Source organism: Lampetra fluviatilis, chromosome 4 (assembly GCF_964198595.1).
Source record: "Lampetra fluviatilis chromosome 4, kcLamFluv1.1, whole genome shotgun sequence".
In the NCBI taxonomy this organism is placed as follows: domain Eukaryota; kingdom Metazoa; phylum Chordata; class Hyperoartia; order Petromyzontiformes; family Petromyzontidae; genus Lampetra; species Lampetra fluviatilis.
The window spans coordinates 30,120,591-30,192,129 of NC_136278.1; the positions used below are offsets into that span (position 1 = coordinate 30,120,591).

Sequence of the window (71,539 nt, forward strand, 5' to 3'; positions counted from 1 at the left end):
GGTGGTTGTTGGTGTTACTGCGTCTGTGCCACGCATCTGACTCGCACGTTGCCCTCACTTGATCCGCGCAGTTTCTTTTTTTGTTTGGAACTAAAGCTCAAAGTTGCGGCGGCTAATGGGATGATAATTTGTGCCGAGTGGCCTTTGTCCGGTGCTGAAGAAGGGATTGTTCTGTCACACGTGCGTCAGATTGTCTCCATGACCACTGGGAGGTTAAGAAGCTCAACTCGAGAGGTAAACGTCTGAACAATATATGTATAGCTCGTTCGTAAATCAATAACATTTAACGGGGGAGGGTTCTTCATTTCTAATTGTATATGTTGCATTATTTAGTTGAAAAAAATATGAACAACTTCTGTACGAAAGATCTAAACATTAAAAACGTTAACAAGAGCCGAGACAATGGCTCAGCAGGTAGTGAGCGGCTAGCAAACGGAAAGTTGCGAGGTCAAAACTGTGCCCATCATCCTTCGCGGTCGATAAAATATCTACCACTCTGCGGAGATGTCAAGGTTAAGTGTCATGTGGATAGACTTACCATAGGAACGTGGGAATGTAAACCGTTGAGCACCGATGCTCATATGAGCAACACATCACTTTAACTTGTTTAACAAATTACATTCAACTTGGTTTGAAGTTAAAGTAATTGTAGGTATGCTTAACCATTGCCATAATACGTTGAATGTGGGAATGCGTGGCGGCACAGCAGTTTGCGCACTCTTCTATGACTTTGATTCCTGGTCATGGATAAGTGGCAAGTCGTATCTGAATCCGTCTTGACCTCCCCCCACCGCGCCCCCTCCATTCACCAACCCACACCGAACCAGCGTGGTGAAATATGGTCAAACAGCTCCCAATGACCGACACGGTGTGGGGGGAGGCCTTCATGCAACAGTGGATTGACAAAGAGCTGTCTGTACATGCGCATTAATTGTACAGTCATCCTAAATTGATAACGGCTGCTCCCTGCTGGTATTGTTTTGTGTTTCGGTCCATACAACTTGTACTTGGGGCAACATATGGGACTGAAGTGCTTGCCGATGTAGTGATATGACTGTGGGGTGGGGGGGGGCTCTGTGTCCCCTGTAGAGAGTATTATTAAGGCCGAGTTCTATGTTGTCCACAGCCCTTAGCTGGGATGATTTGTCCAGCCTAAATATTGTATGAGGCTACACGAGACTCATGTAAAAGACCGGTTCACAGGCCCTGCACACCGCTGTTAGGAACTGCATTGGCCGGTCAACGTCAGCCAGGACAGGCGTGATAAGGCACAATTTTCACCGTCTGCATTAAACGTTGTACGCAGAGAAAGGTCGCGATGATGTTATGTAGTACAAAAATACTATTGAGTACTTGAATAAAAGCATGTCAGCAAATATGCCTTGAAAGTCAAATTGAAAAAACATAAGCACCATTCGGTTTGTTGGCAGATTAGCTGTGAAATTCTTAAAATCACTGTCGAGATTCTCAATGTAAATTGGGCATGTCTGCACTTGTAATCGAGATCGCTTAATAAATGCTGTTAGCCTTTGCTATGGTAAATGTTTCCTTTACAGCGTGTTGATTTCACAATTGTATGTACAAAGCGCACTGCTCTACAATGGCCACTCTATTCATCCCTCTACAGTGTGTATTGTGTACCCCAGACTCGGCTTGCACTTAAGTTGCCAGGACATCTAAAAACACATACTCAGTCTTTTCAGATTTTTTTTCATACATACGTTGGACAAATGCCAGGATAATGTGCCTTCCATGGCCACGAATCACCTTGAGGTAGCAAAGTACATTGATGTTTTAAATATTGTATTTTACAAAGCCTGTTTTACCATACCACTTGCAAGCGAAAAAATGTGTTAATGTATGAGCCTGGAACTGCCACGGTAAGTACACAATGTAAAGAATTCTGATCACATTCAAGTTCATGTATTAACTCTTTCACGCCAATCTGTCGAATGTATATTGCATGAAGATGGGCTTTGACGTAAGAATTTTCTGAGTTACCTATACCGTGATAGGTTTAATATAATATTAAGAATAAAATCATGGACATCATCCAGTCAATCTACTTCTGGATGAACGCCTCCCCAAGCCACTGCCATCTCCTGTGATCCTACGAAATAACTTTCTACTCGGCACCTAATCCACGAAATCCTGTCGGACGCGTTCCATTCGTTGGCTGTCAACTTTGTCACTAAGCGCACTTTACTTAATAACAGTTAGAATTGTCTTTCACCTGCGTATGTTCTCTTAATCCATGTTCCTCACTCTTGTCTTTAAACGTAATTGTACAGTGCCGGATATGAATTCAATCCTTGCCGAAAGACCTGATTTTCGCATGTTGAATGTGACAAATTCAGCTTCTTATGATCTGTATTTGCCTGTATTGTTTATGTTGATCCAAAATATTTTTTTTTCAGAACACTAATTACTCCGTCAGGTGTATCCACAACATTTACAGTTTTTGAGTACGCCGCTTCGCTGGTATCATCGGGCAATTCGCCAGAATGGTGAAGCTCTCACTTAAATAGAGCAGCTGTAAATGTTGTGGATTCACTCTTCAACACACCGGTGGGCTAAAGCAGTGAACTATTTGTCTTTTGTCAACGTGACACTTTTTTACTGATTGGTTACGACACATTTATAAATAACGCGATCTAACCCAAAAACGTTTATGAAATGTAATACATGTCAATCCACTACTGGAAACGAGCCTCCCCATGACATGGTTTATACGGATTATTATTTGATCATATTTCACCACACTGCTCAGTGCGGATTTGTGAAAGAGATCAGAGGTGAGAGAATTGAATCGCAGTGTAATAACTTATGCTTGCACTGCCCTCTGCTCAACAACAACTAGCTCCGCAGCCATACAAATGGTTAATGCATAGATTGGCCAATGCACATGTCGCAAAGAAAAACGAGCGCAATAACTGCAGACCCATTAGTCGGTTAGTCAAGCCTCAGAAATGTTCCTTCACACATCAGAGAGTCAACTCAAGCGACGCTGCACCACGGCTTAACGCATTGTGAAAACCTAATGGAGCCAAAACGTGCATTTCATTGCAAATTTTCCATCGCACTGTGCGCAGATTCATTGTCCGTGTGCCAGCGCGTCTCGAGGAAGGCAATGGACGGGACTGCGGAAAGAACGGCCGCTCACAGACCGGTGAAGTCGGCACTCAAACAGGGCACTCTGAGACACGCGCTGCTGCCTCCTCGCCGAGTCGGCTTCAACCTCGCGCGCACGCAGATCTTCTACGTGCCCCGGGACCAGCCGGTCACTCCGCTCGCTCGTCCACTGCAAGAATATATCCGTCAGGTGTATCCGTCCTATGCCCTGCCTAGCTCCACGCTCCGAGCGCGGGGAGAGCGCATCGGCCCTCTCTCCGCGAGCGCATCATTGAGCGCGATCAGACCGTCGACCACGCAGTGGGCCCCGCTCTCCAGCAGCGGAACGTTTCGACCGGCGAGCAGCACCTTTGCGTCCCTTCAGCGCGGCAGAGAAAGAATGAGAGGCGACAATAAGAGGATGAACTACGACGACATGGCCATCATTGCGCGAGGCTACAAGCCGATGCTGAGCAGGTCGTGTGAAAATGTGTCCTCGAGCCGCAGTGATGGAGACAATGAGGTGAAGTCGGTTTTAAGTGAGGACTTGGTCAAGAAGGAACTGTTGCTAGGTTCATCTCTGTGGGATTTGAGGTCAGCACCTTTCCGCAGGTCCATCTCCACAGGAGTGAGCTCCTTTCCAGGCTTCTCTCGCGGGCTTAACCAACACTCAAGGATCACATCCTCTGGACAGGTACATCTATTTTACAATGTTATTTCTTACATAAAGGGGTTCTCAATTTTCAATTCGGTCGTAAAAGCTTACAGATAAAATGAGACATGGCTCAGTTGTTTGATGGTTTCGATTTAAAGCTTTCGTGACTGCAGGGATTCATCTTCTTGGTTCTTTCGGTAAAGTCACGTAGAAGGGAAACAATAAAACATAATAAATTACAATTCTCACGTTTCGGCCACAACGCAAGCAGCCGTCCTCAGGTGAAGAACAGAGCTGTCGGAAAGACGCTGAGGAAGGCTGCTTGCGTTGTGGCCGAAACGTCGTGAGAATTGTATTTTGTTTAATTTTTTTTATTTTATTATTTCCCTTCTACGTGACTTTACCGAAAGAACCAAGATGTTTGATGGTTGTTCCGCTTGTTGCTTAGCATGTCCCAACATGCCGCTCCATCTGCCGGGAACTTCTTCTGTAACTAAATTGATTCCGCACAAGTACATAAACATGCGCAGGAATGTGTTTTTGTTAAACCATACATGTGGCTAAAAACTCCCATCAATTGTGAGAATGTCAAAATGTGCTTAATTTTAACAGGATTATATTTTTTTAGCTGGCCCTCCATTCCGACGCGAGTTCTACATTCCTGGATTCTCAATTTTCGGTGGCTGATCTTCTCACCCGGCGAGATTTGACCTTTGCTGCCTTCGTTGATCGGACCTCGGCGACAGGAAGACCAGGCCTGCGATCAGAACTTGTGAACACACAGTGCCAAGTGGGACATCTAACACCGAGAAGGCACCAGCTGTCATTTAACACGTGGACATAATACGTACCTTCCTATAGATCACATAGGTTTGTTGGCAATTAATTAAGAACACTTAATTGTTTTATGTACTTTGTTTCATCATTTTGTGTGCATCTGAAGAGTGAATAATCCTGTGAGAAACATGAATGTAAATCATTTTATTGAATTTTTAGTCATTATTGCATGCTGAATTCTATCAGTTGCTTACCTAACAAAACATGATATATGGAGAACACAACAATGTTAACATTAAGGAGTTTTTTTATTATACAGTAGAATGGAAATCCCTATACATTACATTATAATTTAACGTACGTTTTTCAAATGTTACAAAATAATGAAAGCTTCAAAACAATATGTATTTGAAAGCAATGTTTAAACCTGTTTGCTTTAATAAAGTGTGCTAATATTTGCCATGTAGTTAAAACGCAAGGCAAGGTATAAAGATTTACAATTGTTGCAAATAGTGTAACGTTTGCTGGGAAGACCCTAATAAAAGTGGCACACGCCATGTGTAATATTCTTCATCGCCGTTACCTTCCCTTAATTAAAACCGTATACAACGCTTCGCACTTGGACATTACGAAGAACTCTGCCCACTCATCAGCACGACTCATTACAGTATTAAGGCAATCTTCCAGTTTGGTTTTCAAATGTTGCATGATAAAGTTTGGGGGAAAACAACACCACATTTTTCATTGCCAATCCCTTAAAACAGAACAATATATTGCAGGCTCGCGTTTTTTTTGGCAACGGTCCTTCTACAGAACACATAAGAGGGTAGAGGAGAGGTGTGTATTGACTTTGTAGTTGGAGTCCACTTTACATCGTGCGGCCCTGAGAACACTGAGAAATGTTAAGTCGACAAACAGTTTTGAATTCATAAGTCAACACTTTGCTAATAATAGACAATGTGCTTCAAATGATTATGAAGTAAAAATACATGCACACCCTTGTTTAAATGATAATTATTAAAATGTTCATATAGAACTCCACAAATGGAAAAGGTGGAGTTTTTTTCGTTTGTGCTCAAGCCCCACTGCCAACAGACGCTCAGTTGAGTTTTTATTAAGTTAGGGAAACCAAACACAAGGCAAATGTTATGACATTCAGTAAAGTATTCAGAGAGCCAATAAACCATAATCTATACTCTCAAAAAGCCAATAAGATGCAAATTGACTTTTACCTCATCTGTATTTCTCAATGTCATTAAGGTCCACATGCAAATATATGGAATTACGTTTTTTTTTATCTTTCTAACTACAATTTTGAGGTGATGCATCTTTACACCTCTTGGAAACCTGTTTAACAAGATATATACAAATAAAACAAGGAGAGAAGAACATATGTGAAAGAGCAGTGCTGTTTAGACAAGACTTGCTTTCAAAAAGTGAGAAAGTTGGCATAAAACAGCCCCATGTATGTACAGGTACATTGCAATTCTCTTCATCGTCCCAATTGGACGCGCTCACTCAGCAGCGGCCCCCGCAGGCCAAGTTGGCCATTCGACCACATGGCTAGGAGGCGTGCAGATGACGGTTGAAGGCATTGTAGGCGGACTCCAGGTCAAAGAGCATCTGTCGCACCTGTGAGTCGTCCAGCTCGTCTGACGCAGACATGGTGCCCAGTGTCTGCAGCCTGGAGAGATGGATACGGTAGAGCACACATATAACTACATCCCATTTTTACCATCCACCTGTGTTTGTGTTAAAACAAGACGTATATTTCACGGCGCAGTGTTCTTCATTGCAAGGCCCGCAGGAAAACTGGCGGCCCATGGTGGCCTCTAGTGCGGCCCCTGACGTGAGGCCCCCGACAATAAACAACATATGAAAACACCGCCCAACATCATCGTGCTGGAAAACCCAATGGTTTCAAACGTGCGGTGGCCCTCACACTGATGTCTTATTGAAAATTGGTGAAGATCACTGTCACAGCGTGAACTCCTACAAGCTACCCATCACCATTGGTGGTCCTGAACCACCAGTGGAAATTATACATTACTTTGTATTATTAACTCTTTAACTTTAATACAGCCAGGCCTCGCGTAGCGCTCAAGACGCTTCCCTGGAGATGTGAGCCCGAATCAAATCGGTGCTAAAAGGGGTCATTGTAACCATTGCATTAATAAACTAAACTTTGTATTTCACCAGGTAAGGCCCAAGGCGTCAGGGTAGGGATTGAATCCAAATCTGTTGTATACCAGATGAGGTAGTTACGCCACTGTGGCGAGAGGGTGCTCCTGGCCACGTTATTACTTTCATATGAGCAATATATGAGGGCTTCATTGGGGTATCGGTAATAGCGCTAATAAGAATACAAAGGGTAATTGATCAACATTTAAATTATGGTGACAAACGATCACCTATCCTTACGCGTTCTTACCAGGTTCTCACTTTTTCTTTTCCCTCAAAGTCCGACGGAATCGAACTCATGCGGTTCATGGTCTCCATTAGCTCTCTCAAGTCAGGATGTATCTGTGAATATTTCAAAACACGTGGAATATCAAGCCACCCGGCCAACACATTTCATCATTCAACTGCCTGTGACCCAAACAATGAAAAGCTAATTTAAATAACCAGCATTGAATTGAAAATAAAAATTAAGGTGATTGCCAAAGTTGGCCAAACATAAAGCTTAGAGTTATAAATATATTCATGTGGACACGTGGTTCCTTCAGTACATACCTCATCCATGGCTCTTATTTCCAGGCGAAGTTTGTCCATCACTGTGATGAAGAGCTGCGGTATCAAAGATCACAATTGAAATGGTTCAATGCTGAGAATAGTGCTTAACAGCAGATTTTAGCATGTTTAAGAGCATCAATATTATTTTCGTATTCGTCCACCAAAGTCAAATGTCCTTCAAGTGGCGAGAACTTTTCAGCGCTCGGAGGTTGTGACGCTGCAAGATCTTGCACAGTGCAGGGGCATTCCTTGAGCAGGGCTGTTGCATGGTCTGCGCACTCGCCGCATTCGCAGCTCTCTCGTTTGGTGGAATTCTGCCATTTGGCCAGGTTTGTGCATCTTGAGCATCAATAAAAGGGGACATTTGTAGCTCTGACTGTACAATGTATCTATTTTTTCTGTCGCTTGGAATATGATTGTTTTTTGTTGCAATTGTATACCAATTTGTGCTATAAGTGTCATGTCATGGTGTAAAAAAGTGTCCATTCAGAAATCTTGCAGAGCAATGTATCACCCCATACAGGAGGGGAGTCCGTAACTTTTTATGATCCATTCAGGTAACATATATTATTCACAAGGGGCGTTGCTCTCTCATACCCGGTGAGATAAATATTAATAAATATAAAAGTTTTTGGTTATTTTTTGTTATTTTCTTTGAACCTATCTACGTGACTTTACCGAAAGACCCAAAGAATATGAATTCCTGCAGTCACGAAAGCTTTAAGTCAAGAGATAAATATTTGTCATATACACTTAAGATCTGCACCGTCACAAAATAGTGATTATCAGAAGATGTGTAACATGCTTGTAACTAAGAATACTCATTGTTAAACTTACCGAAACAATGTCTGCAATACATCTGTTCAAATTTCCTTTATCATCTTTGATGGTTATCGGTCGATCTTCCTTGATTCTTTCCATTGCAAGTGGGCAATCAAGCTGTAAATACAAAATAGTATAATTTAGCTTTCTCCGTAATGTATTTTTTTGATGTAATCACAACTTGAATTTGTTCTGAAACTGACATGTTCAAAGAAGTATGGAAATGAGGTGCTCTATGAAAAGGTTTTGCTAAATTACCACAATAGCTTGTGACATCTGTACATACCCTGTACTTCCTACAGAATTCCTCAATGTTCTGAAATTCAGAGCCCTGCACTTGCTTGAAGGCAGCTTTGTACTGCACAAGTAGCCGAGAACAGGCTGCGGTGTACCTGCCAGCACACATCACAAGGTCAACTAAACCTTACAACATGCAAAAATACACAGAATATTAAAAATAAAGATACGTTTAAAACAACGCAAGTATTAAGCAGGACTCAACTGTTTCACGAATACGGCATTTGTATTTGACATATATTATTACATCATACATTTGCTTGATATATATTTATGTTATTTAGCTTATTAGTGCCATCCTTGCACCTCAAGACTCACTCATTTGGAGTCACGCAGTCCTTTATGTAGGCTTTCTCAAGAGCTTGGAGTGTTTTCACAACAGCAAAGAGCTCTGCCATGTTGTCAAACCTTATACACGAACAAAGCACAAATGGGCACAAATGAATCAGGTAATTTTGTGGTTGCCGTAACATTAAGCCGAATAAATGTAAAATAAAGGAGTGTCATTTAAACTCCAACAACAAATGCACAGTACTTACTTTTCTCGTTCGCGCGCATTTTTGTACAGCTTTACTTCCTGAAAATAAAATTTGCATAAAAAGTTCAAGGGCATAGAACGATGCATCTCTGTGAAATTAAATAATGAAGGAATGTATAAAAATATAGATAAACATTGAACACTTACCTCATACAGCTCAGGATTGTTGGCAGGGGCTGTTGAAATAATGCCGCAAAACAAAATTAAAATTAGAGTTGAAAATCCAGAAAATCACCAAGTTATCAAAATAGTATCACAAATAACACACGTCCTGAAACACACATGATACTGTGAAATCCTTACCAAAATTGTATTCAATCTCATGTGAACGTACAGATACCCTCGCAAGGGCAGGAGTGCTTTCGAGTTCTTGATCGAACAATAACTTGTCCGTTTCATAAAGATTTTACACTCAAAACAAATATAATAATGCTTTTGTCTTATTCTTCTCAAAAACAGCTTTGTAGCTCGAATAGATTAATTTAAAGTGCCCAGTGTAGACAATTGGTAAATTATGTTTCAAACAATCCAATGATAATTCGTTTATTTTTAATAAAATTAGTGCAAAGGTCAAAAGGTGACGTTTTTAGCCATCTGCAAACACACTTATATTATTATTATTTTTGTAAGTGAGACCTAAGATAAAGCATTGTGAACATAAACGTTCACAATTATTATATACAGTTAAGGTCTCAGAGTACGCGGCAGTGGTTAGGTTCCGTGTACCCCCCGTGTAAGCGCGAATTCGCGTAATTCGTGGTTCACCTATATGAGTGTAGTACATAAAATGTAAGCGTGTATATTAAATGTATAAATGTACATGTTTAACAAAGTACAGTACTGTAGAGTAAAGATTCACTAATCATCGTTAGCATCCGGGTAAGATAGAGCACGATATTTATTTCCGACTCGTTTCTTGCACGGGCGATACAATTACACGCCGTCAAATAGATCGTTCGCGTGATGGCGGGCAATGAGATGTGACTAGTTTCTCAACCCGTGCGTGTAGCGAAAGTACGAGTCACAAGTGCAAGTATGAATCGGGGTCGGTCGCGTATGAGCGGGGTCCACATACTCTTAGCCCGTGTACTCTGAGACCTTACCGTGCTCAGTAAGGTAGAAAACATGTGTAGTGATGTAAAATGGATCACTACGGCCCGTAGCACCGAGTGCAGTATAACAAGGAAATATGGAGACAGAGGTTAGCACACCGTGCAGTACCATAGTGGGTCACTGGGGGCGTGGTACCGGTTGCTCGCAAAGAGGCAAAGGAGCCCTACCGACAGAATAGGGAATAGCAGCCACTCCGCCAGCGCAGCGAGTAATTTCCGCATAATGGGTCACGAGGGCTGCTGGCAGAAGGGGGATGTGAGGACGAGTCACCCCGGCTCCGGGTGAAGCGCGTGATGGGCCGGGGTGAGGGGTAGGGGGAACATGTGACCGAGGGGACACAGGTAGTGCAGCCGAGAAGCTTCTGGAGAGCTCCTGAGGGGGGCGTGGTTAAGGGCGGAGCCGGGCAGGAAGCATGTGTGAAGTTGTCGGGAACCTTCGGGAACATTCGAGAAGGGGGGCGCGGCTGAGGGTGGAGCCAGGTCGCGTCGAGAGGGATAAAAGGGGACTCCGATTGCATATCGGGGCTGTCCATGGGTGAAGTGGAACCGAGGTGCTACGTCTTCGACATCGTGGGTCAGACAGCACGTGGCTGCTCGGACCCGATTGTAGTTATCCCGTATAGGAAAGAGATAGGAGTATTATAGTCCCATGGGTTACAAGAGTGAAAGACAGGCGTATTAGTCCCGTGTGTAACGGTGTCGTGTAAGGTGTAGAATAAACGTTGTTGCCTCCTAATAGTGTCTCTGAAATGATTTACTACACATGTTTCATTGTGCCCTTACCAGCGTTTCCAGCAGCAACCCCACGAAACATGTCGCCTGAAATTCTGCCTTAGGCAATTTTGGTGAGGGAACAGAGCTCGACCCTGAAAAGAAGCACACATGTAACAGTATGTTAGGACAACCGTGAAATATGGAGTACAATTCAAAACATGAATTAGAAGCGAGACACTGGTTAAGATCGTGTCTCTTTGGGAAGATAGCCATACAAGTAATAAAAATAAAACATAATAAAATAATTATCACGACGTTTCGGCTACAACGCAAGCAGCCGTCTTCAGGTGAAGAATGAATTATTTTATTACTTCCCTTCTACGTGACTTTACCGAAAAAAACCAAGAAGATGAATCCCTGCAGTCACGAAAGCTTTAAATCGAAATATAGCCATACAAGTCATGGCTAGTAGCGTACATTTTTATACAATGGCTACTTCTAACTCATCTTTATCTTACTTCATTGGTAACAAAAAAATACGATTCCATTGCTAACACATGACAATACGTCAATGCAGTGCAGAGTCTACATGTTGCAATACATGTTACACAACTAGATTTAGAATGTTACAAACAAGCTCTACTATTTATAACACTGTATGATACAGTAATGCTGGGTAATGATGATGATTACAAGGTTAATGACCTTTAAAAGTAAGTTTTCCAGGTCCTTAGCAATTGCTGGACCTAACCACATTCCGATGGCAGGGTTAGATGATTCTTAATACAAGTGTTGTTGACCTCCCACCAATGTGGCAATTCAATGTTTTATGGCCAATAAGTCTGTATTTAATGGTAATGAACTCGTAGTCTTACACACCTGTCAATCAAATGAGCTAAGTCCCAGCCAATGTTTGTACTTCTCCCACTACTAATGATGACAGTGCTAAAAGTGGTTGTGCGTTAGGCATATTGAGCAATGCTCGTGTAGCAACAGGAATAATTATAGTGCTTGATTAACTGGTGAAGGCCGAGGTGGGGGGGGCAGATACTGGTCATTGAGTTAAATGCAATGTATGGAAGAGGCTCTGTCATTGAGGTGACAGTACTATTAACAGTAGTGGTAATGATTGTAATACTGTATCGTAGCGTGACAAAGGGATGCTCTGCTTGTAAGGTGACAATAACTGTGATAAGTGATAATGAGACTGCATAGTTGAAGTGCTTTTAGTTCTATATTGCCTATTACTGTTAATAAAGTGATATTAAGAGTAATACGCAATACATTAATCCAAGGTAATACTCTGCTAACGTTGAGATACCACCAGTTGCAGTTGGAGGCTTGCCCCCATCACTGCCTGATGACTACCGCTTGTGTTGCGATCGAAACGTCGTGAGTTTTGGAATTTTATTGTTTATTTTAATTATTTTTATTTTATTATTTTCTATCTACGTGACTTTACCGAAAGCAGGAGAGAGCCCACTCGAACAAAGTCTCTTTGGGGAGCGAGACCTACAATTGTATGATAGGAGTTAGAATATTAAGAGTAACATGATACAGTTACATAAATGGCGAACAAATAATAGACGCACCATTCGACATTAAGCCTTGGGTTGGTCTCTGCTGACGTGACATGATTAATTATAATCATAACAAGAAGCAATAAAATTTGCTGTACGTTAACCACTGCTGAAGAGACACACTAGCTAGAATAATGTGATCATAAGAGCAATCAACGATACAAGAACCAACAATAGCATCAAGGGCAATGCCAAGATGCCATCGAGGGTATATGCTGTTTGCTTTGATAACGTCTTCGCCACATTCCATGGTTTCTTTACAAACACCTGACGTTCAATGTTGTAGCACATTAAACCCAAGGGAGGTCCTTTTGATAACTACCAAGTACTTTTAATGTACTCATCACAATGACAGTAATACGTGGAAACAACAGCAAACAGCATCGATTAACATGGTTGGCTACGTACGGTGCTAAAGAAGTTCAACACACATACATACTTTTAAAACTTTAAGCCATATGAATGTAAGTTTAACAAAACAGTAAAAAATACCCAATTGTTAGCACTGTAGAAAAATAATAAGTTTAATACCAATTATAATAAACTATCATCAAAAGCAATAACGCTGTACAGTCCCGAACGCCATGTTACAACTCTTCTGGCAAAGTGATGTTAATGTAGTTCTATACAAATATCAAATAATCGTGAACATATACAACTGTAAAAGGAACACCCTGGATCAATGTTAATAATGTACTGTAGTTTTAAGTGGTAACATTAATGAGATAAGAGTACCAATGTACTTGGACCGCATTAAGCCACGGTATAACTAAACACCGTAGTCAAGTTAAATCAATTTAGTTATACGATCTCAGCGGTAATGATGCTAAATAATACATACTTCTGTCGTGCTGGTTGTGAAAAGAATATACTCCAGTTACAAAACAAACAAGTTATAATACACAACAATAACACGATCAATGCGAACATTTTAAACCAACGCCAAGGGGCGTGAATACACTTTAATTTAACAAACACAGGCCCTGTAGTAGCTTGACTACACTAAGCCACGGCGAGTCTGCGCTCGTTAATGTAGTTAGACAAAACTTAACAAATAATTGCATTCAAAAACGGCGAAGGAATTCCATCGCTACCGCGCCGAGGCCCAATCTCAAAGGGCGAAGCCTGCGGCTTGCCTAGCGGCCGCCGCCGCCTCCTCTCGCCTAGCGGCGGCAGCCGCTTCTCGTCGCGATGCGGCCCCCATCACCTGCTGAAGTCGGTCGCTCTCGATCCAGCGCTGTCCCTGCCTCTCGCTTCTAAATCACCCGATCAACAACAACAACAAATAGTGACGACGACGATGAAACAATCCGTTCGGATCGGCGACGAGCGGCTGTGAGCGGTAAACGCGGAGGTGGCAACGGCGGCGACTTCCGCGGTTGACGCGCGGGGTGGGCGGGGTGGGGGGTGGTGACGCGCGTGCGGCACTGCCCACGTGCCCGTCGATCGATGAGTCGTCGGTGAGTCGTCGATTGGCGAGTCGTCGATCGATGAGTCGTCGGTGAGTCGTCGATCGATGAGTCGTCGGTGAGTCGTCGATCGGTGAGTCGTCGATTGATGAGTCGTCGGAGAGTCGTCGATCGGTGAGTCGTTGATTGATGAGTCGTCGGTGAGTCGTCGATCGAGGAGTCGTCGAACGATGAGCCGTCGGTGAGTCGTCGATTGGTGAGTCGTCGAACGATGAGCCGTCGGTGAGTCGTCGATTGGTGAGTCGTCGATTGGTGAGTCGTCGATCGATGAGTCGTCGATCGATGAGTCGTCAGTCGGTGAGTCGTCGGTCGATGAGAATGTACCCACACTTTACCCCACCTGACGTGGGACGCGAGTGCGCGGCACTACCCACGTGTCCGTCGATCGATAAGTTGTCCATCGAGGAGTCGTCAATCGAGGAGTCGTCGATCGATAAAGTACCCACACTTTACCCCACCGTAAGTGGGACGCGAGAGCACGTGCTTTTCGGCACCAGCCGCATGCCCATCGATCGGTGAGTCGTCAATCGATGAGGAACCACCCATACTTTACCCCACCGAACGTGACCTGCCCATCGGGAGATGGAATCTTAATCAAGTCCAGCGCGTGCTAACAATTTACACCACCATAGTAGCTAACCTTCGTTTCTAAGGTACAATGATTGGGGGGGTTTTAACCGTATGTTTATTGCTAGACATTGTGATATGTGCGACAAACCGGTAATAGTTTTTACCGTTTATGTGTTTCATGCGGTTATCCATAGGACTAGGATGTCCATAGGACAACCACTAGCTGTAGACTCTCCACAAAGTAGTTAGTATTTTATAGACCCCAGAAGTATGATGGACTGAGTTGTACCCCAATCCAGGATTTTAACTTTCAACCTTCTGATTGCAAGCTGCTCGCTCTACTACTGACTCATCTTGCCGATTATTGTCCAGGCTTAACAGTGCATTGTTAATACTTAATTTACAATTCATAGAAACCGTACAATAATTCGTTAGTCTTTTATTCGTCCATTAATTTCCAGTTCATCATTTGATGACAATTCCACATTCTGTAATTCATTTCAAGTGCCGTATTAATAATTCGTCCACACGAGTCAACCATTATTCAACAATACATAATTTACCGATATTCTTTGACTATTCATTTGTCCATTATCTTATTATCCTTCCAAAAGTGGAGAATTCATCGTGCGTATTGATATCAGGATCAAGGACCGCATCAAGGCCAAAACCATTGATGCAACCACCACCGACACCACGCCTCGCCAACGCTTTCTCCCCTCTGTCAGAACAGGTATGTTGAACAAAGAGTATGTTGAACTTCTTTCGCACCGTACATAGCCAACCGTGCAAATCAGATATGTGAGTGCAGCTGCTGCACCGTAGAGACACGCGATCTCCAAGATCTGCTCTGACAGTCTCCCACCATCTATCTGCTCTCAGATCTTGCCTTTGGTCGCCAGAATCGTGGAGACCACTCCCAATTTACCAATTGGGGCGCAATCAATTGGTTATCATCGGTACACAATAATCAACACATTTGGTACACGTATTCGGTTCAATCGTGCACAATTCACCATAAGGCCACCTTTCTTCAAACCACCTCGTCCACAATTAACCGTCATCGGTGAATGATTTTTCGGCAAGTGCCAACGCACCTGGTCATGCATTTGCACCACTGACATATTTTTTGATACGAATGAGAGGTTTACTGCCTACTTTTTTAACTACAGGCATGAGAAAGACGCACTGAAGTCAAGATATCAAGGCAAGACGAAATAGTACAGCAAAATAATTTCACTGAGTGGAATTCATAACACAAGTTGTGCATTCTTATATTTTACCAATGGTCTCATTCCAAGAAGTGCCGTTATTCTAAATATTACTGTAGTATACAAACTCCACTCATTAATTGTATCATTATATTCTGGTTACTACTTTTGCACGGTTATATTGTTTGGGCAAAAGTGGCACCATAATGTTTGTTTCACAAATGCCTACCCAATATTTCTACAGAACCATTTAAAATCAATGCGATCTTTACTATGCTTTAATGCCTGCTAATGTTTAGCTAATATATGCCTTTTATTATAGGTTCATCATTTTATGTAATATAGTAGTGCACTTAAATTATAACTCAGAGTTTAAGGCAGAATGCATTTAACTGTGATTTTTTTTTTCTAGGCACAAAACAACGACAACATAATGCTCTATTTTTACGAAAAGCAAGTTTTGCATATATCCAGCTGATTGTGTTATAAAGTGTTAAAAGTTAGGTTATGGTTTTCATGAATGCCGTTACCATGTTTTAAAATGAATATCTATAAATACTACCATATAGCTTCTACAGAGCTCGTTACATTTATGTATTGCTTTCAGTTTTTGTAGACAGTATTGCAAATCCTTCACGTTACAGTTCACCGAACAATATTGGGATGGATTCCTTAAAATTATAATAACGTTTAAAAAATATATATGCTGTTTACAGAAAAGCATTTCAAATCACAAAATGCATCACACTACATTAATATATATTTTTGGCAGAGCAGTAGTGTATATTCATTCAAATAATAATCACAATAAGAATAATCAGGACCACTTATTTCAAAAGTTTTAAAATATGTTCAATGTTAACGAGGCAACAAACTATAATATGAGTAAATATTCTTTGGTTCTTTCGGTTAAGTCACGTCTAAAGATAAAATAATAAATTAAAATAATAGGACGTTTCGATTGCAACACAAGCAATCATCATCAGGCATAAAAGAAATAGCAACAAAAATCTAACTAGAAAACTATAGACAGACATACAAGCAGACAGACATCACAAGGACACACAGAGAGAGGACACATCGGCACAGAGAGAGATATGTGTCCTCTCTCTGTGTGTCCTTGTGATGTCTGTCTGCTTGTATGTCTGTCTATAGTTTTCTAGTTAGATTTTTGTTGCTATTTCTTTTATGCCTGATGATGATTGCTTGTGTTGCAATCGAAACGTCCTATTATTTTAATGTATTATTTTATCTTTAGACGTGACTTAACCGAAAGAACCAAAGAATAATTCCTGCAGTCACGAAAGCTCCAAAATTATGAGTAAATACTTATACACAAATGTATCATCAGTTATATCCAGAGTTATGTTCAATGGTTGCACAACATGGCAACAGCTGAGTTTATGCTACACAAGAGTACAGTCTAAATAGCTTAGTGCGGGCTAATTCCATTTGACATGATGACCTTATGTCGCAGTCTCATGAGGAGTAGATACCAAGAGGAGGTATAAGAAGCAGAGGAAGACAGCGGAAGGCATGGCAAGATGAAAATTGCAGTTTGGAGGACACTACTGAAGTTGAACTAAGCAATGGAAGGAATAGAAAACATTAAGGAAGTCTTTTGCCCAGCGGTCGGAAGTTATAGGCTGACGACAACAACAACAAACAACAACAAATAAAGCCCAGGGGTCACATTTTATAGTCAACTGACCAGAGGATTAGTTCGTCAGATCGTTATACTGTACCTTGGAGATTACGCACATGCACCTGAATCAGAGAGAGCTTATACCCTTACATTCAGCTGCTACGAGACCCGTAACTTCTTCTTGGTTCTTTCGGTAAAGTCACGTAGAAGGGAAGTAATAAAATAATAAAAATAAAACATAATAAAATAATTCTCACGACGTTTCGGCCACAACGCAAGCAGCCGTCCTCAGGTGAAGACCAGGTCTGTCGGGGAGACAGCGTCTGAATGAAACACCACCACGCTTGGAGCGTATATTTAAGCTGGGTTGGAAGGGGGGGAAGGGCGCCTTGACAAAAGAATTTGCATATCTAGAGGAATTTAGCATATTTATGGGAAATGCAGGTATGTGATTAGTACTACTTGTGAAATGCGTAGGAGGTTTGGCGGGGGGTTTCAAAGTCATATTATGCCCGTGCATTATGCAGGATTAGCAGCATCAAAGGGAGGGGATAGGGGTAGCATTAATAAAGGGAAGGAATGTTAATAGTATGTAGCTACAGTAACTAAACAACCACGTAAAAAACTAAAGTATAAACTACATAGTATCATCAGCTTAAATATACGCTCCAAGCGTGGTGGTGTTTCATTCAGGGACCCGTAACCTGCACGTGTGCCCAATCTCACCAGAGCACAGAAGCTAAGCAGGTGCTAGCCTGGTTAGTACTGCACTTGAGTGGAAGACTGCCGAGGAATGCCAGTGGCATGTACGCTCTGGCGAGCAAGTGGCCTGGTGGTGGCAGCACAGCAAGCAGTTCTTGAATATAGCTGTGCGGTGCTTTGAGTGTCGCCTCCTCGTGCGCGTGAACTTCATCTGGAGGTGTCCTGTCGTCCCACACCTTTGTGGAAGTGGGCACAAAAACAAGTGTCGGCTTCAGATTCAGTGAGACTTTCCTTGACAAATAAAGTTAACGCTCGAACATCTGTTGACGGATTATCTGGACTGTAGATAAAAAAAAAGAGAAAATGTGGTGTTATTGCACTCACTCTCCCCCTTTGATTTCCCAATGCTCCATTTGTTCTATCATTACACTATGTAACACGATTTTTGTCCCTGGGTAGTAAGTGTTATTTTTTAATTGCTTATGCCTAAAAAGTATAGAAAATGGCTATTATTCCCCACAAACTTTGCTTTTGTGACCAGGACTTTAAGTGAAGGAATTACACAAATGCACACGTTTTCTCATCGAAAATAGGTAAATTTCGAAATAACACTGTCCTGGTCGCAAAAGCAAAGTTTGTGGGGAATAATAGCCATTTTATGTACTTTTGAGGCATAAGAAATTAGGAAATAACACTACCCAGGAAAACAAAATTGTTACACAGTGTTATTAATGGAGTGGATTATTAACTTTGCTCTTGTGTCCTGGTCACAAAGCAAAGTTTGTGGGGAATAATAGCTATTTTCTGTACTTTTTTGTTACACAGTGTTATTAGCAGTTGCTCACCCTCGACTAAGTGACCACTTTAATAAAGAAAAAAGAAAACAACACGACCACTTCCACCTCTTCACCCCCATTATGCTTAAGTAAAAAAATCTAATGAGATGTTTCAGTCTATTTTACATCTGATTTGCATTATCCATTTTGTTTAATCCACGCTATACCCCTCCCCTACCAGAAGTCCATTTTTGTCTCAACCATTGCTGTGTTCGACACCACACTGGAGGTCACAGCACTGAGCCCATTCTTTCCATGCACTGCTCGACTTGGGAATTCCCTTCCCACCATCGTCTATTTCTCCAATTCCATATAACCTTTTGTCGATCTCAAGAAAAGTGTAAAACGCGTATCTATTTCACCTTCGCTCATGCTGTTTGTTGGTGGCTGTTTTGGTATTTCGAGCCGTTAGGCCAGTTTTTGGGTTAGATCGCAGACGATTAGTAGGGGTTGTCACATAAACAGAACATGCCAATTCGTTACTAGTACAGCACACCGGTGTGTTGGAGAGAAATCTGAGTACAACATTTACAAGTGTTAACGACACATTCATTTTTAGGCAATCTAACCCAAAAAAAACTATGTCATGGATGATATAGTTCGCGAAAGCCTAGGCGTTAAACTGACTATGATACAAACAAAAATCCCGGATAATCGAGATTTGACTGTTCCAGGATTTATCGTTGTTATTTTCCACGAAACATTAGTGCAAGCAAATTCATATCGGGTGGGGAGACAGATTGGCCATGACACCTCTGCAGTAGTAGCCACGAGGATTGCCACCTCTGTGGTTCAAAAAACAGCACTTATCATGGGAAGGGGAATATCTCACGTTATCGTAAGACGGGAGAACTACGCGTAAATGCATTGTCTTGAGTGGTATATTCAGGGATCTGTATCAGCCAAAGTTATCTGGGGCCGAACTTTGCAAACTATCTCCTCTCCCTCCACTCTCCCCACTATTGGAGGGCACGGTGGGGGGGGGGGGTTCTGCGGGATTGGTGGGCCCTAGAAAATATTCCATGGGAAATTCAGACCCGGGCGTGTTATCATAACCGACAAAAACCTGGACTTCATGTCTCGAGAAGACTTATGGAAATGTCATGACAGCGATGTCAAAAAAGAGGATTATCTTGGGGTAAAAAAAGAGGATTATCTTGGGGGAAAAAAACAGGATCGGGGGTGGCAACCCTCGTCGTGGCCATCCAACGTCCTTCATCACACAGCAGGACCATAGCAAGCCGGCGGTCATCTACATCAACCCATGCGCCTCCTCCTCCCCATTGTTTGGGTCTGCTTGTTGGATCTGGGGCCTTGTGCAGAGGCATATGGGCGCGATGACGGCGTTGGGCATGGAGCGCAGGGAGCGCAGCGCCAGCAGGCAACAGCCGCGCAGCAGTGTTGGCAAGCCATAGAAGGGCTGCCCCACGGCCGCCCCGACGGCCGCGCCAGCCTCGGCGCCGGCGGCCCCGGCCGCCGTGCTTCCGGGCCGCCGAAGGAACCAGGCGACCGTGGGCAGGATGGGCCCAGCGAGCACCAACGTGTCCAGCAGGGCGCTGCTGCTCCAGTAGCTGGGCTCGGGCGCCTCCGCATGGGGGCAATCCTCGGCTGCAAGCGGAATATGTGTGGGGGGGGGGGGGGCACAACACGCTGATCCACGCGGCCAGTAACAAACAACACCATCACCGTTTAATGCGTAGGCTTTCGTGACTAATAATATTCAAAATAAAGTGTTCTTTGGATTAGATCGCGTAAATATAAATGTGTCGTTAACCGTGGCACCACCCGACAGAGTCAATTCTGGAAAATCACCTGATGAAGCTGGTGGTAATCACCAGCGACACATTGTACTCAAATTGTAAATGTTGTGGATTTTCTCGCCAACACACCGGTCTGCTGAAGTAGTAACGAATTGGCATGTTCTGTTTACGTGACAACCCCTACCAATTGGCTGCATCGGGTGGTGATGGGTTAACGACACATTTATATTTACGCGATCTAACCAAAAAAACCTTTACTATGAGCACTATCACAGTTGTAAAAAAAATTTACAGTTAATGGTTTGCCTCAATTTACCAATGTCAAAAGAACTTGGGCAAATAGACAACAAGATGGTGTTTCCAAAGTCGAGCAGTGTAAGGAAAGAAGCAGTGGATTTTACACTCAGGCTTTCGGACTTCCTGGTTCTTGTCCAAAAGTCGCTTCGCGTGATTTCAAGCGAAACGTCGCATCTAATTGCGATTTTCGGTTGCGACAATTGGTCTTTAACTCCCCGGTGAGCTGAAACAATAATCTTTTTTAAACGTAATAATTTAATTAGTTTGGCTCAGTCGGGTGGTGGAGGTTCGTATGACAGAGATTTGTCCTGATCATTACATGACCTAACTCATAGTTATATATATGCATTATTTATTTAAAAAAAATATGTAAAGAATCACTCAGTACAGCTGTAAAAAAACACATGAAAATGGCATGGAAACTAATAGCAAGAAACTACAACGCAAATCCTTTGCAGAAAAACTAAAAAAATGGAGACATCCTTACCAGCTTCCTCAGCCAATTCCACAAGGCTCTGAAGGCTGCTGTTAGAATGGCTGGTTACCAAGCAGTCAATCGCAGCGTTGTTGTTGTTGATGCCCACTGGCTCGGCCTGTAAGCCGCTCTGAAGATTATCCGAGGTCAAACAATTGCAGCACTCCACAGAGGCAGCGGCTGAGCTGGCAGCGGTTTGGCCCATCCGTGCATCTGCACCTGTAGCAGTTGTCTCCACAGCTGACCTATCAAACACCTGCACCACCGTTTCAGGGTAGCAAGAGTCAGACTTTGCGTCGAGTGAGCCTCGCTCTTCCGAGGTCAGGGACGACAGCGACTTCCGCATTTCTCGGTTGCATTGAAACTGCAACAACTCTATGGCGCTTTCCCTGAGTTCATCTTCTGCACGTTCGCCATCGGCTATGGAGGATGCATTCGCCTGCGACCATTTGTGCAGCTGCGAGAGGATCGGGCTGCAGGCCTGAGATTTGAGCGCCCTCGGGTCGGGCGCGTTTTCACCCGTGACCTCGTCCGTCTGCACGCCCTCCTCCTTGCTGATCCTCCTAACCCTGTCCATGTCCACCTGGGAGAAAGTCAGAACGTTCTCTTCCACCGGACTCGCGATGATCAGCTTCAGCAGCGAGTGCTGAGACTGCGTCTTTGGCAGGCCCTCGGCCGACTGCACGTGAATGGACAAGGTCGGCGGTTTGGAGTCGCTGAGCATAAGGCTCAGGCAATCCTTGGACGTGTCCCGCGAAATGCCGGGGCGGACGTTGTCGTTGCACGCGTCCACGGTTGCGCCATTTTCTTTGGTTGCGTGTTTTTCCAACGTCCCCTTTTCCGCCTCGGCGTCCGTGTCCGTGTCCACGCCGTCGGAGCTCTCGCCTTCATCCTCGGAGCCCTTCGTGAACGCGGAGCTGCGGGTGGCCGACTCTGGCGGCGACGAACCCTCCTCCTGCCCCTCCCCGGCTACGCCATTCTCCGCCGCCTCCTGGCGCTTGAGCAGAGCCTCCAGCTTCTTGTTTTGGATGTTGATGTCGATAAAGTACTTCTGCACGCCCTTGCCCCCGTCGGGCTCCTTGTCCACCAGCATGTTCTTCATCGTGTCGATGACCGACTTGAGCTGCTTAATCTCCTTCTTGGCCTCCTTGAGGGACAGCTGGGCTTCCAGACGCTGGTACTCCTCCTCCACCCAGTCCTCTTGCATCTGGCCCAGCTTGAGACGCAGCTCCTCCATTTCGCCCTCCCTGCGAGCGAGCACAACGGCGGCCAACATTTACGGCCACGGCCACATTCGCCGGCCTCTTCTCCCGAGCGATTCCCACGGCAGAGCCGCCTCCAATTAGAATGACAGCGCCTCCGATTAGCATGGTTGGCTACGTGTGGTACGAAACAAGTTCAACATGCATACGTACATATACAGGGTGCTTTAAAAACATGTTAAAACTTCCGAGAATTTGCAACAATACCACAAGAAATGTGCCTTCGGACTCTGGAGACCACCTGGAGAAGATTACAGACAATGATGACGAACAAGTGGAGACTGACTTTTTGAAGCTATTAACATTCATTTGTTATCATGTTACAGTGTATTATCCGTTCTTTTCCATTAAAAACGATAGTCCCATATAAGTGTTAAAAAAAATTAAGCACCCTGCAATTGTTTTGTCATGCCGCCGCCAGCATTGGAGTGTGATAAAACTCACCGGGTGTGCTGAAGTAGCAAGTAATTGGCACGTTTTGTTTACGTGACGAGCCTTACCGATTGGCCTTGTCGGGTGGCGGCGGGTTTAAAGACATGTTAATATTCACGCGGTCGAACCCACAAAATAAAAACCTTTGTCGTGAATAACATTTGGTCGTGATAGCCCGACGCGTCAAACCTACCAGCGTAGGGGCCCTCTGCTCTAGGCTGTTCTGGAGAGCCCCCCGAGTGGAAGCCCTTTTGGCCAGTGGTGACGCGAGAAAGAAACCGCGGGGCTGCACGTTCGCCGTTCATGAGCGGGCATTGCGATGGGACTCTCGTTTTGGGGTCAGGGCACCTTTTGGAGAACGGGGGTGGGGTGTGGGGGTGGGGGGTTTCATCACACTGCCCTCTCACCTCTCCTGCATGAGCCTCTGCGAGTCCTTCAGCTTGGCCCGCAGGTGCCTGATGGCCACCTCCTTCTGCTGGAGCGGCGTGAGGTACGGCTCGGAGGGCGCTCTCATCCCAGACGTCTCCACGGAGGCGGCTGGCTTGGACCTCCTGCAAAGCGAAATGTTCGCGTTGTTGCACGTACGTCAGTGGCGTAACCGGTGTCGGGGGCAGGGTGTGCCTTGCCCCCCCCCCACCCCCTCCGCCCTGGTGGCCAAAGCTACGAGTTGGTGGGGCGCCCTTGGCAACCACCATGAGATATGTTGTGAACAACTTCGTGTTGGAAGTTTTTGTTTACCGTAAAGAAAAATAACAATGGACGTAGAACTCCGTTTCTGGGATATGTGTTTAATTAGATACGCGTCAATTATATGGCAAACAGGTAACTATGGAGCTGTGGTGGCTGCATTTTGTGAAGACGGAGCTCCCCTACAGCGTTAAATGTTCGAGACCGTGGGCGTAATGATGATGTGATTAGGCAAGAGGAGCCGTGATTTAGAATAGCCTGGGTGCGACCGTGCGAGACAAATCAAATATTGGGGCCTCACCTAACCAATTGCCGCACCCCCTGATCTGATAATCTCGTCATCACCACTGATGTATATATGTTGAACTTCTTTCGCACCGTACGTGGTCAAATGTGCTAATCGGAGGTGCAGGGAAAGGACAACAAACTAAACACAAAAAGCAGTTCTAAATAAATTTGTTTTCAATATAAATCGGAAAGTGCGTGGCTCCAGTGGCTTCCTAATATCGGACAGAAGAGCATTCCAGACGGCCTCAGAAGCGCATCTGAAAGGGCGCGATGCGGTGACTGTTCTTTTTGCCACGGTGCGTTCCCAGTAGTGATCAGTATGATTCAATTGTACAAGGGAGACTCTAAAGGTAATGCTTTACATTTTTTCTAAGGAGCTTTTCATCAAACCAACACAAAATGATTTGAGTTGACCTCTCCGATTATTTAAGTAACCGATCCTTCTGCCTCTGTTACCACGTGTGTGCCGCTGGATGGGAGGTTAAGGGGGGGTGGGGATGCTTGGTCATGTCATTCCGCATCATTAGACATCAGCCGCGTCACGCTGCCTGTGGATTGTACGGGGTTTCCTGCCTTCGGTAGGCAGGTTGTCAAGGCAACCACCATTTTTAAAAGTGATCAACCACAACTAACGCAGTCGATTACAGCGTTTAGCCACATAATCAAGTGAGCCGGTCATGTTATTCATTCATGTGAATGTCATGTCAAGGACGTGTGTGTGGCAAAATCCCTCATCCTCCCCAAAAAATGGGAGGCCACACACAAGCCTGAGAACATCAGAGGCCATTGTACAACATGAGTAGTCTTCACTGCCCCACCCACCAGAGCCCAGATCTGGCACCTTCACACTTGAATCTGTTTCAGGTCCCTTGAAGGATGGTGGCTTGGCTGTGTGGGTGGGCATCGTTTTGACAACTACGCTGCTGTACAGGATCCAAATTTGTAAATGGCTCCGCGATTCAGATGAATCGTTTATCGTGATGGAATGCTCGCCCCTGGTTCCAGGTTGGCGCAAGTGCATAGACTGTTTAAACCAAGCCAGACATTCATTACATTGCCATGGATTCATATCTGGCCAGGTACACTAGCACAGTGCAGCACTATGATAATGCAGTGGAGGCTGGATAAAAGCACATCTTATAAAGGCATGGCTCTGATATGCTCGACGCGCGCTTACATTACACTGGGGAGAGGAGAGGCAAATGGCAACTTCTACACGCTACTTCGAACATAAGCACAGCTGGCCTTCCTGCAAAGGGTGTATTTTTATCTATCCTCTCCTGTACTGTACCGTATTGCATGTCTCTTATCGAAGCACCCTGGGAAACGGATGTCTTGAGACGCTCAGTAACTCAAAGTAGTATCACTGCGAGATGACGACTACTGGGACTCCTCTACTTACGAACACTCGACTTACGAACTTTCAGAGATACGAACAAACCTGTCCGTATGTCTGGTTGCCTGTTTGGACCGAGAGTCATAAGTTCAACCGCCGCACAATGGATGGCGGTGGTGCCATCTACATCTGCAGATCGTGAAGAACCAGTGGCATCTACATCTACAGGAGATTATGCAACTTTTAAAGCCATTCCCCGTGTTTAGTGTGCATGCCGTACAGGAGTAAAGTTGGACTTACGAACAAATCGACTTACGAACAGATCTCTGGAACCTAACTTGTTCGTAAGTAGAGGAGGCCCTGTATAATAAGCCTGTGTCTGTACATACTTGGCATCGTCTGTACTTGCATCAGCCACTTATTTATCCCACCTCTTGTTGTGCCGCTCTCCAATCTACGGAACGCTTCGCCCGGTGCTGTTCACAATTCGGAGACAAACGGCGGTGTGGTCTATACCCCCGCCTGAATGCCAACGTTTATTCTCTCTTGCTTTCGGTTCTCTAAATCAGCTCCAAGCCTCTTCGTTATTCCATCGCTTGACAAGCCGTGTATTTAGTTATTTCTGCAATGTGCAGCGCTCTGAGTGCCTTGCACGTAGGCGCTTCGTAAATGCAATTTTTGTATCATTATTATTGTTAACGGTTTAAAAAAAATTAACGAGGATGATGGCGGCCTTGTCTTGTATAAGTTATCGTTAACTGTACCACTGAGCCCTTCATGTTGGCTTGTGCTAAGGCTCTTTGTCGGGTAGCCATTGCTATGAAACCCAAGACTCCAGACTTAGGCGAATGTAGTCCCATAAGGGACGGCTTCTAACAATCCCCGGCAATCTCAGCCATTTTTGTTTGTACATCTGATAAGGTCAATTAACCCCAGGGATTTGGAACCCAATCAATACATTAGGTCACCTTTCATCACTCAGGACAATTCATTCACCGTGTAATTTTTACCCTCTACTGGTATAGTGAAATAGTCTTATTCCCATGTATATGTCCTGCTTGTTTTGTATTTGAGAGTTAGCAACCCTAGTGGTGAGTAATATTAGAAGCAGTGGGCCTCCCCGAGATTCGACTCAATCTTAATCAAAGGCGCTCTATAAATATAAAATAAGAAGATAAGAAACGAGTACCTGGTGCAATAAAAGACGAAGGCGAGCCGTGCGTGGTGGTGCTGGCAACACGCAACTTAACAATCGCACACAAGGGCCCTGTTTGCACCACCAAAAAAAATCTAAACGTCAATTTAAATCCATCAGCCTATCCGCCAACTGGACCGGCGATTGCCAGCAGCATCCGTCTGTCAAAGGCTATAAGGTGGGGGGGAGGGGGGGGCAATCATTCTCTTCCATTTACCTGTGTGTGGGGCTGCCCTCTCCAGCCCGGCCGTAGGAGAAGTTGCTCGTGCAGCCATGGGATGGTGTCCCCGAGTAGGGCCTAGGTTGGGCGGCGGTGGCACCACCGCCTCCGCTGCTGCTGCTGCTGTGGAAGGGCGCCCTCTTCCCCGGAGACAGGAGGGGCTCCGGTGTGGCCTGCCCAGAGCCGGTCGGAGTCACCACCGAGAAGAGGGCGCTGCGACTCTGCGCACACGACCTGCGCACCGCACGTGCAGACCGCGCCGACCACCATTCAGACTATTCGCCGCCAAATCGCATGCCCTGGCACCCATCCCCTGCAGTAATGTATTTTTTTTAAAGAGCATTTGTTACTCGCACCATTATACGCACTCAACCGGCGCGCCACGCGTACGGATCACGCCGCCACAATTCATCGTTTCCAGCGCAAAAAATACTGATAAGAGACTGATCATTGTGGCAATTCACCCCCACATCACACTCTCTGGCCCCTATCCCCTGCAGTAGTAATAATAAGTCATTCATGTTCAGAGAATTTGTTACTCGCACCATTCTGATGGCACAAGGTGATCACGAAGGTGCTATGCTTGGCAGTCGTTTCACAGTAAGGAGGGCATGTTGCTACGTGTAATTTCAATCGAGTAATTTGGAAACATTTCAAAGTCGGTAAATGTGGACCATGACGCCAGCACAGAACGATCTATTTGTTTTGAATGCTTCATGGTTAACGAAACCCGCAGTAATAACCACGGCGGCCTGCCGGATTCGAACCACGCACCTCCCTGAAGCATAGCAATTCATAGAAGGGGTCATGATTCTATTCAAGGTCATGATTCCATTCATTAATCATTCAAATGGATTATCTCACATTGCAGCAAGTGTAGATAGCTCTGGTTGTATGGTCACGTGAGCCCAGTGCGGACTTTACACATGCAAATCGATGTATTGTGAGCTCGGAGAATCGATATTGCTCCACGGATCGTTAGATCCCTCGAGTTACAAGAAGTGCTTGCATTATGGTCACAAACACACTGGGACAGGGATCACACAGGGAAGGGGGCGCCACGGTAGCGAGATGTTAACTACCTCGCCTGGATCGTGGGTCCGATCCTGACCCTGACGCATGTATGTTTGGAGTTTGCATGTTCTCTTCGTCTGCGCGTGCATTTTTATTCGGGGCCTCCGGTTTTTCTCTCCACATTTAGAATCAACATGCATTTAATGTAATTTTTTGCTGCTATAAATGTCCACATGGGCCACTTCACTGAGCTAGTATTTGTGGACAGGTCACTTCTGAAAAAGAGCTATGTAGCTCAGTGAGCCTTACCTGGTAAAATAAAAAATATATAGTTGAAATCTTTGTAGTTTATAAGGGAGACGCTTCACTATGCTTGTCTCCTTGCTCCGACAAACCAGTGTAAAACTACAAAATTACATCCACATGTTCATTACCACAGACTTCTCACAGCCGAAAAGTTATTTCTTTAAAGTATTGCTAAGGGGCCGTCCATAAATGACGTCACGCGATTTTGGACGATTTTTGACCCCCCCCCCCCCTTCGTCACACGGCGTCACAAAAGTCACACCCCCCCCTCAAATATAACGTCAAAAAGCTCTGCCCCCCCAAAAAAAAATAAACATGCTTCAAATCGCTTTAAACTATTGTCATTGTAGTGCGTATTTCATGTGCCGGTGCACTCTGATGTTGTAGTAGAAAACATGTATTAAAAAGTCTATTTAATTAAGTAAAACGTGTTGTCTATATTTAAAGTTGCGCATTTTGATGTGACGTCACATTTCTCAAACCCCCCATCCCCCTCGTCACACATCGTCACAAATGTCTGACCCCCCCCCCCCCCCCTGGGCGCGTGACGTAATTTTTGGACGGCCCCTAAAGAAATGTTTAAGCCCAACAGTCATGAATGATACACTGCAATGTGGCACAGCAGAGGTCGCAAACGGGTTTTGATTACTTACCCGTACCCGGCCGCACCAGGGTCGCAAATGGGTACCCGTACCCGGCCGGGTACGGGTACCCATTTACCCGGCCAGGTACGGGTACCCGTTCCCTACCCGTACCCTACCCGAAATGATTGACAAACGGTTACTCATCAGTGACTCACGGCCTACCCGTACCCGTACCCGGCCGCACCAGGGTCGCAAACGGGTACCCGTACCCGTACCCGGCCGGGTACGGGTAGCCGGGTATCAGGTAGGGTACGGGTATCGGGTACCCGGTTGCGACCTCTGTGGCACAGTAAGAACAGGGACACGGGGTGTCCGATTTGAAATTGACCTTGAGTCACACTGCAGAATCTGGTGGTGCAGAATGAATTTGAATTGAAGTGGTGACATTGGTCGTACGAAGGTGTGAAATTACAAACGTTTCGCGCGCATGAGTAAGACATTTCTAATGTTTTGGGGTATTTTGCATACATTAGGGGAGTACATCAAATTTTCTCTCAAGGATGGAAGCATTCGTTTATATTTTCCGTAAGCCGTTCTCACGATATGGCTAGCGGAAATTACATGACGTTTTTTTGACGATTTATTTTCTTCCATTATAAAAAAAAAATTACGCGATCTAACCCACTATATTATGGATGATATTGGTCGCGAAATCCTTTTTCTTATTTACCCGAACACTTGAGGTTGGGTGTAAGGGGTGAAATGGAGAGACGGAAGGAAGTGGAGCTCAACCACAGGCTATCAAAATCATTATTATTAAAGGTGATCGGTGCTTAAGCTTTGTCACAGTTATCAGGCCCTGAAAGCCAATTTCCTCCATAATCGCACATTCACATCGCGGACAAAAACCACTCTCCATATATTGGGTACGTACAGTGCTTAATTTCAGTCGGAACAGTACGGAACATTGTTCCAATAATAATGTTGCCACCCAGTAACATTCCATCTCACCTTGTGTCGTCCTTGTGATACTCCATAGAATTTCTACGAACCTCATCATAGGATTGTAGGAATATGGGGTCGAATAATAAGTTATGGAAAGGTTCGGTTTATCTTGAGCTCGACTGGTCGTGCCTTAGATCGATAATCTCGACTCCAAGCCAGCATTGCAGCATTCCGGAAAATATCGAGGAAGAAATTAAAAAAACATGAAACTAAACATTTATTTTTTATTTTAGCAGGTAAGGTCCACTGAGCTATACAGCTCTTTTTCAAAAGCGACCTGGCCACAAATGCGTAGCAGCCAAATACTCTAAACGCGTGATTTCGATTCTAAATGTGGAGGGAAAACCCTGAGGACCCGGAGAAAAATCCACGCGACCGCAGGGAGAGAGACACGCAAACTTCAAATATACAGCAGGTGTCAGGGTCGGGATCGAATCCACGACCTCCTGCATATCAGGCGAGGTACTTGACATCCCCTAGCCACCGTGAGTGTCCACGGTGACGCGATTAATCCATGGGTACAAGGATCAAAACAATACAAATTTCGATTTAAAGCTTTCGTGACTGCAGGGATTCATCTTCTTGGTTCTTTCGGTAAAGTCACGTAGAATGAAAATAATAAAATAATAAAATAAAACATAATAAGATCATTCTCACGACGCCGTCTCCCCGACAGACCTGGTCTTCACCTGAGGACGGCTGCTTGCGTTGTGGCCGAAACGTCGTGAGAATTATCTCTGTCTGTTGTTGTTGTTGTTGTGGGCAAACAAAGCCTCCCCCCCCCCACATGGCATAGCTCCCGAGGAGACAAACGCTGCCACCGCATCTGAAGACGACGCAAACTGAGCGAAGCGCTCGGCTGCAACAAGCTTCCATCCGTACCTGAGAGACGTCCGCCGGCTTCCACTCGTGTTGGACATGGTGGTGCCCGGGACTGCCGCTCCGTCACCGCCACCACCAGCACCCTGCTACTGCTGCCGCTGTGTGGGGTGGCACGCGGGCGCGCAACCGCAGTGTCCGCCTTCCCCGTCACGGGCGGTCTGGACAATGGAGCGTCCGTCGGGTGAGCCGCGAGAAGTCCAGGTGGCACCGTCTCAGCGCTCGACGCCTTGTTGCCGGAAGCCCATAGCGCACCTCCAATTAGCGCGGTTGGCTACGTACGGTGCGAAAGAAGTTCAACATGCAGTACATATATCTTTTTGGTTCTTTCGGTAAAGTCACGTAGAAGGGAAGTAATAAAATAATAAAAATAAAACATAATAAAATAATTCTCACGACGTTTCGGCCACAACACAAGCAGCCGTCCTTGTGTTGTGGCCGAAACGTCGTGAGAATTATTTTATTATGTTTTATTTTTATTATTTTATTACTTCCCTTCTACGTGACTTTACCGAAATAATCAAGAAGATGAATCCCTGCAGTCACGAAAGCTTTAAATCGAAAAAATGCAGTACATATATAAATACAGTCACGTTTATAGAAAAAAAACCCATGGGCGTATGACAACCGGGGCTGGATTAAGTTTGAGAGGTTGGCTGTGGTGGGGGGTGGGGGGGAGGCCCTCTTGATGATCGCAGCTAAAATCGACCATTGTATAACATGTGTACAGTCGAAGTGTCCGCTTTCCTTTCACGGCCACCGAACAAAGAGTGTCAGGTGAGCTGCGAAGCCAGGTGGCACCGTCCCAGTGCTCGACGGCTTGGAGCCCAGAGCCCATAGTGCAACAGCCACCTCTAATAGGTGAAACCCGTGGACTTCCACTAACGTACGTATGACAAAGAGGGCTGGTTTACGTTTGAGAGGTTATCCATGGCTGTTACAGTTTCTTTGAGGGGGTGCATCTTAAATTTCGATTTAAAGCTTTCGTGACTGCAGGGATTCATCTTCTTGGTTTCTTTCGGTAAAGTCACGTAGAAGGGAAGTAATACAATAATAAAAAATAAAACATAATAAAATAATTCTCACGACGTTTCGGCCACATCGCAGACCTGGTTTCACCTGAGGACGGCTGCTTGCGTTGTGGCCTAAACGTCGTGAGAATTATTTTATTATGTTTTATTTTTATTATTTTATTACTTCCCTTCTACGTGACTTTACCGAAAGAACCAAAAAGATGGGGTGCATCTTGATTATTGTAGCTAAGACCTGTGCTGTCTAATATCTGTACCGTCGCAGGATGCCCGTGCAATGGAGCCTAACATCGTATTGGGCCATTCTTGCTGAAATCAATGAAGTCTAATTTATCAATCTTTGTCATATTCAAAACTTTATTTTTACTCTTTTGCCACCATCAACACCTGATGGCGAATTTAATTAAGTTAAAGATTTCAGTGCAATATTGGTCTGCAATGCCAATAGACCGATGGGACTGAAACATATTTTTTTAAACCATATATGGAGATACAGAATGGAGTTCTGCTTATTAGTATTATTATTAAATCACTTGCTTACCCAGGATAGCCTCACTGCCTCTCAAGACACTGCTCCTGCTGTGTGTGCTCCCAATTGGTTAATTTGCAGGTACATTTTTCAGCATTGCAATGTTCGGCAAATTCCAGTTACCCTCGATGTTAATTTGAGCCATGAGTGGAATCCGCAGAACATGGAGGAAACGCGTGCAGAACAGTTTGGAAGAACATTCGAACTCCACGCAGAAAAGTGACCGAGTCAGTCACCTGACCCAGGAACTTCTTGCTGTGGTGTGCAAGTGCTACCACTGGACCACCTTTATGCAGCAATACCCCGACTTGCCTCTCCCCCCTTTTACGTCGTATCACAAGTGCGTCGTCACTTTATTATCAACACCGCCACCCGATGTGTCGCCTTAAACCCCACACTGCTGGAAATCGTCGAGTGCAGCCGACGAGTAGAAATGTGTATTCGTCATCATCGTCGCCGTCATATATCTCGTCAGAGAGCATGAACCTTCATCGCGCGAACTCCGTGTCGTCCTCGCAAGCGGCGGCTTTCCGCTAGCCATCGAGCACTTCTGTGGCCGTCTGGAACGCTCTTCCTTCCGATATTAGGAAGCCACTGGAGCTATGCACTTTTAAACCTAGATTTCTTGAGATCTGCTTTTTGTGTTTAATTTGCCATCCTTCCCCCGCACCTCCGATCAGCACAGTTGGCTACGTACGGTGCGAAAGAACTTCAACATACATACATAGATCTGCCATGATAAATCCACTTGCGGATGAAGGCTTCCCCGAGCCATCTCCATCTTCCATGGCCCTGACATGTAGAGAATCCAACTTGCTCCTGTACGTGAGTTGCTTTGATCCCTGCATCTTTGTGTTTGGTAGATCTCTCGGGCGAGTTCGACTCCATCTTCCTGCCCAAGCTCACTCGCAAGTCTCGATATTCTTTGGGTCTTTCGGTAAAGTCACGTAGATAGGTTCAACGAAAATAACAAAAAACTACGACGTTTCGATCGCAACACAAGCAGTCGTCATCGACCGCTTGTGTTGTGATCGAAACGTCGTAGTTTTTGTTATTTTATTATTTTCTTTGAACCTATCTACGTGACTTTACCGAAAGACCCAAAGAATATGAATTCCTGCAGTCACGAAAGCTTTAAGTCAAGATATAGCCACGAGTCTTGAGTAAAAAATTCCGTCTTTAACCCGTGTACTGTAATTCACGTGTCCCCTTTCTGTCTCTCAACGTAATTGCAAGCATCCACCCCTCGATGCTTCCTTTGCGTGCGTTGTCAGTTTATTGCGTTGGCTTTTCTTCGTTGTAATTTAAGATACAAGTCTCAGGACACTTCTTCTGGGGCGGAGGGCAAGGGGTGTCACATCGCATGACCATGAGAGAGATGGCAATGGCTTGGGAAAGGGCCTTCATCCGGCAGCGGATGATTTTTCACGGCCGACGATGACCGCTTTGGGATGCTTAGCCAATTCAAGGAGTGCTTTTTCGTGCTTGTGGGAGGGGAACAACCCGAGTAGCTGGTAGAAAGATCACGCACACGGGGTACTCAACACACACCTGCACAGATATGCTCATATGCCCATTTGCTGTACTGCCACATCCTTGCCACCTTGCAGCCCCGAGGAGTTTGCGAGTTTCACAAGTCCATGTGTGTACCACCAACCCCCCTTGTCTCGAATGTGCTTCCGCTGGGTTGCAGTCGTGAGTTCGGCTTGGGAGCTCAGCTGTCACGCTTTAGGTTCATGAACACGCTTCTAAAGCTGCACCACGAACAAAGCAGTTACATACTCTTTGGTTCTTTCGGTAAAGTCACGTGGGTATAAAATCAATTAAATTAAATCACGACGTTTCGGGCGCAACACAAGCATCCGTCATCAGGTGGGACAACCACAGCAAGAAAATTGCTGAAGTGGGCTGTGGTTGTCCCACCTGATTACGGACGCTTGTGTTGCGCCCGAAACGTCGTGATTTAATTTATTTTATTTTCTACCTCCGTGACTTTACCGAAAGAACCAAAGAGTATGGATCCCTGCAGTCACGAAAACTTCAAATCTAGATTAAAGCAGTTAAATGTTGGCGGTCTTAATCATTTTTTTGGCAATGCCTTAATTATAATCGTAGGTTGCCGCTCGACAGTAATTCGATGAAAGTAGAAAGAAAAGGTGCAGCCCTGCAACATATTGTGAATGACACTGTTGACGGAAGGGCATCCATATCGTATTTAGCCTCCTCTTCCATGCTGGATGAAAGAGGTGAAAGTGATGTACCCACACTCTACCCCACGGCACGCAACTCCGCCGATCGGCCGTGGGTGTGCCCGGTTTAACATTGCTGGCTGGACAGAAGCGGAGAGATTTAATTCACTTTGCCCATCGGATTGCGGAGAGTGCGACTGATGACCTTTGGTATTGCAAGTCCATTACATCTCCGGCAGCATCCCCCTACTCGATTAAATTAGTTCACATATTTCCCCGGGGACTTATAGAGCATGAACAGAGGATGAATCAATCACTGGACGCGAACACAGGCAGGGCCTAGACTAGACAGAGTTTACTGGTGTTCACTTATGTTGAGTGATTATACAAAATAAATACGATCCATTAGATGCGAGCCTTACCGTAGTGCCCCGATTGTGAGACCCACTATTTCCCAACCCCCTGCGTTTCAAAGCACGCGTTGAAACGGCGCGACTCGCGTGCAGTTCGGAGAAATGAAAGGAACCGGGACAAAAAAAAGAGAGGAAGAGCTAACGGAGAATGGCTTGACGAGGGCGCAAAAGGTCGGTGCCAGAAATTGGTGGCAGGAAGATGTGCGCGCTCCTTGAGCAATAATTGGCACACGACGCAGGAAACTGGAAACGAAATACGCAGCGGACACCGACGGGATATTTGCCCATGGATCGTGTTGCTGATGATGATCATACAATATGTGGGTGCGAGACCAGACTTGTCCAGATTTAAGTTTCAAAGACAATGCATAGACTATCGGAGCTGGTTTATTTGTTTGCATGTTCACCACAAGTATTTGTGGTTAATGCAGACATGATTCCTTGCAAAGGGTTTCAGTTTGGTGTTTTAACATCTTAACACAGCTGTTTAATTGCCAGAAAGGGTAAAACCTATTCTTATATTCTTGGATCTTTCGGTAAAGTCACGTAGAAGACAAATAATAGGACGCTGTCTTTCCGACAGCTCTGTTCTTCAACTGAGGACGGCTGCTTGTGTTGTGGCCGAAACGTCGTGAGAATTGTATTATTTATTTTATTTTATTATTTCCCTTCTACGTGATTTTACCGAAAGATCCAAGAATATGAATCCCTGCAGTCACGAAAGCTTTAAATCGAAACCTATTCTTATATTTTGATACTGACAAGGGAGGTCTCATGAATCGGACTTGTTTAAGTTTATTGACACCGAACACAAGTTTGTAGTGCGTCTTACTTTCTGGAGCGTCTTGCGATCGGGAGAATACGGTACCGTCATGGGGGGTGTGATCAAAGGGAGGCGTTTGCAGAATATAAACATTGCCAACAATGCAATTGTCTACAATGAGTAAATAAACGCGCGGACGTCTGAATACCTTTCAGATGCTTTGCGCTCCTATCGTGTTTCTGGATTGTTTCTTGTCGTTGCGACGTTCTGACCCGCTCCAACTGGACATCTGTGGGAAAGAGCTTTATCGCTCATCGGATTTCTCCAGTAATACATTCATATTCTTATTCTAAATAATCATCATTTTAAAAATACAGCCGTGTATCTATCCACTGCCGGTTGAAGGCCTCCCAGCCTCTGTCAGTCATGAAGTTTATTTGACCATACTTCACCAATTTTCGCCTTCGTGAAGGCGATAGGGGAGACCCAACTCGGCTGATTATTATTCAGATGTCCCTCGCCACAATCCAACTTAGGTCGCAGGGTGCACAACACAACGAGCGAATAACCACTCCTACGCATTTTAAAGCACATTGCAGGGATTGCAGTACAGTACTCAATTGGGAAATATTAGATCTGCAGCTTTTCGTTTTCTAGTATTATACCCTACACAGCAAAAAGGGTATCATTATCCAAAATCACAGTGCTGTCTGCATATTATACGCAACTTAAAGCGAACTATATTTATAATCGTAAGTACATATTTTGTTGTATCAATGAACCAAAACACTGTTAAGAGAAAACAATCTGAGCTCCTCAAAAATGTATTATTATGCACGAAATTAATAGGTTTGCATGGCTATAGTTACGCAACACCATGACATTTACACAGTGTGCATGATGGCATCACATTGTTTTCTTATCTATCTAAACACGACCGTCTCTCTCTCTCTCAATACATATACACACACACAGTATCTTTATTTAACAATACCACATGCGGTATGGGGGGAGGTGGGAAGCACGCAGAATCTGAACATAACCGGACGTTGGGATTGACCTTTTCATATTATCACACACCCGCAGCACGCACGCACACGCGCACACAGAGGTGACGTTCCAGCTCTCTGCCCAATAACACAACAAACGTAATGACGGTGGCACGACTACGAAAACCGTGAACGCAAAGTGAACGGCGGTCAGCGACACGAACACCACCACGCACCTGCATTGCGGAGCGGCAGCCACCCCGCTTGCAGCAGCGGCACCACAATTGCATTAAATGTCTCTTCTCGAACACATTCGCGCGAAGTTAAAATACCCCCACCAAAAAAAATTGCTCTCTCACCAGCGGATCGCATCGGCAACCCTCCTCTTTTTACACGATCGCTCCTCCCCATGCTGCGGCAATACTGGCCGTGACGTCGCAGGGCCAATTGGCAGTGGCTGTGCGTGCTGGCTGGGCTGGCTGTGTGTGTGTGGGGTGCCGTCAGCGGTGGTGGATGCCCGGGCAAAGGTAAAGGCACCGTGGCCCAAGTGGCCCAAGAGGTTCGCAATATTGGATGCATGGTAAATATGAATTTTTCTTTATTTTCATTTTTGCCAGCTGAGACCCACTGAGCTATGTAGCTCATTTTATAATGTCTATTTGGGTGCAGCAAGTAATCAGCTTGAATTCATATTATTTTATACGGGGTGCTTCAAAAAAATGTTAACACTTCGGAGAATTTGCAACAATACCACGTGAAATGTGCTGCCTGCGGGCTCTGGAGACCACATGGAGAAGATTCCAGGCAATGTGTTGACAACGATGGCGAACAAGTGGAGACTCTTTGACTTTTTGAAGCTATTAACATGACATTTGTTATCATGTTACAGTGAATTATCAGTTATTTTTCCATTAAAAACGATAGTCCCACATAAGTGTTACCATGTTTTTTGAAGCAACCTGTATATACTGTATATTTTAAAAACCTCATCATTACAATGGCACTATTAAAACATTATATATTATTTGTCATCACTCTGTTACCTTACTTATTTCGCACGACTGTGATTTTAATTTCGCAGCTCGCCAATGATATGCTTGTCTGTCGTGAGCAATGATAACACACGGTGAGGGTTCCAGCGGACTCGATTCAAACCTTGGTGCCATCACCACCAGCAACGAACCCTCTGCTTAAACATTGGCACTGTGATCCTGGCACCAGGGCTTTGGTAAATCCCAGCAGTGTGCGCAGGGGCTTTATTTATCATGGAATAATTTCTAGAGCCCCCCAACACATAAACTGTCACCCCCCCTCCGCCTCCTCGACATCGGGTGAGCGAAGATACCACATGAACATCAATATTTTCCAAAGCTCAGCTGTCTTATGTGTTGTCGGATTATACCACGTGCTGTTTGGCATAATGTCTGACGTTTTCACTGCGTGTAATGGGCGCTTCTTCACGAAGCTGACCATTCATCTCCTGAATATTCGTTTGTTTTCTTCATGTGTCCCTCTGCTATTTTATATATTTCGCTCCACGTGCTGGAACCTCCTTCAGGACCTGAACGTGACTATTCAGTTCCCGGTGGAGAGATGCGGTCCAGTATAATGGCGCTGATCAGCATGGAGCAGTGTGGCTCAAAAACCCAAATAACTTGCAAGGCGTGGGAAGGCCTTCAGCCACCAGTGTCCTGACAAAGTGCCCGTACATTTACCTTGTTATCCTGCATCTCTATATCTACCAGGAGGATGCGGGTGATCAGTTCGTTTACATTGACGCCGAGATGGGGAGGCACCATGACCCGAGGCAGCTCAAGGGGGCCCAATGCGTCATCGGATGAAACTTAAAACGAGCAACTGATTTCGAGCAGCCCTAATTACCCTGCTCGCCGATTACATTACTGTACCGCGCAGCCAGTAAATTAACGGATAAACGTGACATTACCAATTAGACTCTTCCCGACTCTCCAAATAATGACTAATAGCCCTCTCAGGCACCCGTGTGATGATGAAGCTAATCACAAATGCCACCCTGGAAGTGGTCAGAGGTCATTTTAGATTGACACTGGAACACAGAGGAAGCGTATCACCGCTTCAGCCTGAGCGCACCACCTTAAACTGGGCGGTTGTGGCGCATGCACCTGTACATCTAGCCCTGTGGAGGTGACGGTTGGTGGCATCACACACACGTGACGTAACTCCCTTCATGGGTGGACGTTGAGGAGGTTCCATACCCTTGCTCGCCAGGAGAAAGCAGTACAGCAAACGTGGACTCCACGTTCCCCATCCGTGCACACAAAACCCGCCCTAGACCTTTGGGGGCCCTGAGCAAAATTTGGTTGGAGGCCCCTTTGATGTATGATTTTTTTCACCCACTAGTTAGCAGTGACTCTAGGGGGCCCTCTGCTGGCCACGGGGCCCTTTGCAATTGCAAGGGTCGCTTAGTGGCTGAGCCGGCTCTGCGTGCACATGTGGGTTTGCTCCGCGTGCTCCTGGTTTCGTCCCACATGTGAGCACTAATTCATTGGCCGATAACACCTTCATGCATTGAGGACCGCAGATCTTGGGCAATTGTTGACGCAGGCTGTGCCTTCCTGCTCGTCAGCGGTTCCTCCCGCCTCTGAGTCGATCTCTTTCTTTCGAGAGTGAGCGGAATACTGTGCAGCGTGTTACAAGGTGAAATTAGTGTTGCTTGTACTTCCCTGTTAGATCCAACGAACATAAAGCAATCCTAAAATGTAATTACAATTCGCCAACAATCACGTGCGTTTACACGTTTAATAAGCTCTGAGTTAACGCCAGCAACAACTACATGACATTTGTCTTAATGTTGGGAATGTTAAGGTGTTGCAACAATGTAAATTTTCAAAGCATCACACAATCATACAAATGGTTCAAACAATCAAAGTCATTATTATTGCACTCTGCCAAACAGCACTAACACTGCCCAATTAGAAGCAAATATTCATCTGCAAATGCGTTTCCACCGCACTATGACATTTAACACGTGTGCTACTTTACAAGGCAAAACAAATAGCTACTATGGGTACTTAATGGAATACGGACAGATTTGGGATGGCCAGAACCTGGTATATGAATAACCAAATTGTTAGGTTTGGAAGTAGTTCTTGACATTTTACTACAAAACTAGCTAGTATGAGACTCCAAGAAAAATACATGCTTTACACTTTTAACTGCACCACACAGCATATCCATGTCAGACCTACTCCAATTTCACATCAGTAAGCTCACGTCACGTAAACCCACGCTTTTACCATATCCAGCACCACGAATCTATAAGGATAATGAACGTACAGGCAGCATAGAACAACATCTAACGTCTTTGCAAACTGTACGGAAAAAACAGTGCCACATCTATACATAAGCGATACACTCCAGTTTGAATGCACTCAAATATCACCAAGGGCGATAGGCCAAAGCGAACACTGCTACCTTATTTAAATCAATTGGCAAAAGCATTAAACAAATTGCATTTTACATTGCGCTGTTATTGTGCGTTGAATTAGTATATACATATAAACTATCTCACGTAACAATGTATTCGTACTACCCCTCTTATCCAGGACCATATTACCCCCGACTCCTATTATCCGCAAAAGCTGTACTATCTGCCAAAACCCATATTACCCGGAATTTTTTAAGAGGTCAGCGGCAAAAATTAATCCCATTATCCGCAAAATAATTTCCCGCAGATAAGTGGAGAAAAAATCGCGGATAACCCCACAGATGTGTTCAACTCGTTTCTTGAAAACTGCTTTTGTGCTTAGTTTGTTGTCCTTCCCCCACACCTCCGAGTAGCACGCGCGGCTACGTACGGTGCGAGAGAAGTTCAACGTACGTGCATTACAGATAATCAGATAAGTCTTCTTGGTTCTTTCGGTAAAGTCGCGTAGAAGGGAAATAATAAAATAATCAAAATAAACATAATAAAATAATTCTCACGACGTTTGAAGACGCTGTTTCCCCGACAGACCTGGTCTTCACCTGAGGACGGCTGCTTGCCTTGTGGCCGAAACGTCGTGAGAATTATTTTACTATGTTTGATTTTTATTATTTTATTGTTTCCCTTCTACGTGACTTTACCGAAAGAACCAAGAAGATGAATCCCTGCAGTCACGAAAGCTTTAAATCAAAATTTATGTTTTATTTTTATTATTTTATTATTTCCATTCTACGTGACTTTACCGAAAGAACCAAGAAGATGAATCCCTGCAGTCACGAAAGCTTTAAATCAAAATTTAATCAGATAAGTGTTGTTCTTCCCGACAATGGCCGCAGATAAGAGCGACCATCTTAAGAGTGGGGTTTGCTTATGACCTCCTGTGCCCGTGAGCTTCGGTGCCACGAGCGTCAATCACCCAACCGCCGCCTCTCGCCGCCGTCATCTTCTGGGTGCTAAAAGCGCTGAGGCAGAAGCCGGACATGGCGAGGAGCATGGCCACCCAGTTGCCCTGCCCCAGCGGAACCACGGCCAGCCTCTGGGTCGTCTGGGTCTGCAAGATGGTGGGGGGGAGGGGGGCATAGCGCGCAGTCAACCATCGCACGATGACAGCTCGTGTACGTATATATGCACCGTTGGTAGCCAACTGCGTTAATACAACTAATGCATGTCAGTAGCTACAACAACAGTTATTGCATTCATTTGGTGTCCTACACCATTCTTATAGCGCGAGGCTATAATTGCGAAGGCCCTGTTTTAACAGACGAGTATATACTGCCAGTAGGGGGCAACGTTGCTTTGTGGTTAACCCAATTAACCCTTTCCCGTTCCGATGACGTACGTGTATGAGTAATCATGACGTATGAGTAATTGTTCAACGTTGTACGTTTTGACGTACACGTACATCATGAAAACGTGTGGCACAGTTTGGCGGCAGCTATCATAGAGTATGGTCGTGTTTGCTACAGTTCTCTGCGGGGAGTACAATGTCTTTAAAAAAACAACGGCACTATGCCTCTCTCAATAAAATTAACGCTGAGCTGCTTTCCGAGATTCAAAGGTGAACAGGGACCCACCCTGCAACTTGCAGACGTCTCGGAACGGGAAAGGGTTAAGAGACAGGTGAGTGATTGTTCAACGTTGAGTCATTTGTACGATGACGCCGGCACACATTACCCACTCACATCATGGGATCTTTAACATCCACTGTGAAGCTGACGGCACGTAATTTATGTTTAATGCTTCCGCAGTATTAACCAGGGCAGACGCTAGGTCTCAAGCACAACCCTCTGCAACAAGGGGCAAAATGTGCTCCCGCTGAAGAGTGTCACCACACAATCTGACGATTCACTCGCCCGCCCCAACGGCAGCCATTTGTTGACTTGTCACAACTTTGGTGATGCAATTCTATTCAAAGATCTATTCTTCTTTATCTCGCTTGTACTCTCAATTTGTATCCTTTGTGCAGTTTCGTTCGGTCCACGAGCCTTAAAGTAACATTATCTTGTCATCTTGATTTGAAGCTTTCGTGAATGCCAGGAATCCATACTCTTTGGTTCTTTCGGTAAAGTCACGTAGAAGGGAAATAATAAAATAATAAAAATAAAACATAATAAAATTATTCTCACGACGTTTCGGCCACAACGCAAGCAACCGTCCTCAGGTGAAGACCAGGTCTGTCGGACGCTGTCTCCCCGACAGACCTGGTCTTCACCTTCTTCTGTCAGTAGGAATTTTTGGGAGGACATATACTGCACATGCTTCCTATAGTTGTGCAAAAGTGTATTTGACAAAACATTACTTATTCAAACAAATAAAGTTAATTCAAAAGCGGATAACTGGCACTTCGTTCAGTGCTGTTCACAGCACTAAACCGTGTGTGGGCATACGAGTGCTTAGAATGTAACTTTGTGGTGGGAAATTCTACTTTTCACATCCTACATTGGCTGAAACACATTCCTGCGGAGGGAGCTGGTAGGAACGTTGGGTTGCTCGGTCAATGGCCAGGGTCAACGGCAGCATGGTGTATTCCGCAAATATGCCCGACTGTGAGGGCGGGCACAAGCCGGCGTGAGTAGGTTAAACATTGAGTTTTATAAGGGCACCACGGGGTGACCAGCCCCTCCCCTCCCCACCCAGCCCCACCCCTCCCACCCCCCACCCAGCCTCACCCTCCCCACCCAGCCCCTCCCCACCATCCCCTCCCCACCCAGCCCCACCCTCCCCACCCAGCCCCTCCCCACCCTCCCCACCCAGCCCCTCCCTCCCCACCCAGCCCCTCTCTGCACGACAGACGGACACAATAATCCCCTGTGGGCTCGTGTAACCAGTAGGTTCCTACCAGTAAAAAATGTGATATATTCATTCTTGCATCACCCTGCCAGTGCGATATTTTATTACTGCACCTCAGTGGTTCTTAACCATTACCGAAGCCTTGCACCCCTTTCATTCTCAATCATAAAAAAATGTACAATGTTAATAAATACATAGGGGTTTGATGAAATAAAGTAGTCGCACTTACGTGCCCGTGCTGAATTTGTCTTTCGATTATTTACCTTCTAGAAACATCTGGCATGCCTCGCACCCCCAGATAGAATGTGCGTGCACTCCAGGTTAAGAACCGCTCGTTTATCTGGAATGTCTTCAGTAATCCTCAATGAACTTGCTCCTGCCTGCCCCCTCTCATCTCCCTCTACTCCCCTCCACACGCTCCTACCTCTCTCCTCTCCCTCGACTCGTCTCCACGCACTCTTCGCTGCCACAACGAAGTCTTTCTGTCAAAACCCCGAGTCAACCTCTGCTCATTGGGCGATCACTCATTATCCTCTACTGCCCCCGTCGTCTGGAATGTCCTTCACCCAGCCCTCCGTGCTGTTGACCCCTTGCCCCTGTTCAAGTCCGGACTCAATACCTTGCTTTTTGCCTCTCATATAACCCACTGCCTCTATATATATAAAAAAGAAATTTGCCTATTGTTTCTATACAGCAGCTTGAGATTTGGTCAGGTTTGGATAACCTATACTTCAAAGTTGTATTGTGGTCTTGTATTGTTTTATTTTTTACGCACGACTTAAAATACAGTATACGAAATAACAATTAATGATACCTGAAGGAGCCGAAAGTAGCCCGGAGTCAGTCGCCTGAGTCGCAGAATCATTTTCATCACCCAGCGCAAGCCTCCGAGGCAGTGAACGTGAGTTGTTGTGACAGGGCCTAGAGGTATGACACCTACAGATGTGTGAAGAGGCTCTCCTGCCTCCAGCAACGGCCACCAAGAGACTTTATACCCAGCTAGTTTGATCCGGGTGGCTTTGCCTTATACCTGCAGGGATTTTCACAAAGCCTCACTTTACATCTGCTGGCAAGAACTAATCGGCATTATCCCAACTTTCATGTAACCTTAGTTCATGTTCATTGAGCTTACTATTTTTGTTACTGTAAAATCTGTAGGAAGCATGGCGTACCAAGTCAACATGGCATCCTAAAAAGATATACGCACAACTTTAAATGCAGTAAACGACTTCTGCAAGACGAAAAGCTGCTTTCTTTCAAAAGCAGTCATGCCAATTTCGAAATGTTGAGCGTTTCTTAAAATATATATTTGATAAAACATTTAATTGAGGCCTGTCATTGCTGTACTTGATAAAAAAAACCATTAACATCACAATACTGATCACCATCAGTCCAAAGTCAATCAGCTGCTTGGAAAAGTCATGCCCACACCGCTGCCATATCTGGCAATCCCATGATATAACAATCCAACCAGCACCTACACTCGAGTTAATTTAATTTCTCCAACCCAAATACCAGCATGCTTTGTTACGTTAAGATGACATCACCGTTTTTACAATTACTATGTTCTGTTCACAGCCTTGTTAGGAAATCCACTGGAGATGGGCCATCTGATTATTATTATTTCAGTGATTGATTACTCGAAGAAATTATCAGTTTGCTTCCTTTGCTATTTGGATACCATCAAAGTTGGAAGGAGAAAAAGGTGCCTTCCTCCCTTCCCATGCATGCCGCTGGATGGGAGGTCATTGACCGGACGTGACATCATCGGCATCACCAGTCACGTCACGCCGGGCATGGCTTGTCAGGGGTTTGCAGCCTTCGGGAGGCAGGATGGCATGCAAATTGCTCAGCGGCATCGCTGGGATCACAATGTAGGGTGTTGCGATGCAGGCGTGAATTCTGGCCGAAATGTCTCGAGTAGATAGATCTTGGACTGCAAATTACGTCTGTGGAGCATGGCACAAAGGGGTCAGGGGGTTCATCATCAGCGCATGAGCCTCCAGCACACGGAGAATTGAATTTACTAGTGGAGCAGAGCAAACCCAACCACTTCATGCCTACTAAAGCCTCACTGCTGCTTTATATAACACTGCACTGTCAATACTAATGCTATGCAGTTCGACGTTGTGTGCCACCGTCAGTATATGACAGGCACATTCATAGCGTGGCACAGAGAAACACAGCACCGAAGCTGGGTGATCTCAGTGGGACTCTACTATTAAAGCTGTACTGTTTGCATGCACCCGTGCAAGCGGACACTTATGTAGCCTCTAATTATTGCCTGGTGACGTCATGCCTCTCCACTCTCCTCCCCTGGAAGACTGACAGATAAATCATCAGTCGAATAAAGTGGCGGTGGATAAGTCAATCAGCCATCACCTTCAGTCAAAGGTCATTGGAGCTTCTAGATTTGAAGTTGTCGTGACTGCAAGGGTCGATACTCTTTGGTTTTTTCAGTAAAGTCACGTAGGTAATTAAAGGAAAATAAATTAAATCACGACGTTTCGGAGGCAACACAAGCTTCTGTCTTCAGGTGGAACCGTCACAGAAAAAAACAGAGTATGGGACCTTTGCAGTCACGAAAACTTCAAATCTAGAATTAATGCCCTCTACAGGGAGTAATTTCACTTATCTGTTGATACAGCAATTTTGTTGTGATGGTTCCATCTGAAGACGGAAGCTTGTGTTGCCTCCGAAACGTCGTGATTTAATTTATTTTCCTTTTTTTACCTACGTGACTTTACCGAAAAAAATCCAAAGAGTATGTCACTGGAGCTGTACAGAAAAACGATATACTGTATAACTACCACCGATCTGAGTGCATGGTGTTGCCACTGGTGTCACAGAAGTCACAGAGGTAACCAGAAGTAAAATATTAGGAGTGGGATCTCAACATGTGCTGAATAATAATGGTATCAGACCAAATGATGGAATGAGACCTCTCATGGCTTTGTGGTCCATTGCGTGACTTCCGTATAGGCTAAGTTTAAGGTATAGTTTTTGGGATCAAGAATATAATATTTCTATAGGCAAATTTATTGAAGGTTAAAACACTCACTGCCTATGCTTTATTAACTCTTATATATTATCTGTGCTGATTAAATGATGAACAGACCTTGATATTATTTTGTGCAGAAAAGAGGAACATGTTTATCTGTTGGTTTGAACTGCCCTCGATGAACCAGGAAGTGATATTTTAAACTCTCTGGTTCTTTCGGTAAAGTCACGTAGGTAGAAAAAAATCAATTACAAATATCACGACGTTTCGATCACAACACAAGCGGTCGTCCTCAGGCGAAAAAAATAATCAAGCAGTGGAACTGCTAAACCAGCGAGAGAGCTGTTACAACAAGAGGTTATTTATGTGACGATGGGCAAGCAAGCGGGGTCTGAGCTGGAAAGGAATTTCATCCCCGGACGCAAGCACGTCAGTTGTGTTAATGGGGGAAATTAGGGAGAGAGATTAGGGAGAGAGATTAGCATGAAATGAGTTTCCGTCGCAGCATAAGAGTATCATCCCCGCATATGCGCACAACAGCGGTGTTAATGGGTGATGAGCACGATGTTGATGGGAGAGGTTAGGCAGGGAGATTAGGGGGATTAGTAAGTTAATGTCATGTCTATGCGTAACACAAGCTGCGGCGCTGCCAACTGCGCTGTGAGGCAAGCACGTCCAAGCAAGAGAACCACCGCAACGGTGGTCGCGCCAGTGAAACAAAGCCCATCACACAGCCAGAACCATCAATACATCGAGGCTAAGGGAGCAGAGGTGGCCATGTTAGTGAGACCCCAGCCCGTTAATGCAGAGGCACCTAACAGGGCAATGCCACTCAGAGAGTCGGAGATAACAGCCAAACGGCAGGGAAGAAGGGAAGCACCACAGCAAGTTACGACTTTGCTTGGTTAATAACGTCCTTCCAATTATTGCTCAGCTTATACCCATCTTCTCGGTTGAAATTGTCTCTGTGTTTATATATCTGGATGGCTTTCGTGGACAAATCTTTGATGGTAGCCCGAAGGTTTGCAGAGTACCTTAGTCTCGGAAAAAACAATATCATGCGAGCCCACTGCGTTATAACAATGATCAGCCACTGCAGAGGTATTGGTTCTGCCGTGTTTCAAATCTGCCTTGTGTTCGCGAACACGGTCCGAGACGTGTCGTTTCGTTTCTCTGATTTAACTGCTGCCGCAGACACAACTTAGTTTGTAGACACCAGGGTATTGCATGTCAGGAATGACATCCTTCACAGATGGGATCAAATCACGGATTTTGTGTACTGTATTGAATCGGACCTGGATCTTGTGTTTGTTTAAGATTTGGGAAATATTTTAGTAACACCTGCTATGTATGGCAAGGTGATGGTTTTGATTGGGTCCTCAGATGGTTGTCTCCCCATGGTTGGGGCTACAGCTTTGCGGATTGTGCGGTCTGAGTATCCATTCATCTTGAGGGCTTGGTGTACGTGCTCCAGTTCACTGGCTAGGTGGCGCTGGTCCGAGATGGTGTAGTGTTTTGATGAGGGAGTTCTTCTGGGCCGGATGGTGGTGGGAGTCAGGCTTTAGATAGGAATCCGTGTGGGTGGCTTTCCTTTAGATGGAATGTCCCAAGAATGGTAGCTTGCCATCATTTTCCACTTCCATGGTGAATTTGATGGATGGGTGTATGGAATTTATGTGGTTGTTAAACTGGTTCAGTGCTGGCTGGCCATGTGGCCAGATGACGAGTGTCATCTACGTATCTCTTCCACAGGGAAGGACGTAGGGTGGATATCCGGATGGCATCTGTTTCAAATTTCTCCATGAAAACATTCGCTACCACTGGTGATAAGGGAGATCCCATAGGGGTACCTTTATTTTGTTTGTAGAATGTACCAATCCAGATTAAGTAAGTGCTGGTAAGGCAGTGCCTCACCAAAGTTGGTACATCAGGATTCAGTCCCTGTTGGACCAAGTCTTCAATGATTGCTATGGTGTCAGGTACCTTTGTGAACAGAGAGACTACATCTAAGCTGACAAGCAAATCATCTTTGCTTGTCAGCTTAGAAGAACAACGCAAGCAGCCGTCCTCAGGTGAAGAACAGGTTTGTCGGAAAGACAACGTCTGAATGAGACGCTGTCTTTCCGACAGACCTGTTCTTCACCTGAGGACGGCTGCTTGCGTTGTGGCCGAAACGTCTACGTGACTTTACCGAAAGAACCAAGAAGATGAATCCCTGCAGTCACGAAAGCTTCCAATCGAAATTTAGACGCTGTTCGTAAGTGCAGGCTGTTCATAAGTGCGGGTGTTCGTAAGTGGGGGTGTTCGTAAGTCGAGAACTGCCTTGGGGTGGGGGGGGGATACCCGCTCTAGAAACGTAAGAAACCGACCGGCGACCGCTCGGCAAAACTTCGGCTCCGCTCGGCAATCTCCGCCCGAACCGACGCGGAAGCGCGAGGGGAGACCCGAGCCCCAGCGCGCGCCGCCGCCGCATTTAGATTCCGCAGTGCAGATGGGCGCATCGTCGAGCCCCGAAAGAGGCTCCAGCAACCTGATTGGCCGCGCGCTGACCCGCCTCAACCAATCGCGCGAGGGGGGGAAAGACCAGACGCGCGTATCCGGGTTAGAGAATACAAAGTGAGTTGGAAAGGGGGTGGAGCCAACTCGTCGCCCCTCCCCCTCCACCACCCCCCCCCCCACACACTCGGATCCCCATTGGAGCCAGCGGTGGTGGCGATCCGGCTCCGTGTGGGTGGGAGTCGTCGGGAGCTCCGTAGCTGCATGTGTCCAACTCGCCCACCCCCCCACCACAATCAACAACAACCACCACCACTAAGCCATCCCCCCCACCTCCACCATCAGTCGCTGGGTTTCGGTAACGTTTTGGGCGATTGCCACTTTTAAGTAAAAAAAAACGTCGCGCCTGTAAGTTAAGAAGAGTTTGGCGAAGGAACGCCACCGATCGCGAAGGTGAGAGAAGCGTGTGGTTGTTGTTGTTGTGTTGTTACGTGACTTGTACTTTTACTGGCAAGATGTGTGAGTCTCGTGTGTGTGAAAAGTTCGCTGCGGTTGCGAGCGAGTTGAGTTTTCAGTGTGACCCCCTTCCCAACCCTTCCGTCGAAACTTTCAAAGTTGTTGCCAGAAGAGCCGACGTGTCCGATACGAGTGACACGTGAATAAAACCCCCTCGGATGTGTCGAACAATGATGGAGAAGGTGGTGGTGGTGGTGTTACTGTAGTGTAGTAGTAGTAATAGAGAGAGGTTATCCTACAAATGCGTGACCGGCTTTGGGTTTTCACATCGTGAAAAGTTGAAGTCGGCCAAGATGCCAATGCCGTCTTGGTCGCAATGACCTTTAGCGCAAAGGTTATTTCGACAAGACCACCTTGGCCTTCATGGATAACAACTATTTTTATTTATTTGACCGGCTAAAAGTCTCTTTTTTTTCAGAAGCGACCTGGCGATCACAAGTGATGATAGCTCAACGGAAGTGGCTTCATCGTCGTGGTGTGCAAATGTATAGCAGCCAAAATACTGTAACTCTGAATGTGTTTACGTTGTTCTGAAATGTGGAGGGAAAAAAACCGGTGGAGTCTGAGAAAAAAATCCACGCGATCAAGGAGAGAGAGGGACACGAAAACTACAAATATACAGCAGCAGGCATCAGGGTTAGGGGTTGAATCCACAATCTCCTGTATATTAGGCGAAGTAGTTAACATCTCCTCGCCACCGTGATGATGATAGAGACACGCAAACTCCAAATATACAGCAGGCATCGTCAGGGTAGGGATGGAACCCACGACCTCCTGTATACCAAGCTAGGTAGTTAACATCTAGCCACCGTCATGATGATGGGAGAGAGACACGCAAACTACAAATATACAACAGCAGGCGTCAGGGTTAGGGGTTGAACCCACAATCTCCTGTATACCAGGTGAGGTAGTTAACATCTAGCTACCGTCATGATGATGGGAGAGAGACACGCAAACTACAAATATACAACAGCAGGCGTCAGGGTTAGGGGTTGAACCCACAATCTCCTGTATACCAGGTGAGGTAGTTAACATCTAGCTACCGTCATGATGATGGGAGAGAGACACGCAAACTACAAATATACAACAGCAGGCGTCAGGGTTAGGGGTTGAACCCACAATCTCCTGTATACCAGGCGAGGTAGTTAACATCTAGCCACCGTGATGATAGAGACAAGCAACCTCCAAATACACAGAAGGCATCGTCAGGGTAGGGATGGAACCCACGACCTCCTGTATACCAGGCAAGGTTGTTAACATCTCGCTATCTTGTGAGCCCTCCAGCTTTATTTCAAGAACGTTGTAAGAACGTTACAACACGAAACAATGCTAAAAGGTACGAGAAAGATGAACTAAACACTTACAAATAAAACACTAAACCATCCCCCATCCTACCAGGCAAAGTCCACCCGAGGTATTAACTTTTCAAAGCGACCTGGCACAAATGAAAGCTCAACAAAGTGGCTTATCATTTGGACGTTTATATCAGCAGAATAATCTAAATAGTCTATAAACGCATGTTTCTACGTGTGGAGGGGAAAAAACCGGAGGACCCGGAGAAAAAAATGTAACGGCGAGAAACATGCAAACTCTAAATATATGCAACACATGGGTCGGGGTCGAACGTCCCTCGGTTCCAATGAACGTGTCATCAGCAGTTAAATCTTGAGATGGTTAACACTATCTCCATGTTTGTTTATGATGCCTTTGTTTGGTGAAGACTTCTTGTCAAACTCCCCGGTCTCTGTGTGCTGGCTTGATGGGATTGCTCGTCTCAAACTTTGATCAACAAATGTGTGTGGTCTTCATTCTCAATCGAATTCACTTGCCTTCATCTGCACCGTGAATGTATGCCGCTGTGATTTTTCAGCGGTCGAAACGTCGTGATCTATTCATTTTTCTACCTACGTGACTTTACCGAAAGAGCCAAAGACTATGGATTCCTGCAGTCACGAAAGCTTCTAAATCAAGATAGAGGTTGGGTTGTACGTGTATTGCAGTCTGAACTGTTTGAAGATAACACTGTTATTATTTGCATATACTCTGTATACAATCTCTACTCTGTATTTGGGTAGGCCTTTTCTCTCTTACCCTCTTTATCACTTTAAACAGATCATATATTCTTTGTCTTCATTTTAGGAAAGCCATATTTCCAACCCACAGCTGTTTATAGTCCCAAATGTGTAGCACAGTTTAAATATTTTAAAAAAACTTTGAACTTCTCTTTTTCCATTGATTTAAAAAATATATTATTTTGTGAAATTTCCCCTCTACATTTCTCATTTCCTTCTCATGCTCAACAAGATGAATGCTAATTGCTGGTCTCTCCAGCATGATATAGTCCAAGACTGTTGTCTAGATTCGAAGTTACCTCCTTTGCTTGACGAAAAAATTGTTTGTGTGAAAATAAATTGCATTTTCTATGACTCTAGGAAGTGGCCCTCTAACTAGAAATATAATGTTATAGCATCTATTCTGTACGTACATATTGACATGAACTTTTGTAATATAGCGAGTGAAGAAGCGTTGACGGTGGGTATGCACTCACACCGGCTTCCGACCCGGGGTTACCTGAGTTACATTCCTGGCAGCAGCTGTGACATCAGTGGAAAGTAATAACTGAACCGGTCCAGGGCAGTCCTGCTTTTACCAACACGAACTGATGACCGTCGTGGTTAAGTACAGACCTCGTAATTTGTATGATATGGGGAGGTTATCATCCAACAGTTGATTGACCAAGGGCTGTAAAATATTAATTGTTACAGTTCTTGTCACGTAGCATGTGGAAACAAGACATGGGTAATAATGCTAGTTGTGATAAAAATAGTAAGGGGTGGGTTGTTTGCATTTGTCATGGCATATCGGTACAGTAATACAAACATTTTAAACACAGGGAGGTGGACAAACGGTCAAAATGAATTCGTGAAACAATATTTACAAAACGAATAGAGGTTTTTTTTACGTTGTGCCCACAGAAGATATATTGTTTTTGATTATTCAGCTAATGCACACATCTTGTGTTGTATTACTTGTGTATCAAAGTTTTAGTTTTATTTCTTTGCGCGAATTTGTCAGAGGAAATCTCCTGCAACCCAATTTGCCACATTTTTGTCTGGCTGTCCATGGGCGGGGTGTGATGTTAGGTGTACAGTAAGATTGTATCGTGTTTCTGAAAAATAACCTTAATTTGCACAGTACACTGTCACATAACCATAGCGATGTTCAATCCATTTCTGGATGAAGCCCTCTCCAAGCCATCAATATCTCTCATGCACATAAGCTGATCTTGTTCATTCATCTCCATGGTAGATATACTCTTGGACTGGCTCTCCCTTGACTGCCAGTCCAGGGTTGTTCTCGATCATCATCCTCGACCATGATTTGCAAACATCTGCATGTGTTAAATTTCGATTTAAAGCTTTCGTGACTGCAGGGATTCATCTTCTTTACCGAAAGAACCAAGAAGATCTACATATGTTATCTTTTTCAGCACCTCCATTTCACCGTGCCTTGCTTCGGCAATATTTAATTATGAGTATGAAAAATGCATGTATTTCCAATCTTTCGTGTATGGTTAAAGGAAGCATTGAGTCAGGGCCGACCACGTGTGTTCGTGGGGAAGTATTTCTGTGCTCTTAAATCTTTTTTTTGGCAAAACAATAATGGTCACAATGCAAATCTGATTGCTGTGTAGACAACAATACCATCCGACATTTGTATAATTTAAACTGAGGTTGCAACTCGGTTACATTTGATTTAGTACTGTTAATATCCAGAATGTTACTAAATCTGTGTAGAAAGTGTGTTTTTGTTGCTGTATTCCGCAGGATTAGCAGAACAATCATTTCAGAGTTCTCAATTCCTGAAATTTGACACTGGTAGACATAAACCATCATAAATAATCTAAAATTTCCCTACAAGTCTTGCTTTCATATGTTTAAAACAACTGCATTTATTTAACATTTTTCATGCCATCATAAAAAGGGAACTTTGCAATGTTATTTTCAGAACTAAAAAAGAATGGGGAGATAGTCGACTAGATTACAGTACTTTCATCAACACAACTTTAGTGGGCCATGCTTTACAAATCGGTTGTGTAGACAATTCCACTCTTTAATACCGTAAATCCCCAATATTGAAGTTGCACATACAATTCGGAGTAACGGAACCACGTTTGAATTTGCTTTCACACTTGACGGCTATATACAATGTCTGTTGATTTTTTTTGTAGGGTAGGATGGATGCAGACAAGGTGTTGCCAAGTGTCCATATCAACAGCAGCAAGGAGGACACTGACCACAGGAAGAAGCGCTTCACAGTACGCCACGCACTCAGAGCTCAGTTAAAGTACAATGTGTTAGTTGATTGGAACTAGTATGGAACAATGCAATTTACCATTTTCACAGTGCAGTATGTCGCATATCCAACTGCCACTATTCCATCTAGATTTGAAGCTTTCGTGACTGCAAGGATTCAGACTCTTTGGTTTTTTCGGTAAAGTCACGTAGGTAAAAAATCTTAGAAAATAAATTAAAACAGTTTAGTTGTTTTCATTTGTTTTAGTTTAGTTGTTTTTATTTATTTTCTTATTTACCGACGTGACTTTACCGAAAAAACCAAAGAGTATGTCTCCTTGCAGTCACGAAAGCTTCAAAGAGTATGCCACTTCCGTTATTACTCAACTGCCCACACAGTGCAGTGTTTGTCGTGGTGTCACGGTCTTTCTCTCTGGTATATTCCCAAATTCAGTTGCTTCGCATACATCAATTGAATGTTCATCTCGCGTACATTTGCTTTGTTCTTGTAGCGGTTTTGTTTTAGTTGGTCCAGTTGCCTACATGTGCATGGTTTAACTGTCATTTTCTTCAGATGTTCACAACATCCAAACTTTTTCATGTAGCCGACTATACCTCAGTTGCCAGTAGGTTAAATATGCGACATTGTAATGTACCAATAGCAGAGTCACCTCTTTAAGTTCCTGATGGATTATTTTTTGCCTTTAAAACAAATGAATGATATATCATGGCCAAAAAAATATCCCTGAGAATATTCTAACCAACAAAGAAACTATTGTAAAATGTACACATTTAAGCAACAATTCACTTCAACAATTTTACTGGGGCAAGCTTAGTTGGTGAATGTGGCCCACTAAGAAGCCATGCATCTCGCATTACTTGGTACTGAGCGTGTTTTTTGTCGTGTCGCACTTTTATAGGTGTACAAAATGATGGTGTGCAATGGAGGACAGTCCTGGTTTGTGTTCAGGCGCTATGCAGAATTTGACAAACTCTACAACACTGTGAGTCTTTGTATCTTTTTGAAGACCGCTTCCCGTACACTTGTCTTAAAATGAGGAAAATCACATTGAACAAGGGTGAAAGGTGACTAAAGTTCGAAGCTGAGAGGAAGTGGCTTGGAATGGATTTGATTCATGATAGCATTAATACTGTCCAAAAAACTGTATGACCTCAAACCAGTGTCCACTTCACCACATCATACCCCTAACCCCTCAGCATTAAAAAAAAATCTTTCTGCCTGTTGAGATTGTTTCTCTTGCAGCGTTGTGTGAGTCAAATGCGTATTTGGTGTTCACGAGCATTGACATTTTGGAGCAATTCGTGTTTGGATGGCGACACATGTTCCTTCTCATACACTCAAATATATCAGTTGCATGCTTTTAATTTGCATGGAAAATATGAAAAGTTAAAGTTGTTATATATTTATTTTAATTAGCAGGCAGATTAAGACATACCACATGACAGAAAGCATTTCCATTATGATTCATTCAGGAATTTTGTGGGTTTTGTATTAATATGTCCATGTGGCTCTTGTGTTTTCTACAGTTAAAGAAACAGTGTCCAAATATGACATTGAAAATTCCTGCGAAGAGGATTTTTGGCAATAATTTTGATCCAGGTACAGATTTCATATATAATATAAAACCATATTTTCATTTATATATCAACTTATTAGATATTACTCTAAAATTAAGTATTTTATTAACTGTCTGTTAAAACATGTGGTTATCTCCAGCACCGTATATTTGTAATGTATACTTTGATGTCATGGGACCTCCTTTGCCAGTACCAAAATAGAATAGGTTTTCCCCTTTTTTCTGGCAACAAAACAGGTGTTAAGATGTCAAAACACCAAACTGAAACCTTTTACAAGGAATCATGTCTGCATTAACCACAATACTTGTGGTCAGAATGCAAAAAAAACATACTCTGATATGCATTGTCTTTGAAACTGCTTGGTCCACACCAGAGACAGCTTTCTTTGGAGCCTAGTCTTAAAACGGTTTTAAACCAGAGGACGCTAAAAGGCGTACTTATACTTTGACGTGTTTACAATATGGGTTCCTGATCCTCAACACATTGTGTGTGTGTAGACTGTGTAGGAATCTGGTCGGCTACAGTAGTATCATGTACGGCAATGCAAAAACAAGTCTGCTTAGATTCCAAAAATATCTCGCCTTGTGGACACACCTCTTGAAAACCGCGCTGACAAGAAATAAAAAACATTGAAACTAATTTAAAGACACTGATTTCTTATACGTGTGATTTTATGCTTATATCATGGCCTTCAAAGTTAATATTAATGATTGCATCCAATACATTATTACACCGGATTGGTAGCGTTTCTTTGAATTTCCATTAAAATTTTTAAACATTCGAAAAAGTGGATGAACAAATAAATATTTTTCTATTTTTTTTTAGACACATTTTTACATGCTTTTAATAAGAATGTTGGATTTTTGTATGTCAGCATGTAAATATTGCCCTTTCCACCCAATGATGGAATTATTTGTCATGGTTAGGGCGTATAATTTGATTCGAGAATAATTATATTTTTTTACAATGTGGTGCATGGAATATCACTCGTGGCTGCAAGTGTCACGTGAACCAATTAAATATAATTTAGAAGTAATGACGTTTTTTTTGGGTTAGATCGCGTAAATACAAATGCACTGTAAACATACCTCCACAGACACAGCCAATTAATAAGATTTGTCACGTGACAAAAATGTGCCAATTAGTTACTCCTTCAGCACACCAGTGCTTATATACTTAAATTTTATTTATTTGTAGTGGCCTGCTTACCTATTCTCTGCACTCCTATCGGTTTTTATTGTTTGTTGTTGAAACTTGAGGACCGACCTCGACTGGAGATCTGTGAAAGCGACCTTCATAGTTCATCCGATTCCTCCAGTATATAAATAAATATTCTGATGCTGAAACTTACAACATTTACAATTTTGAGTACAACTTTCCGCTGGTAATTACAACCAGCTTCATCAGGCGATTGACAGTATTGTGAATAAGTTTTCTTGTTTCCGGTCTTAAAATAGAGTAGTGTGATATCATCAATTAGAGGGATCACTGTGCACCTCCAAGTGTGAAGATCCCAGGAGGGTTAATGTATTCGCATACATGAAAATGGATTACGTTAATCTGAAAATATGCAGGACATATTATGTGTTGGGTTGCAGTTGGATTTACACAACATTTATATTTACGCGATCTAACCCAAAAAAAACTTTTATACGAATAATGTTGGTCACGAAAGCCTACGTGTGAAATATATACAAGTTAAAATCTATTCGTATCATTAGCGATACAGACAGATTTTTGACCATAAATCGAAGGATTGTTAAATATCTACTCCCCATTTAAAGCTTTCGTGACTGCAGGAATTCATCTTCTTGGTTTTTTCGGTAAAGTCACGTAGAAGGGAAGTAATAAAATAATAAAAATAAAACATAAAACAATTCTCACGACGTTTTGGCCACAACGCAAGCAGCCGTCTTCAGGTAAAGAATGAGAACCTGTCAAGCTGGGAGCTTATATCTACGCTGAGTTGGGGGGGGGGGTTACACCCCCCCCTTCTACGTGACTTTACCGATAAAAACAAGAAGATCTACTCCCCATTTTTCCCAATGGAACTTTTTTTTCTTCCAGATAAGTCCCTGAAGGTTTTTTGCATTTCCCCAGTTTCATGCCTCGATATGAACTGCGAGGGAGGGCACAATATCAATAATAAATTATGATTGTGAAAGTGTTTATCCATTATACATTTGTATAATAATACAGATTTCATCAAGCAGCGTCGAGAGGGGCTCGAAGAATTCATTCAGAAGTTAATGAGCACTCCAGAGCTTTGCCAGACGTAAGTGCTCTCCTCATAGCTTTTAATATTAGCAACAGTACTATGGACATTTGCATACGATGTAAAGAACCACCTTTTGCAGCAGACTGGTGCAATAACAAATTGAACTCTAGAATTCTGCTGTGCTTGGTTTGTTGCTGTGCATGGCTAATAAAGTGCAGAGTGGCTATAAAAGTTCAAAAATTAACTTGTGTTTTTCTTTGCATTGTAGCACAGATGTCCAAGACTTCCTTAAAATGGACAACCCCAGAAATCAGCCAGACTTTCACGACGTTGGCATTCACAGTGACATGGTGAGAAAAATCATTTTTTGGAAGTAAAATTTTACTAGCATAGAGTCCTCTTAATTACACTTAACTATGAGATATTGTGGCACACGGTCTAGCATTGTTTGTTCCTTTTTAAATCTTTCATCACACGGTGACATTTTGTGATTCTAAATTGGTCAACATTAATTGATTAGTTTGAAACCTAAATCAATACCTGTTGAGAACATCCTTGTGCTAATGGTAATTGCAGAATAGTGCTTACAATCCATCCAAACCTTCCTCTCGACGTGGAACGTAAATGAATTTTCCACAAAATTGTAAATGCATATTGTATGAGAACACGGTTTGAAGTTTGTGTGTTCTTGTGGTTACTTTACAGAACAATGGCTCTGAAGAAATCAACCTCGGCCCTTCTGGAGACCCGCTGTATGTCTTGTGCTTTAATATGATGATTTTTTAGTGAAATTTTTAACATCAATTTGAAAGGTTAGTTTACATCAAACTTGTAATTGGTAAAATTGCATAACCGTGTCTTTTCTGTGTTATAGGGCCAAACCTTCGGACTTTAATTTCCTGAATGTTCTTGGCAAAGGGAGCTTTGGCAAGGTAGGTCCCGTGCACGTGTAATGCGGGCGTAAGCGACCTTCCGGAGGTGACGTCACGGGGGGTGGAGTCATGTGACGTGGGGGTAAGGTTCGGGGCTTTAAGCGGGTAAACCGGAAGGGGAAGGTAGTCGGGGTGTGAGCGGAAAAGAGTGAGGCCACGCGGGCAAGTGTGGAGAGGGGTGCGCCGACGGCGATCGGGAGCCAACCCCGAAGATAAGAGGAAGCTGCGGAGTGGTGTGCAGCTGGGGAGGAGACAGCCAGGAGGGCTGCGTGTTAGGGGCAGCGGTGTGGCTGCCAGGAGGAGCTGCGGAGAGAGAGAGAGAGGGGGCTGCTTGTTAGAGGCAGCGGTGTGGCTGCCAGGAGGAGCTGCGGAGAGAGAGAGAGAGAGCAAGAAGCTGTGAGAGCTGCGGAGGGAGAAGAGCAGCAGCGAGTACAGCCAAGGGGGGCTGTGTGAGAGAAACAGCAGCGGAGCTGCTGTTGTGGATCGGGCCGACATTGGAGTCAGCACCGTGGAGAAGCTACAGAGTAAAGACAGCCGTGTGGGTGTACAGCACGAACCGAATAATAAAGGACACTGAGCCAGACATCGTGGTCCAGTCGTTTATTACACTGGTGTCGGAAGTGCAACGGCATGTCGAAACAAGTGAGGAAGAAAGTTAATCCGGCGCCTGCATCGGCTTCTTCGTCCGACGACGACGAACTCCCTCCAACCACGGATCCTGTTGGGGTGGTGGAGGAGAGCCAGGCTGAGGCGACCACGGGAACGGGAGTGGAGGATGTTGGCGCGGTGGCGGGTCCGTCGACATCATCAGACGCGGATCAACGATGGCAAGCGATGGCGGTACAACTGGAGGCACTTAAGGACGTCCTGGCGCATCTATGCCATCTCGTCGCGCCAGGGACGATGGATGATGCAAGTGGTGCTCCGCGGGCCGCCACGTTGCCTGTCCTGCCGCCGCCATTGCCCACGCGGCAAGAGGCCGCCATTTTGCGCGCTCCGTGGCGCCAAACCGCCATCTTGGCCACGCCGCGGGCCGACGCCATTTTGAATTTGCCATCACAACCACCACCATTGGAAGACGGCGGGAAGAGGAGTCGGAGTCGCCACCTTACAACGGTTAAAGAATTTTCCGTCGGTGGGGACTGGAGCGCGTTCGCCTGCCGCTTCTTGGCGGCGGTACGCACAGCAAGATGGACCGATGCGGAGGCTTTGGAGGTGTTGCCGACTCTCCTGGACGACGAATCTGTCCGATTCTTCCGTTCCATAGCGACCGATAAGAAGGCAACTTTATGTGGTGTTTTTCAAGAAATGGCCGATGCTTATGAGCCACCAGATGATGCGCATCGGCGATTCGCTCAACGACAACGAGCACCAGAGGAGTCGCCCGTGGCGTTCAGGGGTGCGGTGCTGGAGCTGGCCATGGCAGCTTATCCTGAGACGCCACAGGACCTGCTTGAGCCTCTCATATTAGGGAAAATGTTGGAGCTGTCTCGGGATCTAGGGATCCCCATGCCTGTGTGTGGGCATGAGAAGCTAACTTCCCGGATGGCTGCTAAGTGTCTCGATGCGCAATTCAACCTCCGTCGCTGGAAACAAGTGACGGCGTGGACGGGGGGGCCCGTCAAAGATGGGGATGCGCTGGGATGGAACCCTGCGCAGGCCGTCTATGTTCCGGATGACCGGGGCCCTCAACAACTGACGGCCGCCTCCGCTCCATGGACGGGACGCGGCGGGCCGAGACCGCGTGCGGTGCTACCAGAACGGGGCCGTCAGGAGGCGAGGCCTGCGCTTCGGCGCAACGAGGCCGAATGTTTCCGCTGCGGGCGTAGGGGCCACTACGCCAGAGACTGCTGGGCCCGCTTCCCGGCTCCGCCGCAGCAGGAGGCCTCGGCACCGGTCAAGTCGGCTAAAGATCCTCCGAAACAGGCATGTCGGCACGCACCAGACACTCGGCAAGGCTTTCCACCTCACCCACCACCTGTGTTGCGCGATCCTATTGTTGTTGTTAAAGAAAGGCCATCGACGGGGCCTTGTCATTCAGTTACGCAGTGGCGTAAGTTGGCACGGAGAGTTGTCGCGGCCGCTACGGGTTCGTCCACTGTACCGGGGTCCATACAAGGTGTGGACGTGCGCATTTTGGTCGACTCGGGGGCGTCTGCGACTATTATATCGGATGTCATTTTCCATCTGTTGGGCATTCCGTCGGGGGCTGTGCGTCCGGTTTATGGGTCGTGCGTCGCTGCGAACGGGGGTAGCATGGGCATCGTGGGTCAGGTGGATGCTAAGATATCTATTGGGGATGTGTCGGCCTCGGGTGTTGTGTTGATATCGAGATCTTTGGCGGTTCCTTGTTTGTTAGGCACCGATTTTTTGGCTAAGATGCCCATTTTGATCAAAATCAATGAGAATTGTATTGAACTGCCGGGGGGCCGTCAAATCTCGTTTCTGCCGTCGCCCTGGGGGCGACCTGCTTCGGCCGTACAAGTGCAGGCGCTGTCCGTCGCATCTGTGGACATCCCACCTGGTACACAGATGCTTATACCCTTGCGGTATCGGAAGCCCCTGCCTGATCGGCTAGGAGCAGTAGGGGTCTTGTTGTCACCGTCCGCCACGATAACAACCGGGTTGGCGTTAGTGGGGGCACAGACCATCGTCCGGCCGGATCAATTACCGTTTTTACAGGTGCTTAATGCGGGGGGAGAAAACGTCCGTGTCCCGGCCGGTACGGTTGTGGCACATGCCACTACGGCGTTTGCGACCCATGATTGTCCACATAGCCGGGGAGTTGTTGCTGGGGTTTCCGAGCCAAGGAGTTCGGATGATCGTTGGGTTGCTCAATTATGTGACGAAAATTCTTCCCTGTCCATGGAGCAACGTGGTGCGCTGCGTAAATTGTTGTTGACATATTCCGACGTGTTCAGCTCCGATGATTTGGATTTGGGCCGCACTTCCTTGCTTTACCATCACATTGAGACGGGCGATGCTGCCCCTATTCGATTAAATTCGCATCGGATGAGTCCTGCGGAGCGAGAACACGTACGGGGGGCAGTGGAAGACATGTTGGCTGCGGACATTATATCGCCATCTAACAGCCCATGGGGCGCTCCAGTCGTCTTGGTTAAGAAGAAGGATGGCAAATTGCGATTTTGTGTTGATTTCCGCAAATTGAATAAGATATCGGTGGCAGATGCGTACCCCCTGCCGCGTATGGATGACTCCCTCGACGCATTGTCGGGGGCTAAGTTCTTTTCCACACTGGACCTCTCTTCGGGATTTTGGCAGCTTCCCCTTGACGAGTCCTCACGGGAGAAAACCGCATTCCGTACGCCGCAGGGGTTATTTCAATTCAACTGTCTCCCGATGGGATTGAATGCGGCCCCTGCTACATTTCAAAGATTGATGGAGCTCGTTTTGACGGGGTTGCAGTGGGAGACATGTCTTATATATTTGGACGATATCATTGTCTTCAGCCGCACATTCGATGAACATTTGACGCGGCTGGAGACAGTGTTCACGAGGATGCGTTCTGCCAAATTGAAATTCAAACCAAAGAAATGTCACCTACTGCAACGGTCCGTCCGCTATTTGGGGCACATCGTGAGCGCTGAGGGAGTGTCCACGGATCCGGAAAAGACGGCGTGCGTCCGGGATTGGCCGACTCCGGCCACCGTGGGGGATGTTCGGCGGTTTTTGGGATTTGCCTCGTATTACCGAAGATTCGTGCCGGGTTTTGCGACGATTGCGAGGCCTTTGCATCTCCTTACGGGTAAAGGACGGAAGTTTGTTTGGGGACAGCCGGAGGAGGCGGCCTTTCGGAGTCTGCGTGATCTATTGGCCACGGCCCCAACATTGGATTATCCCGATTTCGATCACCCATTCATTCTTGATACGGACGCGAGTGACACAGGTATTGGGGCGGTGTTATCACAGTCTAAAGGGGGTGTAGAGCGTGTCGTGGCGTATGGTAGCCGAGTCTTGTCTCCTGCGGAAACCCGCTACTGTGTCACTCGCAGAGAACTATTGGCGGTTGTTTTTTTCCTACGGCAATTTCGACCATACCTCTACGGTCGTTCTTTTATTGTGCGTACGGATCATGCGGCCTTGCAATATGCCCTTAAAATTGACCAGCCATCCGGACAGTTGGCACGTTGGTTGGACACGCTACAGGAATTTTCCTTCCAAATTCAACATCGGAAGGGAGTGCGCCATGCGAACGCTGACGCACTTTCCAGATTACCGCGGCGCGCCCCTTGTAAATGTGAGTCGGGGACGCATAGGTGTTCGCCGATTCCAAACCCCCCTCAGCCGCTCACGTTGGCCGTCGAGAAGTCGGACACTCCGATGGAACCGGGACCGGCTGACGGGGTTTTGAATCTGCCGCGGTCTGTCTGGATCCGGGAACAGATGATGGATGAGTCATTGGTGTCCTTGCGGAAGCGGTCTGCTAAGGACAATGGGAGTCCGAGTACGGCTGTGGGGCCGCAAACCGCTCTCCGAGATGGTCTGCTTATGTGGCGGGAGGGGTTCCAGGAACGTTGGCGCCTGGTGGTACCAACGTCCTTGCGGTTCGAGTTGATTAGAACCCTCCATTGTGACACTCTCTTACATTTAGGGGTGCAGAAGACCTTGTTGACGTTGCAACGTCATTATTTTTGGCACGGCATGGCGACAGATGTCGTAGGGCACGTGCGCGCGTGCCCTGCGTGTGCACAACGTAAGCCGCCGAAACATCCTTACGTGCCGCCTCTCCAGTCGATTCAGGTGTCTCGAGTCAATGAATTGGTGGCGCTGGACATATTGGGACCTTTTCCACCATCGGCGAGGGGTAATAAATATTTGCTGGTAGGGGTTGAGTACCTCTCCCGTTGGCCGATGGCCTGGCCGTTGCCCGATCAGTCGGCCGCGGCCATTACCGACGCCTTTTTGTTTGGGTATATTATGGATAAGGGGGCGCCTGAGAGACTCCTCACGGACCAGGGCAGGAATTTCTCTTCTAAATTATTGGCGGAAGTGTGCGCGGGCCTTGGGACTAAGAAAGTACGGACATCCCCATACCATCCGCAGACGGATGGTATGGTTGAACGGCTGAACAGGACGTTGTCTGCCATGCTTTGCCATACCGTGAGTGAACAACAATCAGATTGGGATCTGCACATCCCCGGGGTGCTTTCGGCGTACAGGATGACGCCTCATGCGGCTACGGGATATTCGCCGTTTTACCTTATGTATGGTCGGGAAAACGTGCCGCCGGTGGATGTGCAATTGGGAACTGGGGTGAAGGGACCTCGTAAACCACTTCCTGAATACATTCAGGACACGGTTCGCCGAGTCACGGAGGCGCGGGAGAATGCCCGCGTGGCTACGGCCAAAGCCCAGGCCCGGAACGAGCGATATGCGCGACGGTCTGAGGGGGAGTGCCCTTGGAAGGTTGGGGACCTAGCCTGGCTTCATTGTCCACAGGTACGTCCGGGGACCTCGCCGAAATTGCACAAACCCTGGCATGGTCCCGTACGCCTCATTGCGGTTCCCAACCCACAGACAGCACGCGTCCAGATTGGGTCTCGTCGCTGGGTTGTGCATACGTCGCGCTTGAAACCATATGTTGCTCCCTTACATGATGCGTCATCCCCCAATGTTGCCTTGCCGGGGTCTGTTGCTGCTGACTCTCCCCTGCCTGCGTCCATTGATCTCGCTGGAGCGCCTGTCGTACCTGTTCCAGACAGGCCGGCCGTGACATTGCGGGGGACGAGGGGCCCTGCTCGGAGGACGCCTGCCAGGTCTGCGGGACCTTCGAGCCCTGCAGCCCTTCCGACCCAGCTGCGGGCACGGTCACAGGACAAGCCCAAGACTAACTCTTTAGGGACACGGGACGTCGGTGGACTTCCAGCTGCGACAGGGGGATTACCCCCTGTCATTCCTCGACTTTCATCGCGTTCCCGTTCTGCGAGTGGGCCGCCGACCGTCCGGGACGGGCCGGCGACCCGCACACGTTCCAAATCGCTTACGTTTCGTTGATTGTTGCTGTCTTGTTATTTTTTTCTTACAGTTGTATTTATTGCATGCTTTTGTACGATCGTTGATGTTCATTGCGTTGTTGTTGTTCTTGTTGTTACATTATATGCTTAGTGTCCTTTAGGGGGGGAAGCTCGGTTCGCCGCATTACGATTTGCTATTGGTCAGCCGAGGTCGGCTGGGATTTTTCTACGGGGGAGGGTGGTGTAATGCGGGCGTAAGCGACCTTCCGGAGGTGACGTCACGGGGGGTGGAGTCATGTGACGTGGGGGTAAGGTTCGGGGCTTTAAGCGGGTAAACCGGAAGGGGAAGGTAGTCGGGGTGTGAGCGGAAAAGAGTGAGGCCACGCGGGCAAGTGTGGAGAGGGGGGGCGCCGACGGCGATCGGGAGCCAACCCCGAAGATAAGAGGAAGCTGCGGAGTGGTGTGCAGCTGGGGAGGAGACAGCCAGGAGGGCTGCGTGTTAGGGGCAGCGGTGTGGCTGCCAGGAGGAGCTGCGGAGAGAGAGAGAGAGGGGGCTGCTTGTTAGAGGCAGCGGTGTGGCTGCCAGGAGGAGCTGCGGAGAGAGAGAGAGAGAGCAAGAAGCTGTGAGAGCTGCGGAGGGAGAAGAGCAGCAGCGAGTACAGCCAAGGGGGGCTGTGTGAGAGAAACAGCAGCGGAGCTGCTGTTGTGGATCGGGCCGACATTGGAGTCAGCACCGTGGAGAAGCTACAGAGTAAAGACAGCCGTGTGGGTGTACAGCACGAACCGAATAATAAAGGACACTGAGCCAGACATCGTGGTCCAGTCGTTTATTACACACGATTGCATTTCCACATCTTTTATTGAAATGTAAGACGACAAAACAATACAGTTAATATCATACAAAACACTCGGCATTCTGTCAATGTCACACATTTGTAAATACATCTCTTTCATAGGTTTTCTGCCTTTGCGATGAGAATTTGATGACCCTCTGCGTGCATTCACATGCATTGTATCTTGGAGGCGCCAGCTGACTGGAGCCTTCAGCATTGTAACGCGAGTAAACCGCTTTTCTTTCCTGCTTAGGTGCTGCTTGCAAGGCACAAAGTCGATGAGAAATTCTACGCTGTCAAAGTGCTACAGAAGTCTGTTATATTACAAAAGAATGAGGTACACGGTGAATGTAAAAAAATCCGACGTAATATTTGTTGTTGTAATGCTAATATAACCACGACACTTCTGTCTTTAACACGTAGGCTTTCGCGACCAATATTATTCATTATAAACGTTTTTGGGTTTAGATCGCGTTATTTATAAATGTGTCGTAACCCTCCACCACCTGACACGGCCAATCATTCTGGCAAATTGCCCGATGATGCTGGATGCAAGTTCCAGCGAAACGTCGTTCTCAAAAATGTTAAATGTTGTGGTTTCACTCTTCAACACACCGGTGGGCTAAAGTAGTGAACTATTTGTCTTTTGTCAATGTGACACTATTTTTGCTGATTGGCCGTGTCAGGTGGTGGATTGGCCGTGACAGGTAAGCTCGGATAATTCAGAGAACTGTATCAATTTGGGGTGATGCGGGGTGTAATATTAATGATGTAACGTGACGGCAGACGAGAGGAGTTTCACTGTTTTGGTTTTCCACAGCAAAGGCACGTGATGGCTGAGAGGAACGTACTCTTAAAGAACTGCAACCACCCTTTTCTAGTCGCGCTCCACTACTCCTTCCAGACGAACGACAAACTCTACTTCGTGCTGGACTATGTGAACGGCGGGGAGGTATGCTGTTCCGCGCCTTGCGTACGGTTGTAAAGATCAAGGTGCAGCCCTGCAATTGCTTGCTCACTCACACCTCTGCCGGAGGGAAGGGCTTCCGCTAGATGGAGTTTTACAGAGCCCCTCTAGAGCAAGAGTCGGCAACCGAAATAACAATAAGAGACATTTTTTTTTTTGGTACACAACGCAGCATTTCAAGAACCGCGATGCATGGGAATACGTGCGTCGCGTCACGAGGCAGTCCGTAAAGAGCTGCATGCGTCTCCGGAGCTATAGGTTGCCGGCCCCTGCTCGCGAGGGTATTATGACCTTCGTTTCCACACTGTCCAAATGTCTTGGAAGAGGTACCTAGAGTAAGACCCCCACCATAAGTGACCTTCCATCTATACTGTTGGGTGGACGCAAGTGTTTGGGTGCGTGATTTAAGAAACCTGCCCATTGTTCAGAATCTGCGTATTTATTTTTACTGGAGAAATCCGAAGAGTTTTAAAGCTCTTTTTCACAGATGTCCTAGAAAGGTGGGAGATGTTCAGTAGGGCAAGAAGAACAAATCAAACCGGCAACCTCTGGATTGCAAGTCCAGTGTGCCAACGTATGTAGAACTTATTTCGCACCATACGTAGCCAACCGTGCTCATCAAGGTGCAGTTCTTGTGTAAGATACATAATAACATCCATCAGCGGGAATCGTACTTCCTTTTGTGGTCCCTTCTGGCTCTTGCTGAGGTGTTGCGTCTAACCACCTTCCGCACAGACATGCTCCTCACTCAGCCCTGGGGAGCCCACACCTCCAACAGGGTGGGATGTGGAGGAAGGTGATGAATTTGACACCTCTGCCAAAAACACGTAGGGAGATCTTTGGCCAAGCTAGGAGGTGGTTTTTAAAATACCACCTAACGCCTGTGGGGAAAAAAATTAAACACTCGCGCATTAATGCTCACACCTGTGCATGAAGTAGCAGTGCTTTGTGAGTGCTGAATCACAACACATTGGATTCATGACATTGTTTTGTATGGGTTAATGAAAGGCATTTATCACGTGTAAAATTCTTGTTTTAACTGCCTGAGAGCACGTGCTGTGTTTGAAATGGTCACACCAGGAAAAATTGAGGAACATTGCAGTATTATATTTTTCGAATGCCTTTATATTTCTCACAAAGTATATAATATTGAGATAATTTTTATTACCATACATATTTATATTACATACACTGTTAGCGAGTAATCGGTGTACATCTTGACATTTTAAATAGGTGTGTGTTTATAACAAGTATTGCAAAGCATTCCAGAATGGTTTCATTGGAAAGAATGTCATCGTCATTGTTGAATACAATTCATCGACAACTACCGTTTTAATATTTATCAGGAATCGGTTTTCCTTTAATAAGAAAAATTTGACTTTTGCACACATCCACTGGATTTTAGCCCTTGATGGTTAGAAAATTGCTTGTAAATGAGGATACATGTAAATTTGACTAACATTTTCCATTTTCCAATGTGCAACATAAAACGTCACGCACGGTACAGGTGTGCTAACCTACTGCAATACATTCCAATTTGGATTTATATGGAATGTAAATGCGACCGAATCTCGCAACGCCGAAATTGCTTTTGCAATTTGATAAAAATTCTAACCTCGCTGTGTTTTGCGCACAGCTCTTTTTCCACCTACAACGGGAGCGCACGTTCCCCGAGCATCGTGCTCGCTTCTACGCGGCCGAGATCGCCAGCGCCATCGGTTACCTGCATTCCCTCAACATCATCTACAGGCAACGCTCACTGCACACTCTGCCCGCCGAAACATCGCACTCTAGTACAGGGGATCGGCAACCCACGACACCGGAGTTGCTCACGGCTCTTTAAGGACCGCTGCTCAACGTTATTTATCAGGGATCACCGTGTCGTATTCACATGCCATGGCGCCGCGGTGGCGAGGCGTTATCAACCTCGCCTGGTATGCAGGAGGTCGCGGGTTCGATCCCGACCCTGGCGCCTGTATATGTGGAGTTTGCGTGTATCTTCTCCCCATGGTCGCGTGGATTTTTCTCCGGGTCCTCCAGTTTTTCCCTCCACATTTAGAAGCATGCTTTTGGAGTATTTGGCTGCTATACATTTCCACGTGATGAGCCATTTCGTGGAGCTATCATTTGTGGCCAGGTCTAAAAGTTGTTATAGTTTTTCATTGCGGCTCTTGACATATCGATTTTTTTGCACAATAAAAAATGTCTTATTTTAGTTGCCGTCCCCTGCCCTAGTGTTTTATTGTTCAGCGCTGTGATTTTAATCCGTGTATGTATGTTGAACGTCGTTCGTGCAGTATGTAGCCAATCGTGGTAATCAGAGGTGCAGAGGAAGGACAACAAACTAAACACAAAAATTTTTCTAAATAAATGAGTTTTCAATCTCAATTTAAAAGAGCGTAGCTCCAGTGGCTTCCTAATAGGCACCCCATGCCCTTCTTAGATTCCTGTCGACTTGATGGCTGCAGAGAAGCTGAATAAAGTCTCTCCACCGTTTTCAGTCTAGTACTGGTTTGAAACAAGACACTAATGTGTGTTAAAAGCATGTGCAAAAAAAAATCGGCATTTCCTGAATAAGTGCATTGTGGTCCTCTTAGATCACCACCAAGAATACATTTTGCAAATGTGATCGACTGACATCCACAGTGATAGACAATTGTGCACCTGTTTTGACCTAATTAGGATTCATAAGCACAGTTTTTATTCAGTTATGATGTGTTTTCCTCGTCATTTGATACTAGAACGAGCTTCATGGCTTTGTTCAATCTTGATACATTATTGGTGTATGTTGATTGAATTGTGTCTATCCAACACATTCTCGATCATCCTTCATTTATCGTTCCCTACACTTGGGTGTCTATTGCCATGGTGCATCCTTTCTTTGTCTATTGCCACGGGGCATCCTTCCTTGGCGTATATGTCCACCGAATAACGTGCGCACATCAGCATGTTCTCATACTCCAGAATTCTTACTCCCATCGTATATTTGAAGTTGAGCTGTTTGTAAAATAATTTTGTTGAAGAGAGGCCCTCGAGCAAATTACCTGAATAGCCAATTATAGTACTTTAAAGTTAGTGGTCAGTGGTCTGAAACAGCCAGTTTTGATCCAGGTTACGGATGCAACTTTAATGAGAGGACTGAAATACTCGCTTTATAATATTGGTGCCATTTGTTACCTTTGTCACGTGTGCCATGTTAATGTCAATGTGAGCAAAGGTGCTACTGTTGAGCTTTAGTAGCCTCGGGAATGTCTGATGTATTATCAGAATCGCTATTTAGACTGCAGCAGGAGGAATCCGATGAGCTATGAAGCTCTTTCACAGGTGTCCAGTATGGGCTGTTCAGCAAGTTGTCACAGCAAACAATACGAAATACGATAGGAGTGCAAAATATACAAAAATGGTAAATAAGTCACTAAATAGAAATGAATTAATTACATAAATCCAATTTATCAAGATTGGGCAAGGCACAAAAACAACAACAATCCCAGACCACACTAAGATAACACACAGTCGTGGTCTCAATAAAATTTCACATTAACATTGAGCTATCATACACAGATAATGATCAAAGTTACAAATCATCAGTATCCCCATGCAGATTATTTTTCAATTTTACATCTCGTTCTTCCCGTTGGACATGCGTACCTATGAATGTCAAGTTAAAGGATTCACTGTAGTGGTGCACGCGTGTGAAATTGCATTGCCCTCTGAAACGTTAGAAATTATTATTTATTAAGGCTGTTTATTTATTCTGTATTCCAGGGACCTGAAACCTGAAAACATTCTGCTGGATTCTGAGGTACGTTGGTGAACATGATCAAATTCACATTAAATAACATGCTACAATACAGCCGGTTCAGAGTTTGCTTGCTTTAACAAATGCTGTGAGAATTATTGGTCTAGAAAACCAATAGGCTGATGGACTGAACATTGTTTTATTTATTATACTCTATGCGGAGATATTGATTGCGTTTCTGCAATATACAATTTCCACTGTATTTAAGAGGGCCGTCAAATTGGTACAGTTGATTCCAGTTTGATAAAATAACCTATGTGTTTTTGATTCCGTAGCATGTAGGTATTTGTAAATTTCGGAAATTGTGAAATACTACTTTCTAAGTTTGTTTTTAGGTTGGTTTACGTTAACTATGGACGATACAACGTTTTGCGTAAATATTTCTTAAAACTGTAGGCTAGGAACCATGTATTTAATTAATTCACCTCATACCAAGGTACTTAGCTGGAGTGCATTAATTGGGTGATTAACCAATTTTTTTTATAACCACAAAATTCACTAGGTCGACATTTGTAATCGCATTCTCAAAGTGTGTTGGCCACATACAGAGAGAAATGACCATAAAAATGAATAACTTTTAATAAAGCCCCTGCTATGATTCCCATGATTTGTACGAGGCCTTTAATTGGCGAGGTGTTAACTACCTCGCCTGGTACACAGGAGGTCGTGGGTTCGATCCTGACCCTTATGCCTGTATATTTGGAGTTTCCATGTTCCTCCCTGTGAGCTATCATTTGTGGCCAGGTCGCTTCTGAAAAAGAGCTATATAGCTCAGTGGGCCTTGCCTGGTAAAATAAAAGGTCGTTAAAAAAATGTTTATAAGTTATTTATGTACCTTCCATTTCCCATACTCCCCAGGGACACATCAAACTAACAGACTTTGGGCTTTGCAAAGAAGGCATGGAGTCAACGGAGACTACGACCACATTCTGCGGCACTCCGGAGGTAACCGCGTGGTTCATTTAGACGAGCACGGATGTCATGATTACCATTTGCAATTTATTAGGCACGCAATGTTTAGTTTTAATAAATACCAAACACATTTGTCACTTACACTTCCCGCGAAGGAGGATAGAATGTATAAGGGGTGTCGTTTCCGGCATAGCTTGACCATCGATGCTTTGAAGAAGAGCTACTACCACAGATTGTTATTTGTACCTGTGCAGCACTGGCAACTCTATCAACAGGTTTTCTTTTGTGCTACGTCAAAGATACTGCCTTGGTGTAATATGGTTAGCTCACTGGACTTGCAATCCAGAGATCGCCAGTTGAAATTGATCTTCCAGCGCGGCAGCAAAAACATTGGACGGGTTTCTCAATCCCCCCACCCCCCCCACCTTTGTCCACCTCACAGAAGTGAATGGGAAGGTGACGTGTAGTGGGATACAGTGTGGGCACGCCCACCTCGTTCAACGTTCAAGTCGTCTGGAAACATTCCCTATAGAAGATGTCTAGAACACGAGAGCTCCCAACTTGGGCTCTGTAGAGCTCCCTTTAGTGGAGGACCCTTCTGCTTGCAGTGGCATGAGCAAGTAATTGCAGGGATGCACTTTTTTTGTTTCGTCTTCAGGAAGCAATAGACTCCAATGCAAGGCCGTAATTATAATATATATTGGGGGGGACACAACCGCCCCAATACTCAAATATGCTCAAAATGTCCCCCCAATATATGGCTCTGAAAATATTTTAAAAATAATTGCGATGCGATGTAAATAAAAACAACAATTTTCTAAACGTTGGCCACAATATCTGGACTTGTCTTCATATAACAATGCATAGATTTCTGTTTATATGATTGTGGTTATGGTTGTACTTTATTAATCCCTAATCTCTGCCATTATATACAATGAAACAAGAAAAGGTAAAAAAAATAAAAACATCAATGTAATAAAATACACTATTAGACATTATTGTAAAAAATCATAAAAAGTCCATCCTATGTATTAGTGAATTTTTTTATATTTTAGGCAGGAAATGAGTTTTCAAATTGAGATTTTTTGTTTGGGGGGTGGGACCCCCAGACCCTCTGTAAGATTTGGTCCCCCCCAATGTTGACTCTATGGCTACGGCCTTGCTCCAGTGTATTGACTTGTTCTCTCCCCTGCAGTATCTCGCCCCAGAAATACTGCGCAAGGAGCCGTACGACAGAACCGTCGACTGGTGGTGCCTAGGGTCCGTCCTCTATGAGATGCTGTTTGGCTTGGTAAGTCCTTGACAGTTGCCCTGTGA

General features: G+C 45.3%; 3 protein-coding genes across 7 annotated transcripts in view; 1 reads left to right on the forward strand and 2 right to left on the reverse strand.

Moving 5' to 3' along the window:
• Positions 1–4,743: 4,743 nt before the first annotated feature.
• Positions 4,744–13,711, reverse strand: VPS28 (VPS28 subunit of ESCRT-I). Its single transcript, XM_078855960.1, has 10 exons — positions 13,547–13,711; positions 10,829–10,911; positions 9,081–9,109; positions 8,935–8,972; positions 8,714–8,803; positions 8,385–8,490; positions 8,114–8,215; positions 7,277–7,330; positions 6,975–7,066; positions 4,744–6,227 (listed from the first exon to the last, which is right to left on the reverse strand). Exons 2-10 carry the CDS (start codon positions 10,857–10,859, stop codon positions 6,107–6,109), a joined length of 663 nt encoding a protein of 220 aa, XP_078712086.1. The 5' UTR covers positions 10,860–10,911; positions 13,547–13,711; the 3' UTR covers positions 4,744–6,106.
• A 3,113-nt stretch (positions 13,712–16,824) lies between these two features.
• Positions 16,825–36,860, reverse strand: LOC144931733 (uncharacterized). Of its 4 annotated transcripts, none has more exons than XM_078855965.1 (7): positions 36,786–36,860; positions 35,646–35,726; positions 30,516–30,786; positions 26,722–26,958; positions 23,406–23,549; positions 21,317–22,551; positions 16,825–20,380 (listed from the first exon to the last, which is right to left on the reverse strand). In XM_078855965.1, exons 3-7 carry the CDS (start codon positions 30,551–30,553, stop codon positions 20,025–20,027), a joined length of 2,010 nt encoding a protein of 669 aa, XP_078712091.1. In that variant the 5' UTR covers positions 30,554–30,786; positions 35,646–35,726; positions 36,786–36,860; the 3' UTR covers positions 16,825–20,024. The 4 variants fall into 4 exon arrangements, with proteins under 4 accessions (XP_078712091.1, XP_078712090.1, XP_078712089.1 ...); XM_078855964.1 differs by lacking the exon at positions 36,786–36,860 and adding an exon at positions 36,663–36,772 and having other exon boundaries at positions 30,516–30,673; XM_078855963.1 differs by lacking the exon at positions 36,786–36,860 and adding an exon at positions 36,663–36,772 and having other exon boundaries at positions 30,516–30,741.
• Positions 36,861–48,377: 11,517 nt separating this feature from the next.
• LOC144931734 (serine/threonine-protein kinase Sgk3-like) overlaps positions 48,378–71,539 on the forward strand; it is a 31,150-nt gene continuing 7,988 nt past the window's right edge. Inside the window, exons 1-14 of one of the 2 annotated variants that reach the window (XM_078855966.1) lie at positions 48,378–48,629; positions 52,924–53,010; positions 53,908–53,991; positions 54,536–54,608; positions 56,786–56,861; positions 57,073–57,154; positions 57,510–57,556; positions 57,679–57,736; positions 64,798–64,881; positions 65,365–65,496; positions 67,148–67,260; positions 69,277–69,313; positions 70,169–70,255; positions 71,418–71,513. In XM_078855966.1, coding sequence (XP_078712092.1) covers positions 52,930–53,010; positions 53,908–53,991; positions 54,536–54,608; positions 56,786–56,861; positions 57,073–57,154; positions 57,510–57,556; positions 57,679–57,736; positions 64,798–64,881; positions 65,365–65,496; positions 67,148–67,260; positions 69,277–69,313; positions 70,169–70,255; positions 71,418–71,513 — 1,050 coding nt within the window. In that variant the 5' untranslated portion in view covers positions 48,378–48,629; positions 52,924–52,929. The remainder of the gene's footprint in view (positions 48,630–52,923; positions 53,011–53,907; positions 53,992–54,535; positions 54,609–56,785; positions 56,862–57,072; positions 57,155–57,509; positions 57,557–57,678; positions 57,737–64,797; positions 64,882–65,364; positions 65,497–67,147; positions 67,261–69,276; positions 69,314–70,168; positions 70,256–71,417; positions 71,514–71,539) is intronic. The other variant, XM_078855967.1, reaches the window with a different exon arrangement.

Bases quoted from the DNA above. Each gene is read 5' to 3' on its own strand.
- VPS28 (XM_078855960.1), bottom strand. From the start codon at position 10,859: ATGTTTCGTGGGGTTGCTGCTGGAAACGCTG. The intron at 8,216-8,384 runs GTATGTACAGAT...TTGTATTTACAG, and splicing joins AATTCTGTAGGAAGTACAGG to CTTGATTGCCCACTTGCAAT. The intron at 6,228-6,974 runs GTAAGAACGCGT...CCATCTCTCCAG, and splicing joins AAAGAAAAAGTGAGAACCTG to GCTGCAGACACTGGGCACCA.
- LOC144931733 (XM_078855965.1), bottom strand. From the start codon at position 30,553: ATGTCCAACACGAGTGGAAGCCGGCGGACGTCTCTCAG. The intron at 26,959-30,515 runs GTACGGATGGAA...TGCGGTGCGCAG, and splicing joins AGCCGGCGGACGTCTCTCAG to GTCGTGTGCGCAGAGTCGCA. The intron at 22,552-23,405 runs GTGAGAGGGCAG...GCTCGCTCGCAG, and splicing joins CAGAGGCTCATGCAGGAGAG to GGAGGGCGAAATGGAGGAGC.